The sequence below is a fragment of the Zingiber officinale genome, chromosome 5B (genome assembly GCF_018446385.1).
Source record: "Zingiber officinale cultivar Zhangliang chromosome 5B, Zo_v1.1, whole genome shotgun sequence".
Taxonomy (NCBI): domain Eukaryota; kingdom Viridiplantae; phylum Streptophyta; class Magnoliopsida; order Zingiberales; family Zingiberaceae; genus Zingiber; species Zingiber officinale.
In genome coordinates this window covers 36,845,873-36,917,961 of record NC_055995.1, presented here as the reverse complement: position 1 = coordinate 36,917,961, position 72,089 = coordinate 36,845,873, and the positions used below count along the sequence as shown (strand labels likewise).

At 39.4% G+C, this 72,089-nt stretch overlaps 1 protein-coding gene and 2 long non-coding RNA genes across 3 annotated transcripts; all 3 read right to left on the bottom strand.

Moving 5' to 3' along the window:
• Positions 1-5,338: 5,338 nt before the first annotated feature.
• On the bottom strand, positions 5,339-5,992 carry LOC121987352. Its single transcript, XR_006113519.1, has 3 exons — positions 5,962-5,992; positions 5,791-5,849; positions 5,339-5,376 (listed from the first exon to the last, which is right to left on the bottom strand). It is a non-coding gene; the product is annotated as an uncharacterized LOC121987352 (long non-coding RNA).
• A 37,686-nt stretch (positions 5,993-43,678) lies between these two features.
• On the bottom strand, positions 43,679-44,001 carry LOC121987351. Its single transcript, XR_006113518.1, has 2 exons — positions 43,866-44,001; positions 43,679-43,735 (listed from the first exon to the last, which is right to left on the bottom strand). It is a non-coding gene; the product is annotated as an uncharacterized LOC121987351 (long non-coding RNA).
• A 2,151-nt stretch (positions 44,002-46,152) lies between these two features.
• On the bottom strand, positions 46,153-53,863 carry LOC121986605 (serine racemase-like). The gene is made up of 5 exons (XM_042540563.1): positions 53,690-53,863; positions 47,202-47,442; positions 46,723-46,903; positions 46,542-46,628; positions 46,153-46,434 (listed from the first exon to the last, which is right to left on the bottom strand). Exons 1-5 carry the CDS (start codon positions 53,861-53,863, stop codon positions 46,185-46,187), a joined length of 933 nt encoding a protein of 310 aa, XP_042396497.1. The 3' UTR covers positions 46,153-46,184.
• Between the last annotated feature and the right edge of the window lie 18,226 nt (positions 53,864-72,089).

Here is a 72,089-nt window from a genome sequence, read left to right as displayed (position 1 = left end):
GTTCCTTGTGCCTCGGCTGTAGGAAGCCTTATGTATGCAATGCTGTGAACGAGACCTAATATCTGTTTTACCGTGGGCATGGTTAGCAGATATCAGAGTAACCCTGGACAAGGACATTGGACTGCGGTAAAGCATATATTAAAGTACCTGAGAAGGACTAGAGACTATATGCTAGTTTACCAGGCAAATGATTTTCTCCCTGTGGGTTACACTGATTCGGACTTCCAATCAGATAGGGACAACAGTAAGTCTACATCAAGCTATGTGTTTACTCTAGGAGGTGGAGCCATTGCATGGCGGAGTGTTAAGGAAAAATGTGTATCGGACTCAACCATGGAAGTTGAGTATGTGACAGCCTCTGAGGCAGCCAAAGAAGATGTATGGCTCAGGAATTTTCCAATGGACTTAGATATGATTCCTGGTTTGCCCAAAATCATCACAATTTATTGTGATAATAGTGGTGCAGTTGCAAACTCGAAGGAACCACAAGCCCATAAGGCAAGTAAACATATAGAGCGTAAGTACCACCTGATATGAGACATCGTCAAGCGAGGAGAAGTTGTCGTCGCCAAGATTGCATCAGCAGATAATCTGATCTGGCAGATCCTTTCACAAAGGCCCTTCCGGCGAAAGCTTTTGATCGGCATGTGGAGGGGATGGGAATCAGATGTATGGCAACAGATATGGCAGCTTAGTCTTTTAGTATAAGTGGGAGATTGTTAGAGTGTATACTAAAAGTCTAGCTTTTATAAACATTTATTTTTGAAATAAAAGAATCACATTGGTCAATATCTGCATTTATTTGTTAAATGTAATTGTTCAATTAATTTATATAGTAGATAACATGGAGTGTGGTGTCACACTCAGAAGATTATGTTGTCGATTCTCTAAAAATTATAAATAGTAGCTCACGACTAAGATGGAAAGGAACAAATTATCAGAATAGTCGTAGTGTAATTAAGTATTAGTTTATCTTGACTAATAAATTACACTGATACACTTTAAGTGTATTGAGTAGGATCATTTAGGTAAGTTCTTTTTGTACTGACTTAATAAAGAACTAGACCTTAGTTATTATGGAAGTGTGTGCTCTTAATCCTAATATAATAACAAGCACATATATTTAATATTTATTTCTTTAACTTATCAAAGGGTGAGGTTTAGCTCGATAAATCAATATGCCCGATAAGTTGAGAAATGATATTACTTATAGTATGTGTTGTTGATTATAGAAGGAATATGTGTCCTAGTTATCTAGGTTGAGAATGTCCCCAAGAGGAGCTCATAAGGATTGTCATGTTAAACCCTGCAGGTGGACTTAGTCCGACATGACAATGAAGTTGAGTGGTACAACTCTTGGAGCTAGATATTAATTAAGTGAGTTGTCAGTAACTTACTTAATTAGTGGACATTTGTTATCTTAAACATAGGGAGACTAACACACTCATAATAAGAAGGAACCCATAATGTAATTTGGGATTGGTGCGGTAGTACGATAATAACTCTCTAGTAGAATGAGTTATTATCGATGAACTTGAGTTGTGTGTTCGGGGCGAGCACGGGATACTCAAGCTCATCAGAAGGCCAAAACCAATTTCTCCTCTAGGTCCCTGTCGTAACCTTATTATAGCCTCAAGTCCATCCAAATGTAAGGCTCTTCTTGGTGTCCAAGAAGTGGGTCGGTCCAATGCTTGGTGACCAAGCAAGGGCCGACCACATCCTCTTTATAGGGGTCGGCCCTATTGCTTGGTGACCAAGCTTGTAGGGGTCGGCCAAGATTAATTCAAATAGGAGGGTTGTTTTGAATTTTTAAAATCTTCTCTTTGTAGAAAACTATAAGTTTTAAAAAAGAGATTTTAATTTTTAAAAAAACTTTCCTTATTTGAATTTGACCACATGTTTTAATAGAGAGTTTTAAAAGTTTTAAAACTTTCCTTTTATAACCATCCTCATGGTTTAAGAAAAAAAAAGGAAGATAAGTTTTAAAATTAAAATTTTCTATCATCATGTTGAAAAAGGAAATTTTATAACAGAAGTTTTAAATTTTAAAACATGGTTTTAATTTTTAGAACTTTCCTTTTTTTAACTCCTACTTTAGGAAAGAGAGCTTGTAAATTTTATAAGAAGATTTATTCTTGTAAAATTTTTAAAAAAATATTTCCTTATTCCTCTTGATGTGTTGGCCGGCCACCTTGCTTGGTGCCCAAGCAAGTGGCTGGCCATAATAAAATAAATAAAATCATCATAAAATTAAAATTGGTGATTGATTCAATCAAGAGGAAAGAAAAGGAAAAATAAAAAGGAAAAAGGAAAAACTCTTGGATGATTTTATTTTTTGTAAAAAGTTTTTCCTTATTTGCCTTGGGCAAGTAATATAAAAGAAGGGGTAAGGGGGCTTCATGAGATACAATTCTTATTCTCTTGCTTGGAGATCATCAAGTGGTCGGCCCTCCCTCTCTTCTCTCTTTTCCCTTTTGCTCTCTTCTCCTTGGTGGTGTTGGTGGCCGGATTTTAGAAGAAGAGGAGGAAGCTTTTGGGTGGTGTTCATCTTGGAGGATCGTCGCCCACACGACATCCAAGGCGAGGCGAGGAATACGGCAGAAGATCTCGAGGTCATTAGCTTACAAAAAGAAGGTATAACTAGTAGTTTTCTTCCTCATCATACTAGTTATTTTCTTTGTAAGAATTCTAAATACAAGAGACAATTAGATCTAGTTTTTTTTCGATTTTATTATTCGAGTTTGTGTTTTCTTCTTTTTCGAATTTGTGATTCGATTGTTCTTTTTGGTTAACCTAGAGTTATTTAAGGAAATTAAATATTAGCTTTCCTTAAAAGGCTTTGACTAGGCGGTGGTGGTTGCTCCCATATCCAAGAAGGCTATGTGCCTCGTCATGCAGTCCTGGAAGCCAATTTTGGAAATTAATATTTAATGGAATTAATAACATAGGTGGATTTGAATCAATAGTGTTAAGTTCCGCTTGCGATTCAAATCTAAACCATTAAGAACAGATAAGTTAAATTTGGAATCAATGATGTTAAGTTCCGTCTGTGATTCCTAATTTAACTTCTAAAGAACACAATAGGTTATTTAAGGAAAGGTTCGACACTTGTACAAAAAAATTTTGTACAGTGGAACTGGTACATTTTCCTAGGATTAACCAACAGTAAGGCTATACACCCCACTTTAGCCAGCCTACACGGAACTTACAGTTGCCTTTGGAAGGAAAAAATTACTAAAACTGAATTCTTATTCCATCTTCATGACATATAATTTGTCTAATATTTTAAAGAAAAGTTATTTATTTATGTGATCACCATATCTAGTGATCATATCTGAAGGTTGAGAATGTTAGTTAGAACCCTAGAGTCAATCATATGATGATTGTTGAATGGACACATTGTATCATATTCCTATGTATATAAAGGCATTTGTTTGGTTATTATACTTACTTGTATTGGTGCCAAATAACTAAGTATAGTAGCGTCCTTGAGTAGAAGGTTCTTATCTATATCAATCGATTGGTTGAATCGATAGTGAGATGATATAGAGAACGCTACTCTTAATCATTCCTAGTCAAGTATTAACATTCAGGGACAGTGTTAATACGACGAGACTAGCATGTAGGTCAACTCGATGACTTGATCTCACAAGTCATGGATATAGAGATATCAAGTTGACACATGGGTATGCATTGGAGAATGTATACTGAATGACCCACCATGAGAAAGTATCATGGATCGTTATATGAGTGTCATATACTTTCTCATGTGGCTATTAGTATGACTATTAGTCCTTGGATCTGAAGTCACCATGGTTCCCTACATAAAGAGTTACATACACTACAACAAAAACCCTCATAGACATCGGTTTTCCACCGGTGTCTATTACATTTTCGACCGATGTCTATGAAGGCGATGTAAAAGGTCTGCCATTTTAGACATCGGGTTAAAACCGGTGTAGTATCACTTAACAACACCAGTGTTCGAATCGATTATTAACCGGTGTAGTATCACTTAACGACACCGTTTCATCAACGATGTAAAACCGGTGTAATATTATATGTTAATAACTCCAGTTTTAGCAGCGGTGGAAAACCGATGTAATATCAATATTGTTTAACGACGCCGATTCGATTTTCGAAATAGTGAAAACCCGATATTATATAACATTTTAATAGTATAAAATTTAGTTAATATTATTATACATCGGTGTATCTAAACACACCAAGTAAATATCTATGTTACCAATACATAATATTATTCTTACAATATAAAAAGATAATAGATATTGTACACATCAAGTCCGTATCCACAAATTACACAAATATTCCTCTTACAACATCAAAAGATAATTAACTATGATGCCTAAATTGCATTGGCTGATGACAAATCACCGACAGGGGCTAAATCACCTTGAAAAATTATATCGAGCTTATAGTTGCAGGGAGCAGTGTTGCCATTTTCAGTCAACTTTTGTAAAATCTTCTACCATTATTGAATTTATGTTTGTAGCTAATGCCAAACGTATTTCATCAATTTCTATTGTAAGCAAGGCGTCGCATACAACCCGCCCAACTTGGAGAATTTTTGGGCAACCTGATAGGATGTAGCTGTAATGAGCAAAAAGATCAACAATGAAAGTTCAACTACAATAAATAGGGCACTTACCTGCAACTGGGCATCGAGGATGTGGTTTCTTTGTGCTTATGTAGTGGATTACTGGTTCCTTCTCATAAATATGCTTGCAGTCCATCCTGCTTGATGAAGAACAACAGATAGAAAGAACACGGTTTATGACTTTAATAATAATAATCACATACCTTTTGCTTGGGAAACAAAAAAAATATGTGAAACAGACTAGTCATAAGCTTCTTCATCACTTGATAAATAAATATACATTAAGCATTGTTCAAGGAACATGAACAATTGAATCAACAGAATCTGTTAAAAGGTTTTTTTGAGTTGTTAGAATGGAATATAAGTAGAAAGCTATGGAATGTTGTCTACGACATTAACATATCTCACATTGCATTCTACAAAGCACACAAATTCATAGTTCGCAACTAATCAAATAAGGACTCATGCCAAATTGAATATGGTTCAAGAAGGAACATGATTTCCAAGGAAACCAAGCTCTGCATTTTAAGAAAGAAGTTCACTTAAAATAGTTGTTTTTAGTTAACTTGTGAACTAAAAAAGTCTGATCATCATCTAATTCTTGTTAGCCATCTCTGCTCACTATTAAATATGGATCTGATAGAGAAATTCAAAAAATATGAACAATTGAATGTTTTCGCTTAATCAACATGAGAAGATGTAAATTACCTCTAGGATTGATGGTGCATATGGTGTTCTTTTCAAGACTTTTAGTCACTCTGCAAACATGTCAAGAGTTTGAAGATGGACAAGAAGATTAATTTACCATGAAACAAATAATATAAAGCCGAAATAAATAAATGCTTAGGACATATTTGAAGGAAAACATCAAATAGCAAAAGATGAGATTATACTATGTATAGCCAGCCGTGGTTATATTTCTTCAAATTTATTAACATATAAAGCAGTGGTATTCAAATTGTTCACACATGCTGTTAGTCTGCCAAGAACATCATCAAATTTTAGTAATTCTTTTGCAACTTTAACAGAAGCATCAATTGCTTTAGAACTCAGTTGTATTTTTCCTTCTCATGAATACATCAAGTAAATCAGTTGTGTTTTAGAACTGTGGGAAACAACACCCAAGGTGAGACATGTATAAGACTTCTGATAGGTAATCTATACAAATCTACCTCTCCATGGGTTTCAAATCTCCATTGTTGCAGTTGTCATACTTGAGGTAATCTATTCCCTGACCCCAAAGATATTATTTAGTGAAAATTACTTTTCCATTATGAAATATTATATATAAAAAAAAAAAGAAATATCAAGTCCAAGATACACATATTGCTAAAATAGCTTACCCATGCAGCAAAAGTTTCAACATTTTTCTTCTCATACCCCAATTAACCAGGCATCTCTGAGCTACACGTTTGGTATCTATAGAAACCACAAAGCTGAGTAAATGTGTTGGCTTTTTACAGAAACGAATAATACTCCATCATACTCACCCTGCATCTGAGTAAATTCCTAGCTTAAGCCCCTTGCTGTGCACATAATCTGCAAGAGCTTTGATTCCTGATGGAAATGTTCTTCCGTTGGCCACTAGGTATCCCTGAACACATTACAGAGTTACAATTCATGCTTATTGTGGTTTCTGTAGACAAAAACTAAAGAAAGACATCAGTATAATGAACTTGGGAGTCGCGGTCGTGCTCAGCCCAGCAATCATCTGCAAATCATCCGTGGATTAGAAATTACAAACAATCAAAAGGAAGTTAAACAACTGGTGAGAGACTAACCGATGTTGACGTATTGATATCCAAGCTTCGCGAGTCCAGTTGACACCATTGCATCGGTTGTTGCATAATTATAGAAAAGATTGAAGGAGAATAGAAAGTAGTAAATAAAGGGTCAGCATCCGTCCATCTACCTGTTTCTTTGATTAGTGTCTCATTGATTTGGTAAGAGAAGTGATTCCAACTATTCCAACTTAACAAGAAGAATGTATAGAGCAGTATGAATCCAGGCCGAAAGGCGAAAAATGAAACACTCCTCCATGATTAAGTTGTTTTTTTTGGCTTTTTGGTTAAAAATTGGGGAGGAAGACGAGAACTGAGAACATACCCCATGGGAGGAGTCGACCCATGCTGCTCCCATGCTGTAGGAAAGAAAAGCCATCATAACCGCAATCTCGAACAAGACACCAACTTCTAGACATAGACGAGCTTCCTTACGTACCAATTCCATGGGGGAAAGCGAGAAGGGGCTCTTTCCGTAGAAGACCCCGATGGACCAGGAGCCCTCGCTGTCCGGACGGCACCCGACGAGGGTCGGATCGAGGGTGCGTCGAGATGCAGAGATGACTAACCAGTAGAAGACGACGGCGACGAGCCCGAATGCGGTTATAGAGCCGAGGAGGAAGGCCACGGGGAAGGGGGATCGGCCGAGGAAGCTCCAGCCCTGCGTCAGCCCGATCCGCGACGACATGGAGCCCCAAAAGCCCCTAGAGCGCATCTCTAAAAGGAGGATGCGGAGGATTAGGGTTTTGCGAGGAGAAGCCCAAAAGAAAGCGCGCTAAGAAAGTCCGCCAGAATTTTGGTTCATAGACACCGGGTTTTAAAAACCACGGTTAAAATCAATGTCTATTAATGAAAAAAAGGCGCTCATAGACATCGGCTAAAAAAACCGATGTCTATGAGCGAAAATCTGCGCTCATAGAAATCGGTTTTTGGAAAAACCGGTGTAAAATACTCAAAGACATCGATTTTTGCTTAAAACCGTTGTTGTTCCACCGATGTCTATGAGGGTTTTTCTTGTAGTGATACTTTGGCTTCGTCAAACGTCACCCGTAACTCGGTGGACTATAAAGGCGATTACTGGGTATGTAACAAAGTATGCGGAGGGATGTGAGTGATGTAGATGAGATCTATCCCTCCTATATAATGGGAGTGACATCGTTATTCTTGATAGAGTGAGACCACTAAGTGAATGGCCATGCCCGAGTTAGTCAATATTAGATTTTGAGCTCATTTGATTAGAGTGAATCTACTTGAAGTTCAAGATTTAGATTGATTAGAGGATGACATCGTCTATGCCTCAAATTGATCAATCTAGATGTCAAGGATAGAAGGACACTTTTCATATATTGTGAAGAGTCACAATTAGTAGTCACAAGGTGATGTTGGATCTCAACATTCTTGTAACTTGGGTAGTAATGATGTGTTGCTAGATACCGCTCATTACTTATGCTTCTAAATGGGTTTAAGAGCATTGCCAATGTTACAAGAACCTTATATCACACACAAAGGGCAATTAGATGGAGATTAGGTTCATTTGATGAACCAAGAGGATTAGGTTCATGTGATGAACCAAATTGGATTAAGAGTAATCCAAATTAAACTAATTGAGTTGGACTCGATTTGATTTATGTGTTCAATGGATCTAATTTAGATTATGTTTCATTGAATCAATTTAATAAATGAATAGAGATTCATTATAGATTTGAATCAAATGGTTATATTTGATCAACCATGGGAGAGAAGTGGTCAAGTTTTACTTGACTTGAGAGGGAAGATGAAAGGTCAAGTTTGACTTGACTATTGCCTCCTCATTTGTGAGTTGGCATTAGGTGGGCCAATGATGATGTTCCACATCATCAAGGTTGGCTTATGTGTGTGCCACATCATGAGAGAGATCAAGAGTTGTGACTCTTGATATCCCATGGAGGTTTAAAACCTCTCCTTGAAGTGGCTGGCCACTTTACTCATTGTGAGAGTTTCATTTTGTTTTGTAACTCCATCTTCTTCCTCCTTGCTTTCTTCTTCTCTCCCTCTCCTCCACCTTGGCCGAAACCTCCTTGAGTGCTAGTACACTTAAGAGGTTTTTCTCCACCTAATCGTTCGTGTGGATACACATAGAGGGGTGTTCACTTGACACCCTTGAGATCCGGCGAACCTTGGACGAGCGGGATAAGCGAAGGGCTTCGCTACAAAGGTATATCTTTCTTCCATGTAGATCTAAGGTAGATCTAGGATTAGAGAAACTTGTACATGAAATTATGAAATTTTTATCTTCGCACAGATCCGGTGGCATGGGATTTCGGGGTTTCCGCAACGCAAAAGCGGTTTTTGCGGCTCGAAAATTCCAACAGTGGTATCAGAGACACGTGTGAAGCGTGTACGAGTTTCATTTTTGTTTTTATGAAAAACATTCATATCTGTAAGTTTCTGTATATTTACAATTTTTATAGATTTTATGGGTATTTTTCTCGTATAGGCAAAGCAACAAGTGTTTGGACACTTGTAGGCTTCGACTACCGAGAAAACTTTTCTGAAACGGCAAGGTTTCACCCAAATCATTTTGGGATAGCGGCTTAAGGCACTGTAAGATCGTCGTAGGACACTCGTGATATTCATTTCATGAGAAGGGGCGCTGCCCCTAACCCCGCAAGGGGTACTGTCCCGCGATCGCGCCCGAAAATCGCTAAACGGGACCGTCGGAAAATTTTGACTCATAAAATTGTAAAAATAGTAGTAAAAATTATAGAAATTTATGGAAAATACATAATTTAGTATTATGTATAATTTTGTGATGGTCATGGCCCAAACCCCCATTTAGATTGGAAAAATTGTGTTGTAATTCATAATATGGCCTACGTACCATTTTGTGTTTTTGTGCGTGTTGTATATGATCGCGACCTGTGCATCGTGCCTTTCTTTATTTTATATTCTTGTTGTAAATAGTTTAGACTCGAATGAAACTCGAGTTTCAAATTTGTAATGTACAAAAATTGAAGCGGTGGAAGGTCCACTCAAGGAGGAGTTACGAGGAGGGTGCAAGCAACACATGGCGGTCAAAGGGAGGAGCTTGGAGAAGCTGTTGACCCTAAGTTAACCGTCCAATCTTCTCATTGGCTTGAGAATATCATAGTAGGGCCATGACCTAACAAAATTTAATTAATTGCTTGTGTATGTATGTGATGCATGCTAGTGTAGAGTAATTAATTAGTGCTTTAACGATTAGATTAGATCTAAATCACGTATATGGTGCACCACGATTAGATTAGATCTAAATCGCGTATATGATACACATCAACGATTGGATTAGATCTTAATCGTGACAACTCAAAAATGCCTACCTTGCCGTGATACCCATCACTACCTCGATCACATGTTGTTGTCGAATCTGCCAAAGCAAAGCAACGCATATTATCTTGGTAGGGTGCGGAGGGACAATCTTGGTCCCGCCTACCAATGCATGGGTGAGTACAAACTCAATTAGATTGAGTAAAACTAGTTAAACTCAATTGGATCGGGTTTAACTATAGGCATTTTTCAATGGTTGGTAGATAGGTCAAAATCACATTTATATGAACTCTTGGGCGATTTAGCCAAAGCAAACTCAAGTTTTAATATACATGCAGATTTTGATCCTATAAACAAGAGTTGCATAGAGATGTAATTGGTAATTAGTTACCTACCAATCATACTAAGTCTTGGGCGATTCAGCCAAAGCTAACTCAATGCGTAGTATGATGTGGATCTTGACCCGCAAGAATTATAGCTAGTTCGTTAGACAAAAATTCTATAATTCAGTGGAAGCATCATTTAGTTAAAGGCCTAATTAAATGATTAGTGGAATATAATTATTTATTTTCTGCATTTTTTGTTGTAGATTGTCATGTCGTCAAACACGACCACCTTCTCTCTGTGTTCTGTCCTTGATAAGGACAAGCTCAATGGAGCTAACTTCCTGGACTGGTACAGGAACCTGAGAATTGTTCTCACACAGGAACGAAAACTATACGTCCTGGAGCAGCCCATTCCCGAGGCACCTCCTGCCACTGCCAAGCGAGCTGACCGTGATGCTTATTAGAAGCATCAAGATGACGCATTAGATGTGTCCTGTTGTTAGTTAGAGCCCTAAAGCCAATCATATGATGATTGTTGTATGAACTCATTGTATCATATTCTTATATATATAAAGGCATTTATTTTTTGTTATTATACTTACTTGTATTGGTGCCAAATAACTAAGTATAATAGTGTCCTTGAGTAGAAGGTTCTTATCTATATCAATCGATTGGTTGAATCGATAGTGAGATGGTATAGAGAACACTACTCTTAATCATTCCTAGTCAAGTATTAACATTCAGGGACAATGTTAATGCGACGAGACTAGCATGTAGGTCAACTCGATGACTTGATCTCACAAGTCATGGATATGGAGATATCAAGTTGACACATGGGTATGCATTGGAGAATGTATACTGAATGACCCACCATGAGAAAGTATCATGGATTGTTATATGAGTGTCATATACTTTCTCATGTGGCTATTAGTATGACTATTAGTCCTTGGACCTGAAGTCACCATGGTTCCCTATATAAGGAGTTACATACTTTGGCTTCGTCAAACGTCACCCGTAACTGGGTGGACTATAAAGGCAATTACTGGGTATGTAACAAATTATATAGAGGGATGTGAGAGATGTAGATGGGATCTATCCCTCCTATATGACGGGAGTGATATCTTGGTTCTTGATAGAGTGAGACCACTAAGTGCATGGCCATGCTCAAATGAGTCGATATGAGATATTGAGCGCATTTGATTAGAGTGAGTCCACTTGGAGTCCAAGACATAGATTGATTCGAGGATGACACGGTCTATGCCTCATTTGATCAATCTAGATATCATGGATAGAAGGGCATTGTCACATATTGTGAGAGTCAGAATTAGTAGTCACGAAGGTAATGTTGGATCTCAACATTCTTGCAACTTGGGTAGCAATGATGTATTGCTAGATGCCGCTCATTTCTTATGTTTCTAAAAAATATTTAGAAACATTGCCAACGTTGCAAGAACCTATTGGGTCACACACAAAGAACAAGTGAATGGAGATCAGGTTCATATGATGAACCAATTGGATTAGGTTCATGTGATGAATCAAAATTTAGATTAAGAGTAATCTAATTTAGGCTTTTTGAGTTAGACTCAATTAGGTTGGATTTAACTCACCAAGGAAGATGAGTGATCAAGTTTGACTTGACCATATGGAAGTGGAAATATCAAGTTTAACTTGATGCCACCTCATGAAGGATAACTTATCCTACATGGCATGGCTAGCCAACACATCCTTGCCAAATCATCAAGGGAGAGCAAGATTCCTAGTGTGGCCGGCCATATGAATGGAAGATTCATTGGCCGCCCAAATGAATGCATTAAGATTCATTAAATGCAATTAATTGCATTCCTAGTGTGGCTAGCCACATGAATGGAAGTTTCATTGGCCGCCCAAATGAATGCATTAAGATTCATTGAATGCAATTAATTGCATTCCTTGTGTGGCCGGCCATATGAATGGAAGATTCATAGTCATTGAATTAATTCATTCATTTTTGTATCATCTTACTTACTTCTTCCTTGCTCCTTCTCCTCTCTTTGCCGAGAGCTCCAAGCAAGACAAGAAAGTTAGTGAGTTTATCCAAGAAGAAAGGTAGAGTGATAGTCACATAGAAAAATAAGAGGAGCGTTTGAGATTATATCTTTCTCTTTTCTCCTACCTTTCTTCCAATCCCACTCGAGAGCCCTAGGGAGTGCTAGCACACTTGTGGTGCTCTCTTTTCCATCCTTGAGTGTTAGAGAACACTTCTTGTTCGTGTGGATACTACTAGAGGTGTGTACGCTTGAACACACTCGAGATCCGAAGGACCTTGGACGAGTGGGATTTGCGAAGGGCTTCGCTTCAAAGGTATAACACTCACCATGTAGATCTAAAGTAGATCGATCTAGATTAGGAAATAAGTACAAGAATTTTATTAATTTTTCACACGGATCCATGGCTAGCATTCGGGGTTTCCGCAACGCAAAAAGTGATTTTTACGGCTCGAATTGCTAACAGTGGTATTAGAGCCACGTGCGAACTTGTACTTGTTTCTATTTTTGTTTTATGAAAAAGTTTCATTTCTGTAAGTCTTTGTGATTTTACTAATTTTATGATTTTTATGAGTATTTTTCTCGTAGAAGCGAAGCACAAGTGTTTGGTCACTTGTAGGCTTCGACGACCGAGAAAAACCTTCCGAAACGGCAAGGTCTCGCCCAAAAAAATTTATTTTGTTAGGGACAGCGACTTAAGGTGCTGCAGGATTGCTTAGGAACACTCGCGATGGTTATATCGTGAGTAGGGGTGTTGCCCCTAACCCCGCAAGGGGCTTTGTTCCGCGATTGCGCCCGAAAATCGCTAATCGGAACCGCCGGGAAGTTGTAACTCGTAAAATAGATAAAATAGTAGTAAAATTACAGAAATTTATATAAAATACATAATTTAGAATTATGTATGATATTTTGATGATCATGGCCCAAAAGACCCAATACGATTGGTTAATAATGTGTTGTAATTCATAATATGGCCTGCGCGCCATCTTTGTGTTGTGCGTGTTGTATTTGTTACACGACCTGCGTGTCGTGCCCTCTCTTTTATATTCTGGTTGTAAAATAGTTTTAAACTAGAATGTAACTCGAGTTTCACATTTGTAATGTACAAAATTGAAGTCGTGGAAGGTCCACTCAAGGAGGAGTTACGAGGAGGCTAAAGTCACACATGGTGGTCAAAGAATGCGCTTGATGAAGCGGCTAACCCTAGGTTGACCATCCGATCTACTCATTGTTGAGAAGATCGTAGTAGGGCCATGATCTCATCATAATTTAATTAAATAATTTATATATATATATATATATCATTGCTCTTGTATGTGATGCAAGCTAATTTATTGAAATTAGTGCATTTATGTGTATTTGATACACATCCTCGATTAGATTAGATCATAATCGAATCAACTCGAAAAATGCCTACCATGCCGTAATACCCATCACTACCTCGATCACATGTTGTTGTTGAATCTGCCAAAGCAAAGCAACGCATATTATTTTGGTAGGGTGCGGAGGGACAATCTTGGTCCCGCCTATCAACGCATGGGTGACGACAAACTCAATTAGATTGAGTATAACTAGTTAAATCAGATTTAACTGTAGGCATTATCCAATAGTTGGAAGATAGGACAAAATCACATTTATATTAAATCTTGGGTGATTTAGCCAAAGCTAACTCAAGTTTTAATATACATGCGGATCTTGATCCTATAAACAAGAGTTGCATAGAGATGTAATTGGTAATTAGTTACCTACCGATCATACTAAGTCTTGGGTGATTTAGCCAAAGTTAACTCAATGCGTAGTATGATGTGGATCTTGTCCCACAAAAATTATAGCTAGTTGGTTAGAATCTAGTAAATGTGGTTTGACCACATCCCTGACTTGATTCTATAAAAGTTCTATAATTCAGTGGGAGCATCGTTTAATTAAAGGCCTAATTAAATGATAATTGGAATATGATATTTATTTTCTACATTTTTCTGTTGTAGATTTCCATGTCGTCAAACACGAACTCCTTCTCCCTGCGTTCTGTCCTCGATAAGGACAAGCTCAATGGAGCTAACTTCCTGGACTGGTACAGGAATCTGAGAATAGTTCTCATACAAGAACGAAAACTGTACGTCCTGGAGTAGCCTATTCCTGAGGCACCTCCTGCCACTGCCACGCAAGCTGACCGAGATGCTTACAAGAAGCATCAAGATGACACATTAGATGTGTCATGCCTTATGCTCGCAACTATGAACTCTGAGCTTCAAAAGAAACACGAGTTGATGACTGCTTATGATATGGTTGAACATCTTCGTCAACTATATCAAGGACAAGCAGGGTACTGGAAGGGGAATTGCAAAGGATACCTGGATGATCTTAAGAAGAAGATAAATAAGATTTCTACTTCAGGTATACATGTTATAGAAGTCAATCTCTCTATTTCTTCATCGTGGGTATTAGATACCGGATGTGCTTCTCACATTTGTACTAATGTACAGGCGTTGAGAAATAGCAGGGCATTGACGAATGGCAAGGTAGACCTACGAGTAGGCAATGGAGCACGGGTTGCTGCTGTTGCTGTAGGGACTTACTATCTATCTCTTCCCTCTGGGCTTGTACTAGAACTAGGTGATTGTTGTTATGTGGCTTCTCTTACTAAGAACATAATTTCAGTTTCTTGTTTGGACAAGAAAGTTTTTCATTTATAATAAAGAACAAATGTTGTTCAGTTTATTTAAATGATATGTTCTATTGTAGTGCACCTCTGAATAACGGACTCTATATTCTAGACTTAGAGAACCCCATCTATAACATAAATACCAAAAGGTTCAAATCAAATGAAATGAACCAAACCTATCTCTGGCACTGTCGCTTAGGTCATATAAATAACAAACGCTTATCCCAGTTCCATAAAGATGGTTTACTGGACTCATTTGATTTTGAATCATATGAGACATGCGAGTCATGCCTACTAGGCAAGATGACCAAGACTCCCTTTAGTGGACACAGCGAGAGAGCGACTGACTTGTTAGGACTCATACATAGTGATGTATGTGGCCCTTTCAATGTCACTGCCAGAGGTGGTTATAGGTACTTCATTACATTTACTGATGACCTCAGTAGATATGGTTATGTGTATCTGATAACACATAAATCAGAATCCTTTGAAAAGTTCAGGGAATTCAAGAATGAAGTACAAAACCAGCTTGGCAAGAGTATCAAGATACTTCGATCAGATCGAGGTGGTGAATACCTTAGCCATGAGTTTCGTGACTATCTAGCTGAGTGTGGGATTCTATCCCAACTCACTCCTCCTGGAACACCACAGTTGAATGGTGTATCCGAAAGGAGGAATCGTATCATATTAGATATGGTTCGATCTATGATGAGTCACACAAATCTTCCTATATCCTTTTGGGGATATGCTCTAGACACAGCAACCTTTACACTTAATCATGTTCCATCTAAAGCTGTGATAAAGACACCATATACGATATGGACTGGAAGAAAGCCTAAGATGTCTTTTATGAGGATTTGGGGTTGTGAGTCTTACGTTCAACGTCAAGTCTCGGACAAACTGGGACCCAAATCTGATAAGTGTTATTTTGTAGGATATCCCAAGGAAATGAAGGGATATTACTTCTATATTCCTAGTCAGCACAAAGTGTTTGTGACTAAGACTGGGGTTTTTCTAGAAAGATATTTTGTTTCTAGAAAAACTAGTGGGAGTACGTTCAATCTTGAAGAAGGTCAAGATATGGACCATAGCACTGAGGCCTTGATGGAAGTTGAACTGGAACCACAAAGAGTTGTGGATGATGAGATTGTTGCACAAGGAGTTGAGCAACAACCAGTTCAAGTAGACATACCTCTTCGCAGATCTGATAGTGTACGTCGTCAGCCTGAGAGATACTCATTTCTCTTGTCTGACCCTGATTATGCTATGATCATTGAGAATGAGCTTACCACCTATCAGGAAGCTGTAATGAGACCAGATTCTGAGAAATGGCTAGAGACCATTAGATCCAAGATGGAATCTATGTACACCAACCAAGTATGAACTTTGGTTGATCCACCTGAGGGTGTCAAACCCATAGGGTGTAAGTGGGTCTTTAAGAGAAAGACTAACATGGATGGACTTATCTATAAGGGTCGCTTGGTAGCTAAAGGTTTTAAGAAAATTCATGGTATTGACTATGATGAAACCTTTTCTCCAGTAGCAATGTTTAAGTCCATTCGGATCTTGCTTGCTATTGCAGCATACCACGATTAAGAGATCTAGCAGATGGATGTCAAAATCGTGTTTCTGAATGGAAACCTGCTCGAGGATGTGTACATGATACAACCTGAGGGTTTTGTAGATCCACAGCATACTGGCAGAGTTTGCAAGCTGCATAAGTCCATTTATGGACTAAAGCAAGCTTCTCGGAGCTGGAATCTTCGATTCGATGATGCGATCAAACAGTTTGGTTTCATCAAGAATGAAGATAAACCTTGTGTCTACAAGAAGGTTGTTGGGAGCACAGTTGTCTTCCTTGTATTGTATTTGGATGACATACTACTCATTGGGAACGACATCCCTTTGCTGTAGTCTGTAAAGACTTGGCTAGGGAATTATTTCTCAATGAAGGACTTAGGTGAATCAACCCATATTCTAGGCATACAGATCTATAGAGATAGATCTAATAGAGTTCTTGGCCTAAGTCAGAGTACATATATTGACAAGGTACTACTACGGTTTGCCATGCAGAACTCCAAGAAGGGATTTCTGCCGATGTCACATGGTGTGAGTCTTTCGAAGACTCAAAGTCCCTTTTCTAGAGAGGAGAGTGACCGCATGGATCAGATCTCTTATGCTTCAGCCATAGGATCTATCATGTACATCATGCTATGTACTCGTCCTAATGTCTCGTATGCTTTGAGCATGACGAACAGATACCAGTCAGATCCAGGTGAAAATCACTAGATAGCGGTCAAGAATATTCTTAAGTACTTGAGAAGGACTAAAGAATATTTCTTGATATATGGAGGCGATGATGAGCTAGCTGTAAAGGGTTACAGTGATGCTAGCTTCCAAACTGACCAAGATGATTATCGATCGCAGTCTGGGTTCGTGTTTTGCATAAATGGTGGTGTTGTGAGCTGGAAGAGTTCGAAGCATGACACAGTCGCTGATTCTACAACAGAGGCCGAGTATATTGCTGCATCAGAAGCAGCAAAAGAGGTAGTTTGGATCCGTAAGTTCATTACTGAGCTTGGGGTGGTTCCTAGCATAGCAGATCCTATTGAGCTCTATTGTGACAACAATGGAGCAATTGCGAAGGCTAAGGAACCTCGCTCACACCAGCGGACCAAACACATACTACGGCGCTTCCATCTCATTCGAGCGATCATCGATAGAGGAGATGTGAAGATTTACAGAGTACCCACAGAAGCAAACGCCGCAGATCCCTTAACCAAGGCTTTGGCACAGAGAAAGAATGATGATCACACTAGGTCATTGGGCCTTAGAGCCTACACTAATTGGTACTAGTGCTAGTGGGAGATTGTTAGTTAGAGCCCTAGAGTCAATCATATGATGATTGTTGTATGGACTCATTGTATCATATTCTTATGTATATAAAGACATTTGTTTTTGGTTATTATACTTACTTGTATTGGTGTCAAATAACTAAGTATAATAGCGTCCTTGAGTAGAAGGTTCTTATCTATATCAATCGATTGGTTGAATTGATAATGAGATGGTATAGAGAACACTACTCTTAATCATTCCTAGTCAAGTATTAACATTCAGGGACAATGTTAATGCGATGAGACTAGCATGTAGGTCAACTCGATGACTTGATCTCACAAGTCATGGATATGGAGATATCAAGTTGGCACAGGGTATGCATTGGAGAATGTATACTGAATGACCCGCCATAAGAAAGTATCATGGATCATTATATGAGTGTCATATAATTTCTCATGTGGCTATTAGTATGACTATTAGTACTTGGACCTGAAGTCACCATGGTTTCCTACATAAGGAGTTACATACTTTGGCTTCGTCAAACGTCACCCATAACTGGGTGGACTATAAAGGCGATTATTGGATATGTAACAAATTATACGGAGGGATGTGAGTGATGTAGATGGGATCTATCCCTCCTAATGACGGGAGTGATATCTTGGTTCTTGATAGAGTGAGACCACTAAGTCCATGGTCATACCCAAATGATTCGATATGAGATATTGAGTGCATTTGATTAGAGTGAGTCCACTTGGAGTTCAAGACATAGATTGACTCGAGGATGATATGGTTTATTCCTCATTTGATCAATCTAGATATCGTGGATAGAAGGACATTGTCACATATTGTGAGAGTCACAATTAGTAGTCACGAAGGTAATGTTGGATCTCAACATTCTTGCAACTTGGGTAGCAATGATGTATTGCTAGATGCCGCTCATTGCTTATGTTTCTAAATAAGATTTAGAAATATTGCCAATGTTGCAAGAAGCTATTGGGTCACACACAAAGAACAAGTGAATGGAGATCAGGTTCATATGATGAACCAATTAGATTAGGTTCATGTGATGAATCAAAAATTAGATTAAGAGTAATCTAATTTAGGCTTTTTGAGTTAGACTTAATTAGGTTGGATTTAACTCACCAAGGAAGATGAGTGATCAAGTTTGACTTGACCATATGGAAGTGAAAATATCAAGTTTAACTTGATGCCACCTCGTGAAGGATAACTTATCCTACATGGCATGGCTAGCCAACACATCCTTGCCAAATCATCAAGGGAGAGCAAGATTCCTAGTGTGGCCGGCCATATGAATGGAAGATTCATTGGCCGCCCAAATGAATGCATTAAGATTCATTGAATGCAATTAATTGCATTCCTAGTGTGGCTAGCTACATGAATGGAAGTTTCATTGGCCGCCCAAATGAATGCATTAAGATTCATTGAATGCAATTAATTGCATTCCTTGTGTGGTCGACCATATGAATGGAAGATTTATAGGAATTGAATTAATTCATTCATTTTTGTATCATCTTACTTCTTCCTTGCTCCTTCTCCTCTCTTTGCCGAGAGCTCCAAGCAAGACAAGAAAGTTAGTGAGTTTATCCAAGAAGAAAGGTAGAGTGATAGTCACATAGAAAAATAAGAGGAGCGTTTGAGATTATATCTTTCTCTTTTCTCCTACCTTTCTTCCAATCCCACCCAAGAGCCCTAGGGAGTTCTAGCACACTTGTGGTGCTCTCTTCTCCATCCTTGAGTGTTAGAGAACACTTCTTGTTCGTGTGGATACTACTAGAGGTGTGTACGCTTGAACACACTCGAGATCCGAAGGACCTTGGACGAGCGGGATTTGCGAAGGGCTTCGCTTCAAAGGTATAACACTCACCATGTAGATCTAAAGTAGATCGATCTAGAGTAGGAAATAAGTACAAGAATTTTATTAATTTTTCACACGGATCCGTGGCTAGCATTTGGGGTTTTCGCAACGCAAAAAACAGTTTTTACGGCTCGAATTGCTAACACCTTTCTCATGCTCGCGACCATGAACTCTGAGCTTCAGAAGCAACATGAGTTAATGGGTGCTTATGATATGGTTCAACATTTTCGTCAACTATTTCATGGACAAGGTAGGCACGAGAGATTCGAGATCTCTAAGGCACTATTTCAGTGCAAGATGCAAGACGGGACTCCCGTAGGTCCATATGTACTCAAGATGATTGGGTACATAGAAAACCTACAGGGGTTGGGATTCCCCCTTGCCAGAGAGCTACAGTCAATTCGTCATGAACTACAACATGAATGAAATTGACAAGCCACTGCCTGAGCTTCTGAGTATGTTGAGAACTGCTGAGATCAACCTTAAGAAGGTTAAGCCCAACTCCATTTTAATGGTGCAAAAGGGCAAAGGCAAGGGCAAGCTTAAAGGTAAGGGAAAGTCCCAAGCCAAGGGCAAAGGCAAGGCACTGAAACCCAAAGGAGGGGTTGCCAAGGATGCTACCTGCTTCCACTGCGGTCAGACCGGGCACTGGAAGAGGAACTACAAAGTCTACCTGGAAGATCTTATGAAGAAGAGAAGTGAGACTTCTTCTTCAGGTATATATGTTATAGAAGTTAATCTCTCTATTTCTTCATCATGGGTATTAGATACCGGATGTGCTTCTCACATTTGTACTAATGTGCAGGCATTGAGAAATAGCAGGGCATTGACGAAGGGCGAGGTGGATCTACGAGTAGGCAATGGAGCACGAGTTGTTGTTGTTGTTGTAGGGACTTACTATCTATCTCTGCCCTCTGGGCTTGTACTAGAACTAGATGAATGTTGTTATGTATCTGCTCTTACTATTGTAGTGCACCTCTGATGAACGGACTCTACATTCTAGACTTAGAGAACCCCATCTATAACATAAATACCAAAAGGTTCAAATCAAATGAAATGAACCAAACCTATCTCTGGCACTGTCGCTTAGGTCATATAAATGACAACGCTTATCCCAGCTCCATAAAGATAGTTTGCTGGACTCATTTGATTTTGAATTATATGAGACATGTGAGTCATGCCTACTGGGCAAGATGACCAAGACTCCCTTTAGTGGACACAGTGAAAGAGCGACTGACTTGTTAGGACTTATACATAGTGATGTATGTGGACCTTTCAATATCGCTGCTAGAGGTGGTTATAGGTACTTCATTACATTTACTGATGACTTCAGTAGATATGGTTATGTGTATTTGATGACACATAAGTCAGAATCCTTTGAAAAGTTCAAAGCATTCAAGAATGAAGTACAAACTCAGCTTGGCAAGAGTATTAAGATACTTCGATCAGATCGAGGTGGAGAATACCTTAGCCATGAGTTTCGTGACTATCTAGCTGAGTGTGAGATTCTATCCCAGCTCACTCCTCCTGGAACACCACAGTGGAATGGTGTATCTGAAAGGAGGAATCGTACCCTATTAAATATGGTACTATCTATGATGAGTCACACATATCTTCCTATCTCACTTTGGGGCTATGCTCTGGACACAACAGCCTTCGTACTCAACCGTGTTCCATCCAAGGCTGTGATAAAGACACCATATAGGATATGGACTGGGAGAGATGCCCTGGTGTCTTTTATGAGGATTTGGGGTTGTGAGGCTTACGTTCGACGTCAAGTCTCAGACAAACTAGGACCCAAATCCGATAAGTGCTATTTTATAGGATATCCCAAGGAAATGAAGGGATATTATTTCTATATTCCTAGTCAACACAAAGTAGTTGTGGCTAAGACTGGGATTTTTCTAGAAAGAGACTTGGTTTCTAGAAAAACTAGTGGGAGTACGTTCAATCTTGAAGAAGTTCAAGATATGGACCATAGCACTGAAGCCTTAATAGAAGTTAAACTGGAACCACAAAGTGTTGTGGATGATGAGGTTGTTCCACAAGGAGTTGAGGAACAACAACCAGTTCAAGTAGACATACCTCTTCGCAGGTCTGATAGGGTACGTCGTCAGCCTGAGAGATGCTCATTTCTCTTGTCTGAGCATGATGACGCTATGCTCGTTGAGAATGAGCCTACCTCTTATCAGGAAGCTGTGATGAAACCAGATTCTGAGAAATGGCTAGAGGCCATGAGATCCAAAATGGAATCCATGTACACCAACCAAGTATGGACTTTGGTTGATCCATCTGTAGGGGTAAAACCCATTGGGTATAAGTGGGTCTTTAAGAGAAAGACTAACATGGATGGACTTATCTATAAGGGTTGTCTGGTAGCTAAAGGTTTCAAGCAAATTCATGGTATTGACTATGATGATACCTTTTCTCCAATAGCGATGTTTAAGTCCATTCGGATCATGCTTGCTATTGCAGCATACCGTGATTATGAGATCTGGCAGATGGATGTCAAAACCGCGTTTCTGAATGGAAACCTGCTCAAGGATGTGTACATGACAAAACCTGAGGGCTTTGTAGATCCACAGCATACTGACAGAGTATGCAAGCTGCATAAGTCCATTTATGGAGTAAAGCAAGCTTCTCGGAGTTGGAATCTTCGATTTGATGATGCAATCAAATAGTTTGGTTTCATCAAGAATGAAGATCAACCTTGTGTCTATAAGAAGGTTGTAGGGAACACAGTTGTCTTCCTTGTATTGTATGTGGATGACATACTACTCATTACGAACGACATCCCTTTGCTGCAGTCTGTAAAGACTTGGCTAGGGAATTGTTTCTCAATGAAGGAGTTAGGTGAAGCAACTCGTATTCTAGGTATACAGATCTATAGAGATAGATCTAAGAGATTGCTTGGCCTAAGTCAGAATACATATATTGACAAGGTATTACTACGGTTTGCCATGCAGAACTCCAAGAAGGGATTTCTGTCGATGTCACATGGTGTGAGTCTTTCGAAGACTCAAAGTCCCTCTTCTAGAGAGGAGAGAGACCGCATGGATCAGATCCCTTATGCTTCAGCCATAGGATTTATCATGTACGCCATGCTATGTACTCATCCTGATGTCTCATATGCTTTGAGCATAACAAGCAGATACCAGTCAGATCAAGGTGAAAGTCACTGGATAGCGGTCAAGAATATTCTTAAGTACTTGAGAAGGACTAAAGAATATTTCTTGATATATGGAGGTGATGATGAGCTAGCAGTAAAGGGTTACAGTGATGCTAGCTTCCAAATTGACCAGGATGATTATTGATCTCAGTCTGGGTTCGTGTTTTGCATAAATGGTGGTGCTGTGAGCTGGAAGAGTTCAAAGCATGACACAGTCGCTAATTCTATAACAGAGGCCGAGTATATTGCTGCATCAGAAGCAGCAAAGGAGGCAGTTTGGATCCGCGAGTTCATTACTGAGCTTGGGGTGGTTCTAGCATAGCTGATCCGATAGAGCTCTATATTGACAACAATGGAGCAATTGCACGGGCTAAGGAACCTCACTCACACCAGCGGACCAAACACATACTACGACACTTCCATCTCATTCAAGAGATCATCGATAGAGGAGATGTGAAGATTTGTAGAGTACCCACAGAGGCTAACATCGTTGATCCCTTGACCAAGGCTTTGGCACATAGAAAGCATGATGGTCACACTTGTTAGGTTCGTCGGGCCGCGAAAACCGCTTTTTCGCGTCGCGGAAACCCCGAGTCACCCAAAGCCGTAGATCCGTGCAAAGATTCGCAAACAAAAACTTTTTGAAAAACCTTTTCTTGTACGAGTTTGTAAAAACCTTTAGATCTACACTAGATAAGGGTTATACCTTCGAAGCGTGCCTTTCGCTTATCCCGCTCGTCCAAGGTGTTGCCGGATCTCTAGACCGTCAAGCGCCGGTCCTCTAGAAGTATCCACACGGACACGTAGGTGGAGAAAACCTCACACAAAGGTGGGCTAGCACCTTGGTGAGATTCGGCCAAGCAAGGAAGAGAGGGAGAGGGAGAGCTTGAGAGGAAGAAGGAGGAAGATTCACCACACTTGAATGAAAATGAATGAAAATCAAATCTAATTCAAAAGTGGCCGGCCACTTCTCATCAAGAGTAACTCCCCATTAATTGCAATTAATGTGAAGTTAATAAGAAAATGGCTTTGTAACTTCCATGAGGTGGCATCCATGATGATGTGGAATATCATCATTGGTCCACCTAATGCCAACTCACCAATGAGGTGGCAAAAGGTCAAGTCAAAATTGACCTTTGGTCTTCCATCTCTAGTCAAGTCAAACTTGACCCAATCTCTACCATGGTTGATCTAATCCAACCATTTGATTCGAGCCAACTTAATATAATGAATCTAATTCATTAAATTAAATTGATTTAATAAGTCATAATCTAAATTAGACTCATTAAATACATGAATCAACTTGAGTCGAACTCAAGTTAGCCCAATTAGGATTACTCTTAATCCAATTTGATTCATCAAATGAATCTAATCCTCTTGGTTCATCATATGAACCTAATCTCCATCTAATTGTCCTAAGTGTGTGACCCTATAGGTTCTTGTAACGTTGGCAATGCCCTAAACCCATTTATGAGCATAAGTAATGAGCGGTATCTAGCAACACATCATTACTACCCAAGTTACAAGAATGTCGAGATCCGACATCACCTTGTGACTACCAATTGTGACTCCTCACAAAATAATGACAAGTGTCCTTCTATCCTAGACATCTAGATTGATCAATATGAGGCATAGACCGTGTCATCCTCTAATCAATCTAAATCTTGAACTCCAAGTAGACTCACTCGATCAAATGAGCTCAACATCTAATGTTGACTCATTTGGGCATGGCCATGCACTTAGTGGTCTCACTCTATCAAGAATACCGATGTCGCTCCCGTCATATGGGAGGGATAGATTCCATCTACATCACTCACATCCCTCCGCATAATTTGTTACATACCCAGTAATCGCCTTTATAGTCCACCCAGTTACGGGTGACGTTTGACGAAACTAAAGTACATAACTCCTTATGTAGGGATCCATGGTGACTTCAGGTCTAAGGACTAATAGTCATACTAATAGCCACATGAGAAAGTATATGACACTCATATAACGATCTATGATACTTTCTCATGGCGGGTCATTCAGTATACATTATCTAATGCATACCCATGTGTCAGCTTGATATCTCTATATCCATGACTTGTGAGATCAAGTCATCGAGCTGACCTACATGCTAGTCTTATTGTATTAACATTGTCCCTGAATGTTAATACTCGACTAGGAATGATTTAGAGTAGTGTTCCCTATATCATCTCACTATCGATTCAACTAATCGATTGATATAGGTATGAACCTTCTACTCAATGACGCTATTATACTTAGTCTATTTGGCACTAATATAAATAAGTATAATAACCAAACAAATGCCTTTATTAATATACAAGAATATGATATACATGAGTTCATACAATCATCAAATGATTGGCTCTAGGACTCTAACTAACAATCTCCCACTAGCACTAGTGTCAATCAGTATAGGCTCTAAGGCCTAAAGACCTAGTGTGACCATCATGCTTCCTCTGTGCCAAAGCCTTGGTCAAGGGATCTGCGATGTTAGCCTCTGTAGGTACTCTGCAAATCTTCACATCTCCTCTATCGATAATCTCTCGAATGAGATGGAATCGCCGTAGTATATGCTTGGTCCGCTGGTGTGAGCGAGGTTCCTTCGCCTGTGCTATAGCTCCATTGTTGTCACAATAGAGCTCAACTGGGTCAGCGATGCTAGGAACCACCCCAAGTTCAGTAATGAACTTGCGGATCCAAACTGCCTCCTTTGCTGCCTCTGATGCAGCAATATACTCGGCTTCTGTTGTAGAATCAGCTACTGTATCCTGCTTTGAACTCTTCCAGCTGACAGCACCACCATTAATGCAAAATACGAACCCTGACTGCGATCTATAGTCATCCTGGTCAGTTTCGAAGCTAGCATCACTGTAACCCTTTACAGTTAGCTCATCATTGCCTCCATATATCAAGAAATATTCTTTAGTCCTTCGTAAGTACTTAAGAATATTCTTGACCGCTATTCAGTGACTTTCACCTGGATGTTGTTGGTGCAACATTCCTCAGGTCAAGGTTGACCTGGTTGACCAAGCTTGAGTCTTGGTTTGGATTTCGATGTTTGACAATGCAAGGTTGATTGAAGAAGAGTCAAGTAGGTCAAGGATGACCGGATACTTGACTGGGAAGTCCTAACTGGGATGTTAGGCAGGAGGAAAATCCTGGTGAGTGAAGCCAGGTGAAAGACCTAGTGAGTGAAGCTAGGCAATTGGGAAGTCCTAGTGAGTGAAGCTAGGCAGGAGAAAAATCCTGGTGAGTGAAGCCAGGTGAAAGACCTAGTGAGTGAAGCTAGGAAATTGGGAAAGTCCTGGTGAGTGAAGCCAGGCAAGAGAAATCCAGATGGGTCAAGGTTGACCAGACATCTGGTGAGAGTCCAAGTAGGTCAAAGGGATTGACCGGATACTTGGCACGAGGAAGAAAAGTCCAAGTAGGTCTTAGGGAGTGACCGGATACTTGGCAAGAAGAGAAAAGTCCAAGTGGGTCAAAGGGATTGACCAGACACTTGGTGAGAGAGTCCTAGCTGGTCAAGGGTGACCGGATGCTAGGTCTTATGTACCAACAAGTCATGGTTGACTAGATGTTGGTTTAGGGGGCTTTGGGCTTGGTTTTGGGCAAAAACCAAGATCTGGATTGATCCGTGGATTGATCCAGCAGGTTTGGATTGATCCGTGGATTGATCCAGCAGGTTTGGATTGATCCGTGGATCGATCCAGCAGATCTGGATCGATCAGTGGATCGATCCGGTGAGTCCCCACGAACAGAACCCCTCTGGATCGATCGGTGGATCGATCCAGACGTCCCAATCGATCAGTGGATCGATTGGGACGCTGCTGCTTCGCGCGATAAGCGCTGGATCGATCCGTGGATCCACAGAGGCGCTCTGGATCGATCCGTGGATCGATCCAAAGCCTCCCCGATCGATTGGGAGCATTCTAATCGATCAGGATTTGACCGTTAGCGTCGATTTAAGCCGCAGGCGTTCATTTCCTTCGGGATAACTTCACCGATTCATTCCAGATTCATCACAGCTCTTCCCCAGCACTCTCTAAGCTCCTCACCGCCAGTTCTTGAAGGTTCTTGGAGGTTCATCCAAGTCAAGAGGCGAGTTGCAACGAGAAGAAGAAGAAGCTAGGGTTTTTACTGCATCTCTTGTAAGCTTTTGCTTATTCTTTACTACCCTTTCTTCTACTTGTATTGAGAGTCTTGTAGGGCTTCTCTGCCTTCGGTAGTTACCGAAAAGGAGTGTTTATTAGTGGAGGTGTGTGTGTGTGCGTGGATCCTTGGACTAGTCCCCTCTTGTGAGGTGGATACCAAGTAAAATCCTATTGTTAGCATTGTTGTAGTTTGTTTCTTTGTATTCCGCTGCGCATCACTTTGAAGAAACAAGCAACGAAGCACGACGAGCACACGCGAAGCTATTCACCCCCCCCCCCCTCTAGCTACTTTTCGGTCCTAACAAGTGGTATCAGAGCAAGGTTGCTCTTCACCGGAATCATCGCCGGAAGGGGCAAACAAAACAAGAAAAGCTAGAGGGTGAAGAAGTTGGAGCAAATTCTTCAAGTTCAAGACTTTATCAAGCTCAACTTCAAGATGCAATTCCAAGATGGACTTGGATTTGACACAAGGGTGGCTCCACCATACACTTCTACGAGTTTCGATTCTTGGAAATCAAGAATCGAAAATTTTCTTATGATGGAGATAGAGCAATGGTTTGCTCTAATGGAAGGCTTCAAGGCTCCAAGAAATTCAAAGGGTAAAGTTCTCAAGAGGAGCAAGTGAAGCCAAGAGCAAGTCCAAAGGTGCGAGGCCAATGACAAAGTGACCAAGCTCTTGGTCAATTTATTGCCAAGCACCATCCTTTGCAAAATTGGAGAATTTGAAGATGCAAAAGAGCTATGGAGCAAATTGGAAAAGGCTCATGAGATCCCCTCCACTGTACCTAACCAAGAAGAATCCAAAGAGGGTGACTCATTGGAGCAAGATCAAGAGGAGGACTCCGAAGTTGAGAGATGCTCAACTTCCGAAGAAGAGGAAATCCAAGAAGCTTCATTCTCAAGGGAGTGTAATCAAAAGAGCAAGGAAGGAGCATATTCCTTGTTTCATGTACAAGAGAATGAAGAAGAAGGTGAAGCCTCCACCTCTAGGATTGAGGGGGAGCAACTCTTGGTGACACCGGATCAAGAAGAAGGAGAATCCTCCACATCCGGGTCAAGAGAAGAAGAGGATGAAGAAGCTTCCACCTCCACAAGTCAAGATAAATCAATTGGAGGGAAATCGATTTCGGATCAAGAGGAAGCCTCTACATTCATATCAAATGGAGGAGCAAGTGTCACCCCTACACAAGAAGGTATAAATAGTTCAATTAATAATAAGAATCATATTATATGTTTTGAATGTAGGGAACATGGGCACTACAAAAACAAGTGCCCTAAATTGGCCAAGAAGAATGGTCAAGTGGCACCTAAGGGCAAGGAGAAGCCAAAGGAGACCATCCCCGGAACAAAGAAGAGCAAGGAGCACATTGTGTGCTTCTCTTGCAATCAAAAGGGGCATTACTGGAGTCAATGCCCTAAGGGGAAGAAGATGGTCAAGGCTCAAGGAGGAAGCTCAAGTCAAGGGGGAGCCTCTAAGGTAAAAAGGAATGTAACTTTTATTGAGCCTATCCCTTTACATTATGGTAAAAAGCATGCTAGTTCTAACTTATATCATTTTAATGCTATTTACCATAAGAATAGAGAGCATGGTAAAATTAAGGAAAATAATGTAGCTTACCATGCTAAAACTACCACACCTAGGATTAGGAAGGTAGATAAAAAACTAGGCAATCACACTAAGGACCTTAGCTACAAGCCTAGAAATAAAAATGCTCATAAATTTAATGGAAAATCAAAAACTAAGGACTTAGTGATAGAAAATCAAGTCTTGAGGTCAAGGCTTGATAAAATGGAAAAGACCCTAAAAAGGATGGAAAATATCCTAAAAGGGCAAAATGAGCATAGCCTAGGTCTAGGAGCACAAAGGTCATCTAATGGCCATAGGGGTTTGGGACACAAACCAAAGGCTAAGAAGGATGTAATCTCTTACCATAGGGTTCCATATAGTTATGGAACCAACCCTAGGTCTAGTGGTCAAGCCAAAAATACAAGGGAAGTTATCCCTAAGAGTATTTTTGCAACAAATGTGACTAAGACTTCTAAGAAGTCTAAGAAAGTCACAAAGAAGGTTACAAGGGAAGCAATATCTAGAGTTGACCTAGAAAAGGTGACCAAGACTTCTAAGAAACCAAACAAGGTCACTAGGAAGGTATTTAGGGAAGTTATCCCTAGTGAATACCTAGAGCATCCAAGGAGCACCAATAAATTTTGGGTTCCTAGGAGCATTTTCTCTATTCCATAGATGGGTTAGAGAGTGTCAACTCTGAGAAGAAGGGTAGTTAACCCAACTTTGAAGAAATTGACACTCAAGGAGCATTTTCAAGGTTTTTGTTAACCTTTGAAAATGAAATGGATTTATTGTTAATCTTGGAAAGAGTAAAATGTGCTATAAAGGAAGAAATTTGAGATGACTTTAAATGGCACAAGAAATCAAGTGTTAAGAAATACCAAATTGGGACTTTGGTATTGTCTTAGGAATTTAAGGCAGATCTAAGCCTTAATTTAAAGTGATTACTCTTATGGGAAAATGAAATATGCCAATATTTGATGAATGTTTTAAATTTTTAATTGGCATAATTAATTCAAGAAATTAAAGAAATGTCAAGTTGGGTTTTGGCATTTTCCTAAGGAAATTGGGCTATCTAGGGTTTATGCTTTAGGATTAGCTAAGGGTTAAGGATACTTAAATAGATAATCTAGGTATATTTTAATTATGCAAAATCTTGCCATGTTTGGTTGCCCATTATATGCCATGACATCATGTTTTATTTGTGCATTCATGACTTATTATGAAAAACTCAAAAATACCATGTCATGACATACATACATCATGTAGTTATAGGAAATTTTCTTCTGAAAATTATTTTTTTTTATGTATGCCATAACATTATCATGCATTATGTTATTTCCTTAAAATTAAGGACAAATGATAGTTATCATCAAGTGGCATACCAAATGACATCCTAGGTGGATGGTCAATATCCACAAGATGCCTAGATAAATATGCATGAACCCTAGGTTAGAGCAAAACCAAAATTAACATCTCACAAAGACCTATAAGATGACTTGTATGTGTTTTATGCACAATAGATACAAGTGAGATGTTAGGAAGACGAACAAAACTCAACATGCTGAGTTAGTGCATTTCCTTGAGTTTTAAGTTCATCAAAACACATAGTTATGTGTTTTCCCATCATTGAGAAAGCTAATGTACAAGTCATGTGCATTAAGCCCAAGGAACATGGTGGGATATTGGTTTTGAAAATGTTTTTAAAATGATTTTGGAAAACCTTGGTGAAGGCTATCTTTTGATAGTAATCACCATTGAATAGTTAGACACAAACTTGAAGAAAACACTAAAGTTTTTGCAAGTTCTCAAGTTTGTGTCAATCTTTGAAAAATATAATGTATTTTCATAGAAAACTATTTTTCCATGATAAATTATACCCTAAATAATGTCTACACAAATTTTTACGATTTTTGGAATTTTGTAGAATTTTCTAGGGGTTTCTGAAATTGGCTGAAATTGAATTTCAGCAATTTCAGGCCTCCAATCGATCAGTGGATCGATTGGAGTGCCTCAATCGATCAGCCGATCGATTGAGAAGGCATTTCTCGTGAGCAGAAGCTCGCTGGATCGATCAGCCGATCGATCCAAGAAGACTGAATCGATCAGTGGATCGATTCAGCAGGGTTCAATCGATTGGAATCCAACTCCAATCGATTGAAGATGCTGATTTTGGCTGGGAAAGCTTATTTTCAGCATTTTGAACCTATTTTAGTCTAGGTAACCATTCCAAACCCCTGAAAATACATTTGTATACATAAAAAGGGTGTTTTCGTGTAGAAAACAAGGATGGATTGGTTAAGGAAGGCTAAGTTGAAGTTTAGGTTGAGGTTTGTTTCAAATTTTGAATATTTGAACCTCAAAACTTCTAAAATTTGGTTTCCTAAAGTTTTAGGGATTCTAAGTCATTGTTGGTGCAATGACAGAAGTTACCACCATGTCTTTATGGGGAGGGACTCTTTAAAGACATGAAAATTATTTTTCATGAACCTTGGAAGGTGGTTAACCTTCCGTTAAGAACATGCTCAAGGTTGAGCGTTTGAACTTTAATGGGGAGTGGATATCCTCATTGTTCAAGTGGTTTCAAGTGGATAATGCTCAAGGATGGGCATTTGCCTACATTGGGGGAGAATGTAGGGTTAAGGTTAATGAAGGGTATGAGACCTTCATTATCGTGCTGATCACAACGAGTGAAGTTGTGAACGACGATGAGCAACTCTTCAGGGGGAGAGTTTTCAACAAGTGAATCTGTTGATGTGTGCCCAAAAATGGGGCATGGTTTGATGTGTGCCAATAGGGGGAGAATGAAAGGGAGTAAGTTAGGCTTTTATCACCTAGAGGGAGTTTGCCCTCTTAGGGGGAGAATGAAGGGCTTAACTTATGCATTCATTACCTAGTGGCATGAAGAAGGTTTAGGCTATGGGATTAGCCTAACTTATATGTGGTATTGTAAGTGATAGTGTTGGTATTATCAAATATCAAAAAGGGGGAGATTGTTGGTGCAACATTCCTCAGGTCAAGGTTGACCTGGTTGACCAAGCTTGAGTCTTGGTTTGGATTTCGATGTTTGACAATGCAAGGTTGATTGAAGAAGAGTCAAGTAGGTCAAGGATGATCGGATACTTGACTGGGAAGTCCTAACTGGGATGTTAGGCAGGAGGAAAATCCTGGTGAGTGAAGCCAGGTGAAAGACCTAGTGAGTGAAGCTAGGCAATTGGGAAGTCCTAGTGAGTGAAGCTAGGCAGGAGAAAAATCCTGGTGAGTGAAGCCAGGTGAAAGACCTAGTGAGTGAAGCTAGGCAATTGGGAAAGTCCTGGTGAGTGAAGCCAGGCAAGAGAAATCCAGATGGGTCAAGGTTGACCATACATCTGGTGAGAGTCCAAGTGGGTCAAAGGGATTGACCAGACACTTGGTGAGAGTCCAAGTAGGTCTTAGGGAGTGACCGGATACTTGGCAAGAAGAGAAAAGTCCAAGTGGGTCAAAGGGATTGACCAGACACTTGGTGAGAGAGTCCTAGCTGGTCAAGGGTGACCGGATGCTAGGTCTTATGTACCAACAAGTCATGGTTGACTAGATGTTGGTTTAGGGGGCTTTGGGCTTGGTTTTGGGCAAAAACCAAGATCTGGATTGATCAGCCGATTGATCCAGCAGGTTTGGATTGATCCGTGGATTGATCCAACAGGTTTGGATTGATCCGTGGATCGATCCAGCAGATCTGGATCGATCAGTGGATCGATCCGGTGAGTCCCCACGAACAGAACCCCTCTGGATCGATCGGTGGATCGATCCAGACGTCCCAATCGATCAGTGGATCGATTGGGACGCTGCTGCTTCGCGCGATAAGCGCTAGATCGATCCGTGGATCGATCCAGAAGTTTTTCCAGAGCACAGAGGCGCTCTGGATCGATCCGTGGATCGATCCAAAGCCTCCCCGATCGATTGGGAGCATTCCAATCGATCGGGATTTGACCGTTAGCGTCGATTTAAGCCGCAGGCGTTCATTTCCTTCGGGATAACTTCACCGATTCATTCCAGATTCATCACAGCTCTTCCCCAGCACTCTCTAAGCTCCTCACCGCCAGTTCTTGAAGGTTCTTGGAGGTTCATCCAAGTCAAGAGGCGAGTTGCAACGAGAAGAAGAAGAAGCTAGGGTTTTTACTGCATCTCTTGTAAGCTTTTGCTTATTCTTTACTACCCTTTCTTCTACTTGTATTGAGAGTCTTGTAGGGCTTCTCCGCCTTCGGTAGTTATCGAAAAGGAGTGTTTATTAGTGGAGGTGTGTGTGTGTGCGTGGATCCTTGGATTAGTCACCTCTTGTGAGGTGGATACCAAGTAAAATCCTATTGTTAGCATTGTTGTAGTTTGTTTCTTTGTATTCCGCTGCGCATCACTTTGAAGAAACAAGCAACGAAGCACGACGAGCACACGCGAAGCTATTCCCCCCCCCCCCCCCCTCTAGCTACTTTTCGGTCCTAACAGATCTGACTGGTATCTGCTCGTCATGCTCAAAGCATACGAGACATCAGGTCGAGTACACAGCATGGCGTACATGATCGATCCTATGGCTGAGGCATAAGGGATCTGATCCATGCGGTCTCTCTCCTCTCTAGAAGAGGGACCTTGAGTCTTCGAAAGACTCACGCCATGTGACATCGGCAGAAATCCCTTCTTGGAATTCTGCATGGCAAACCGAAGGAGTACCTTGTCAATGTATGTACTCTGACTTAGGCCAAGCAATCTCTTAGATCTATCTCTATAGATCTGTATCCCTAGAATGCGGGATGCCTCACCTAAGTCCTTCATTGAGAAGCAACTCCCTAGCCAGGTCTTGACAGACTGAAGCATAGGGATGTCCTTCCCAATGAGTAGTATGTCATCCACATACAATATGAGGAAAACAACTATGTCCCCTACAACCTTCTTGTAGACACAAGGCTCATCTTCGTTCTTGATGAAACCAAACTGTTTGATCGCATCATCGAATCGAAGATTCCAACTCCGAGAAGCTTGCTTTAGTCCATAAATGGACCTATGCAGCTTGCATACTCTACTAGTATGTTGTGGATCTACAAAACCCTCAGGTTGTGTCATGTACACATCCTCGAGTAGGTTTCCATTCAGAAACGCGGTTTTGACATCCATCTGCCATATCTCATAGTCATGGTAGGCTGCAATAGCAAGCATGATCCGAATGGACTTAAACATCGCTACTGGAGAAAAGGTTTCATCATAGTCAATACCATGAATCTACTTGAAACCTTTAGCTACCAAGCGACCCTTATAGATAGGTCCATCCATGTCAGTCTCTCTCTTAAAGACCCACTTGCACCCAATGGGTTTTACCCCTTCAGGTGGATCAACCAAAGTCCATACTTGGTTGGTGTACATGGATTCCATCTCGGATCTCATGGCTTCTAGCCATTTCTCGGAATCTGGTCTCATCACAACTTCTTGATAGGTGGTAGGCTCATCCTCTATGAGCACAATGTCATCATGGTCAGACAAGAGAAAAGAGTATCTCTCAGGCTGACGACGTACCCTATCAGACCTGCGAAGAGGTATGTCTACTTGAACTGGTTGTTGTTCCTCAACTCCTTGTGGAACATCATCCACAACACTTTGTGGTTCCAGTTCAATTTCCATCGAGGCATCAGTGCTATTGTTCGCATCTTGAACTTCTTCAAGATCGAACGTGCTCCCACTAGTCTTTCTAGAAACAAAGTCCCTTTCTAGAAAGACCCCAGTCTTTACCACAACTACCTTGTGCTGACTGGGAATGTAGAAGTAATATCCCTTAGTTTCCTTGGGATATCCGATGAAATAGCACTTGTCGGATTTGGGTCCTAATTTGTCTGAGACTTGACGTCGTACGTAAGCCTCACAACCCCAAATCCTCATGAAAGACACCTGGGCATCTCTCCCAGTCCATATCTTATATGGTGTCTTTATCACGGCCTTGGATGGAACTCGGTTGAGAATGAAAGCTATCGTGTCTAGAGCATATCCCCATAGATATGTCGGAAGATCTGTGTGACTCATCATAGATCGTACCATATCTAATAGAGTACGATTCCTCCTTTCGGATACACCATTCCACTGTGGTGTTCCAGGAGGAGTGAGTTGGGATAGAATCCCACACTCAGCTAGGTAGTCACGAAACTCATGGCTAAGGTATTCTCCACCTCGATCTGATCGAAGTATCTTAATACTCTTGCCAAGCTGGTTCTGTACTTCATTCTTGAATTCTTTGAACTTTTCAAAGGATTCAGACTTATGTGTCATCAAGTACACATAACCATATCTACTGAAGTCATCAGTAAATGTGATGAAGTATCTATAACCGCCTCTAGCAGCAACATTGAAAGGGCCACATACATCACTATGTATGAGTCCTAACAAATCAGTTGCTCTCTCACTATGCCCACTAAAGGGGGTCTTGGTCATCTTGCCTCGTAGGCATGACTCGCATATCTCATATGATTCTAAATCAAATGAGTCCAGCAAACCATCCTTATGGAGCTGGGATAAGCGCTTGTCATTTATATGACCTAAGCGACAGTGCCAGAGATAAGTTTGGTTCAGGTCATTTGACTTGAACTTCTTGGTATTTATGTTATAAATAGGGCTCTCAAGGTCTAGAATATAGAGTCCGTTTATTAGTGGTGCACTACAATAGAACATATCTTTTAAATAAACAGAACAACATTTGTCTTTTATTAAAAGTATCCTTTCTTGTCTAAACAAGAAACTGAAACTATGTTCTTAGTAAGAGCAGGCACATAACAACAATCATCAAGCCTAGAGGGCAGAGACAGATGATAAGTTCCTACAGCAACAGCAGCAACCCGTGCTCCATTGCCTACTCGTAGGTCCACCTCGCCCTTTGTCAATGCTCTGCTATTTCTCAGCGCCTGCACATCAGTACAAATGTGAGAAGCACATCCAGTATCTAATACCCATGATGAAGAAATAGATAGATTGACTTCTATAACATAGATACCTGAAGTGGAAGTCTCACTTCTCTTCTTTTTAAGATCTTCCAGGTACACTTTGTAGTTCCTCTTCCAGTGCCCGGTCTGACCGCAGTGGAAGCAGGTAGCATCCTTGGCGACCCCTCCTTTAGGCTTCAGTGCCTTGCCTTTGCCCTTGGTTTGGGACTTTCCCTTACCTTTGGGCTTGCCCTTGCCCTTGTGCTTCTGGACCATCAGAATGGGCTTAACCTTCTTAAGGTTAATCTCAGCAGTTCGTAACATACTAAGTAGCTCGGGAAGTGGCTTGTCAATCTCGTTCATGTTATAATTGAGAACGAATTGACTATAGCTATCCGGCAAGGACTGCAAGATCAAGTCAGTGGCCAGCTCTTGGCCAAGTGGGAACCCCAGTCTTTGTAGATTCTCTATGTACCCAATCATCTTGAGTACATAAGGACCTACGGGAGCCCCGTCTGACATCTTGCACTGAAACAGTGCCTTAGAGATCTCAAATCTCTCATGCCTCGCTTGTCCCTGATATAGTTGGCGAAGATGCTCAACCATAACATAAGCGCCCATCAACTCGTGTTGCTTCTGAAGCTCAGAGTTCATGGTAGCGAGCATTAGACAGGACACATCTAATGCGTCATCTTCATGCTTCTTGTAAGCATCTTTGTCTGCTCGCGGGGCATTGGCAGGAGGAGCCTCCGGAATGGGCTGCTCCAGAACGTACAGTTTACGTTCCTGGGTGAGAACTATTCTCAAATTCCTGTACCAGTCTAGGAAATTTGCTCCGTTGAGTTTGTCCTTCTCAAGAACAGATCGCAGGGAGAAGGAATTCGTGTTTAACGTCATGGTTATCTACAACAGAAAATTTGCAGAAATAAATATCATATTCTTTTAAAATCATTTAATTAGGCCTTTAATTAAAAGATGCTCCCACTGAATACTATAATTCATGTGGGACAAGATCCACATCATACTAACCCTTGAGTTAGCTTTGGCTAATACGTCCAAGGCTTAGTATGATCGGTAGGTAACGATTACCAATTACATCTCTATGCAACTCTTGTTTATAGAATCAATATCCGTATTTATATTAAAACTCGAGTTAGCTTTGGCTAATACGCCCGAGAGTTAATATAGATGTGATTTTGACCTATCTTTTCCAACCGTTGGAATAATGCCTATAGTTGACTCGATCCAACTGAGTAACTATGAATACTCAATCTAATTGAGTTTGTATTCACCCATGCGTTGATAGGCAGGACCAAGGTTGTCCCTCCGTACCCTACCAAGATAATATGTATTGCTCTGCTTTGGCAGATTCAACAATACATGTGATCGAGGTAGTGATAGGTATCACGGCACGGTTAGGCATTTAGAGTTGGTTCGATCTAGATCTAATCTAATTGAGAAGGATGCATCTTGTGCACGACTTAGATCTAATCTAATCGCAAGGGTGCATCATGTGCACGACTTAGATCTAATCTAATCGTTAAGGCACTAATAAATTAATTTATTGTTAAATATGCATCACATACACAAGCAATTATTTAATCTATTTGTGATTTAGTCATGGCCCTACTACGATCTTCTCAAGCCAATGAGCAGATCGATTGGTCAACCTAGGGTCAACAGCTTCTTCAAGCTCCTCCCTTTGACCACCTTGTGTTGCTCGTGCCCGCCTCGAAACTCCGTCTCGTGTGGACCCTCCACCGCTCTAATTTGTACATTACAATTTGAAACTCAAGTTACATTGAGTCTAAATCTAATTTACAACAAGAAAATAAGAGAAGGCATGACGCGCAGGTCGCGAATATAATACAACACTCGCAAACACATAACGGCACGCAGGCCGTATTATGAATTACAATACAACCAATCATATTGGGCTTTGGGCCATGACTATCACAAATTAATATATAATTCAAAATTATATATTTTTTCATAATTTTCTATAATTTTAAAATAATTTTTACAATTTTTATGAATAAAATTTCCCGGCGGTTTCGGGCGCAATCGCGGAACGGATTCCCTTGCGGGGCCCAGGGGCAGTGCCCCTACCCGCGATCTAACCATCGCGAGGGTTCCATTGCGATCCAACAGCGCCTAAACCCGCTGTCCCAAAAAGATTTGGGTCGAGACATTACCGTTTCGGAAAAATCTTCCCGGCGGGTTCGTTTTTAGCGATTTCGGGTGCAATCGCGAAGCAAATTCCCTTGCGGGGTTAGGGGCTATGCCCCTACCCACGATCTAACCATCGTGAGTTGCTCCTTTGCGATCTAATGACACCTGACCCCGCTGTCCCAAATGGATTTGGGGCAAAACGAAGCCGTTTAAAAGAAAACTTTTCGGTAGCCGAAGCCTACAAGCGCCGAGACACTTGTGCTTCGCTTCTACGGAAAAATTACTCATAAAAACTCTAAAAACTCAATTTTTACAGAAAATTACAGAAGGTTTATTTTTCATAAAAATACAAATGAACTCGTACAAGTCTTTGCACGTGGCTCTGATACCACTGTTAGGTTCGTCGGGCCACGAAAACTGCTTTTCCGCGTCGCGGAAACCCCGAGTCACCCAAAGCCGTAGATCCGTGCAAAGATTTGCAAACAAAAACTTTTCGAAAAACTTTTTCTTGTACGAGTTTGTAAAAACCTTTAGATCTACACTAGATAAGGGTTATACATTCGAAGCGTGCCTTTCGCTTATCCCGCTCGTCCAAGGTGTTGCCGGATCTCTAGACCGTCAAGCGCCGGTCCTCTAGAAGTATCCACACGGACACGTAGGTGGAGAAAACCTCACACAAAGGTGTGCTAGCACCTTGGTGAGATTCGGCCAAGCAAGGAAGAGAGGGAGAGGGAGAGCTTGAGAGGAAGAAGGAGGAAGATTCACCACACTTGAATGAAAATGAATGAAAATCAAATCTAATTCAAAAGTGGCCGGCCACTTCTCATCAAGAGTAACTCCCCATTAATTGCAATTAATGTGAAGTTAATAAGAAAATGACTTTGTAACTTCCATGAGGTGGCATTCATGATGATGTGGAATATCATCATTGGTCCACCTAATGCCAACTCACCAATGAGGTGGCAAAAGGTCAAGTCAAAATTGACCTTTGGTCTTCCATCTCTAGTCAAGTCAAACTTGACTCAATCTCTACCATGGTTAATCTAATCCAACCATTTGATTCGAGCCAACTTAATATAATGAATCTAATTCATTAAATTAAATTGATTTAATAAGTCATAATCTAAATTAGACTCATTAAATACATGAATCAACTTGAGTCGAACTCAAGTTAGCCCAATTAGGATTACTCTTAATCCAATTTGATTCATCAAATGAATCTAATCCTCTTGGTTCATCATATGAACCTAATCTCCATCTAATTGTCCTAAGTGTGTGACCCTATAGGTTCTTGTAATGTTGGCAATGCCCTAAACCCATTTAGGAGCATAAGTAATGAGCGGTATCTAGCAACACATCATTACTACCCAAGTTACAAGAATGTCGAGATCCGACATCACCTTGTGACTACCAATTGTGACTCCTCACAAAATAATGACAAGTGTCCTTCTATCCTAGACATCTAGATTGATTAATATGAGGCATAGACCGTGTTATCCTCTAATCAATCTAAATCTTGAACTCCAAGTAGACTCACTCGATCAAATGAGCTCAACATCTAATGTTGACTCATTTGGGCATGGCCATGCACTTAGTGTTCTCACTCTATCAAGAATAGCGATGTCGCTCCCGTCATATGGGAGGGATAGATCCCATCTACATCACTCACATCCCTCTGCATAATTCGTTACATACCCAGTAATCGCCTTTATAATCCACCCAGTTACGGGTGACGTTTGACGAAACTAAAGTACATAACTCCTTATGTAGGGATCCATGGTGACTTCAGGTCTAAGGACTAATAGTCATACTAATAGCCACATGAGAAAGTATATGACACTCATATAACGATCCATGATACTTTCTCATGGCGGGTCATTCAGTATACATTATCTAATGCATACCCATGTGTCAGCTTGATATCTCTATATCCATGACTTGTGAGATCAAGTCATCGAGCTGACCTACATGCTAGTCTTATTGTATTAACATTGTTCCTGAATGCTAATACTCAACTAGGAATGATTTAAAGTAGTGTTCCCTATATCATCTCACTATCGATTCAACTAATCGATTGATATAGGTATGAACCTTCTACTCAAGGACGCTATTATACTTAGTCTATTTGGCACTAATATAAATAAGTATAATAACCAAACAAATGCCTTTATTAATATACAAGAATATGATATACATGAGTCCATACAATCATCAAATGATTGGCTCTAGGGCTCTAACTAACAACACTAGGTCATTGGGCCTTAGAGCCTACACTGATTGGCACTAGTGCTAGTGGGAGATTGTCAGTTAGAGCCCTAGAGCCAATCATATGATGATTGTTGTATGAACTCATTGTATCATATTCCTATGTATATAAAGACATTTGTTTGGTTATTATACTTACTTGTATTGGTGCCAAATAACTAAGTATAGTTGCGTCCTTGAGTAGAAGGTTCTTATCTATATCAATCGATTGGTTGAATCGATAGTGAGATGATATAGAGAACACTACTCTTAATCATTCCTAGTCAAGTATTAACATTCAGGGATAGTATTAATGCGATGAGACTAGCATGTAGGTCAACTCGATGACTTGATCTCACAAGTCATGGATATAGAGATATCAAATTGACACATGGGTATACATTGGAGAATGTATACTAAATGACCCACCATGAGAAAGTATCATGGATCTTTATATGAGTGGCATATACTTTCTCATGTGGCTATTAGTATGACTATTAGTCCTTGGACCTGAAGTCACCATGGTTCCCTACATAAGGAGTTGCATACTTTGGCTTCGTCAAACGTCAACCGTAACTGGGTGGACTATAAAGGCGATTACTGGGTATATAACAAATTATGCGGAGGGATGTGAGTGATGTAGATGGGATCTATCCCTCCTATATAACGGGAGTGACATCGTTTTTCTTGATAGAGTGAGACTACTAAGTGCATGGTCATGCCCGAGTGAGTCAATATTAGATATTGAGCTCATTTGATTAGAGTGAGTCTACTTGGAGTTCAAGATTTAGATTGATCAGAGGATGACACCGTCTTTGCCTCAAATTGATCAATCTAGATGTCAAGGATAGAAGGACAATTGTCATATATTGTGAAGAGTCACAATTAGTAGTCACAAGGTGATGTTGGATCTCAACATTCTTGTAACTTGGGTAGTAATGATGTGTTGCTAGATACCGCTCATTACTTATGCTTTTAAATGGGTTTAGGAGCATTGCCAACGTTACAAGAACCTATAGGGTCACACACAAAGGGCAATTAGATGGAGATTAGGTTCATTTGATGAACCAAGAGGATTAGGTTCATGTAATGAACCAAATTGGATTAAGAGTAATCCAAATTAAACTAATTGAGTTGGACTCGATTTGATTTATGTGTTCAATGAATCTAATTTAGATTATGTTTCATTGAATCAATTTAATCAATGAATAGATATTCATTATATTAAATTTATTTGAATCAAATGGTTAGATTTGATCAACCATGGAAGAGAAGTAGTCAAGTTTTACTTGACTTGAGAGGGAAGATGAAAGGTCAAGTTTGACTTGACCATTGCCACCTCATTTGTGAGTTGGCATTAGGTGGGCCAATGATGATGTTCCACATCATCAAGGTTGGCTTATGTGTGTGCGACATCATGAGGGAGATCAAGAGTTGTGACTCTTGATATCCCATGGAGGTTTAAAATCTCTCCTTGAAGTGGCTGGCCACTTTACTCATTGTGAGAGTTTCATTTTGTTTTGTAACTCCATCTTCTTCCTCCTTGCTTTCTTCTTCTGTCCCTCTCCTCCACCTTGGCCGAAACCTCCTTGAGTGCTAGCACACTTAAGAGGTTTTTCTCCACCTAATTGTTCGTGTGGATACACATAGAGGGGTGTTCACTTGACACCCTTGAGATCCGGCGAACCTTGGACGAGCGTGATAAGCGAAGGGCTTCGCTACAAAGGTATATCTTTCTTCCATGTAAATCTAAGGTAGATCTAGGATTAGAGAAACTTGTACACGAAATTATGAAATTTTTATCTTCGCACGGATCCGGTGGCATGAGATTTCGGGGTTTCCGCAACGTAAAATCGGTTTTTGCGGCTCGAAAATCCCAACAGAGAAGATGGCACGCTGGCTCAGATAGATGGTTTATTGATAAATAGTTGATTCCTCGATCTGGGATGAAGCTCCTCAACGATCTTGCGCACAATCAACTGATTCAACGAAGCGTTAGTGACCAAAGACCAAGGAAGGGGCCCTTGGCAAGGCCCTCCGATGCTCAACTCAGTACAGTTTCCTTGCAAGTGGAAGAAGAAGAATAGTAGTGGATGCGCGAATAAAGGTTTCAAATGCAAAAATTGCGTACTTTGCCAACAGAGAGAATCTCCCTTTTTATACCACATCCCATGATCTCCATGACCATGAGGTGGCTTCATGCATCGGAGTTTTTAGGTAGTTACTGTAGTATGTTTGAGAGCATGAAATAGAAACGAAATAAATTATAATCACTCACAGTGATCTCCCGAAGAAATCGCAGAAGAAGACGCCGATCGACGAAGACGTTGCCGCTGTCGGAAGCACAAACACAGGTAACCGGAAAATCCTTCAGGATTCATGAGCCAAATCCCAGATGTTCAACTTTGCTTCTCTGATCACCACCAGAGTTTCTACTCCCTTTCTCTCATGGCTTGGACACACCTTTTATAAGAAGGTTAAGGAAGACGAACACTACAACAAAATCGCACATAGACATCGGTTTTCCACCGGTGTCTATTTGATTTTCGACCGATGTCTATGAAGCCGATGTTAAAAGTCTGTCATTTTAGACATCGGGTTAAAACCGGTGTAGTATCACTTAACGACACCGGTCTTCGAATCGGTTATTAACCGGTGTAGTATCACTTAACGACACTGTTTCATCAACGGTGTAAAATCGATGTAATATTGTATGTTAATAACACTAGTTTTGGCAGCGGTAAATGACCGATGTAATATTACTTTATAACACCGGTTTTACATCGGTGGAAAACCGATGTAATATGTATATTTTTTAACAGCACAGATTTGATTTTAAAACCGACAATAACAAAAAAAATACACAAATATTCACAAATTGTACAAATATTCTTCATTCAATAATATCCATAAAATACACAAATATTCACAAATTATATAAATAATCTTCTTACAACAATATCCATAAAATACCCAAACATTCTTTTTACATCAAAAGCTAGCTAATAGATATCAAAATCAAAGTATAACATTCTGTTAACACATCAAGGTACAACTGTCTCAAATGTAATCTAGCATGCATTCAGCCCACTCGAACCGCACTTCATCAATTTCAACTCTGGAGTACTTGAGATTTGTAAACTGTAAAACACATAAATAATATATTAGTAAATCAAGATCAAAAATCATAGTTGAAAAAGTAGTAAGAGCACCAGGTAACAAGATGACTAATTTGAATGCTTAAAAAGAGACCTATTCATCATTTATCTCAACCACATCAATGCTTACTTCAATGCTTGCAATAAGGATCTTCAGTGATTCACAAGGTATCAGAAAGTTGAATTTGCAGTTACAAATGAAGTAAAAGAATCATATTCAGCTGTCAAAAGATAACTAGGTCCATGCTCTTAGAGAGAACCATACAAAACAAAATGAAAGGTTTTGAACATAAAAAAAAAAAAATGTTATTCATGCCAAGACTGAGATCACTCATCTATCTATCATTTCAACCTAATAAATTAGTTACTTTGGTTTTACAAAGTCTCCCAATTGTGTAGGAAGATCACAGAAGAATATTCCTGATAAAAGTTAACTTTCTTTAGTAGAAACAACCAATAGCGCTATAACAAATCCAGGAACAGCAACCAACCATTAGTCACTAATATATGAAGAGATTGCAAATGGAAGTGAACTTAAAGAAACAAAAAGAGCAAATAAAAATCAACTAGACAGCAATGGATCCAACATAAAAAATTATGCAAAAACTAATAAATAATAATAAGGGTTACAAATCACTCCTACACAATCAGCACTACACTTGCTTCCAACTAAGAGAGCCCATAATTAAACAATCAAAAGTGTACCAATAATTCTCCTTTCTGATAAATAGCTGTAATAATAAATCAAAAGCATAGCATGTTGTGCTCATATAGCTAACAATAAAAGTGAAACAAAAAAATATAGCTCTTGGGAATTAACTGACACGTATGGTAAACATGACCACCAAATCAAAGATGAAGTGTGAAAAATACCTTTGGTTTCTCTTCCTCCTTTGGTTTCAGTAGCTCTTCCTTTGAAATAGCTTTCCCTGCAGAAAATAATTCAGTCACTCAGCAGTCAGAAACATGCGAATATAAAACTACAAAACCGGTAGAATCTGGGCTTCCAAATGTACATGAAAAAATTTCAAATTCAATGTTGTGTCAGAGAACTCAAACCTTTTGCATCACGATATACTGGTTCTGCACTTTTACCACTCAAACTAGGATCCAAGGATGCAAATCTGGGACAAAAAAACAAAGAATAGTGAACATATATATACCAGTCGTGAAGGCATACTCAGCCGATGTCTTATCCGTTTCCCAGTCCTTCCATCTGTGTATCTACCCAAGAGAAGATTATCAATGCAAAGTGGATACTGCAACAGCTAAACTAAATCATCCTCAGGCAATGCTATGGAATTATTCAGAATGATACATAATGTAATCCACTACTCTGTCACTGCAGATTCACCTTTGCTCTTCCAAGGACCATTATAAGAGCACTATTTACCATATGAAACTCAGCCAAAAAGAAGATCAGAATGTGCAACTAGTGCAAGCCTGTGGCAGTAATCAGTTGCTCCTTTTCCTACAAGTGATCGCAACTGAACATTTTAGTGAAAGCTTCTTAGATTTTGTTTACAATAGATTATTTTCAACCAAACAATCAGAGAATTAGAAGTTGTTGTGCACTACTCACTGGGGGGCATTCAACCACTGAATCACCAGCAGCTAAAATCCTGCGCTTCAGGTGTGACTCCGTCAGCACCAGCGCAAGCAGCCGCCTTTTATTTCTGCCAGTTGACTCTGCATCAGGGCGACATGGCAGCATAGAATCTGCAACTGCCTTTGGCACGCAGATTTTCGCGATCTGGTCCTGACTAAATGTCAACAGCAAGGAGATGAAGCCGAGAATCATCAACTCTGTGAAAACCACAATGGATCACAGAGTTACAGTAATTCATCTATTCCGGATACCATGCACATCGAAAGAGTGCTCCAATTTAGGTATGAACTTTCTGGTTTTACCGGCTTTCACCTTCTCAAGAACTTCAAAAAGAGTTCTCTTTTGCCTCTTGATAAACCACTGACAACGAAGTCAAAGCAGATGTAACTGTCAGTCATATGAGAAAATGATGCTAATGCAGGACAAGATGGAGTAGCATAATTCCTTTGAAATGAAAAAGATAAGCCATTCAAGGATCTGAAGTATGAAATTATCAAGACAATTTCTCACTTGCAGCCCCAGACATTCCAGAAACTGAAAAATGATTAATCTTTAAGATATAAACTGAGAATTTATAAAACCATGCTTCCTCGTGAAACATGACTGATAACTCGTAAAGAAACCGCTTTCGCTTCATTTAATTTCTTGATGTTACTGATAACTCCCAAAGAAAATCTAAAAGGTCCTGAACTATGGAATTTGTGAATTTTCAGGCCAGTTGCAATAGCGTCAACTAATTTACGAAAACAATTTTTTGAAATTTTGTTTAAACAGACAACATCTAGCAAGGCCAAGACAAAAGAAAAGGTAAATATCACGCATTACTAGTACTAACCTCATTGTCAAAATAACAGATCTTAGCTACCAGTGAAATTCCTGATTATGTTTTTCCTGTGTATAGAAATACACATGATAAAAGTGTTAACTTCGAACACAATTTAGCAGCAAAAAACTGAATATTTACAGATAGCACAAGCTTAAATTCTAAACCATTTGTTCAGGAATGCATATAGGGAGGTACAAATACAATGATGATTTCATCAGGGGAAAAAAATTGAAGCACACTTCTCCAAAAAGAAATGGCAATACAATATATAGATAGCAGACAATAAATAATCAAACAAAGTTCACAAACTTCTAGAGGTAAATTGGAACATACTAGTAACACAGAAATGAAGCATATTATAATTCAATTATAATCAATTTAAATATGTTTGATGGTGTTAGTCAATAGTTCCCCCGAATTATTTGATCTAGGACAACACCAACTTGTGCCACTATGGTAAATGCCAACATCCTCCGCATCTACACATCTGACGGGAGTAGAATGGAAGGGGCTCCCAAAATCTGAGCATTCACTAGCTTTAACTCAGAGCAAACAATATGAAGGCACATAATAGTGAAGACCTTGTCAGAACTATTCTAAATGACCTTGACAATTGAAGTGATTTATAAAATACTACAGTCAACTCAAAAATCTAAAGTCAACCAATGTGAGTAACTATCCCAATGTCTTATCTTAATTGGAAGAGATCGCCGATTACATCATGAACCACAAACCAAACTCAAACTATTGCAGCACGCAAAGCGTAGTTCTTTCCTTTCAATTTCTTCATAGTAATAGTAATGGACACAACGGGGCTTGAAATATCAGTAATAGGAGACATTAAGGAGGTAGTCAAAGAGTTTGACTTTTTACCATGTACAAAGTACAAAATACAATGTACAAAATGTGACACCAAAGTTACAATGGAGATTAGATCAAGTGGTCAATGACAAATACAAAACCTGATGGTGAATCTATTGTTGAAAGGATGAACCAAAATTGCACCAGTATCTTGCTGAACTTTCTCAGTAATACTCTCTCTTGATTGGATCGTTGATTCACTCCAGAAGATTTGACCACCATACCGCCTGACATTCTCAACCTTGCATTTTGGAGCATTTTTCGGTATGACAACATATGCTGGGATTCCACGGAGCTTTGCAGCCAAAGCCACTGCTGCAGCATGGTTACCACTGCAATAAAAAACTATATTACCGACCTAAGAAAAAACAAGAATAACAAAAAACAAAGGCATACTAAAAATAAATCACATTATTGTTTGAAATTATATGGAGATAACCTGCTGTGTGTCAAAACGCCTTTGGCAGCTTGATCATCAGAAAGGGAGAATATAGCATTTGAAGCTCCCCTAATCTTAAAGGCTCCTCTGAAATAAAATTGATAAAGTTGCTAACTACTAAATATTCTGATTCTTCATAAATTGTTCGAGATAATTGCCTTATTCAAGATAGGATCTCTACCCTTTTTGAAAGCATTCACACTTGAAATACAACCATTTGGAAGCTATAGAATCTAAAGACTTCGAGGTAAGCACTGGAGTTTCATGAATATATGGAGCAATACGGACTCTCGCCTCCCTTATGGAAGCAATATCAGCAGCATAGTTATCGTTTTTCACTTGTTTCCCATTGTCCATTAGACCTATCCACAGCAACAAATGCTTCAGTATGTTTTGCACGTATCTATATAGTTAATGGTAAAAATTGCACTTTTTCCAACTATACCGATGAATTTAAACAAGTGGTGAGAAATCCTAATCCACACACAAAAAAACTAGTCAACGATGACAGAAATCTATCATAGAAAAGCATGTAACCAAAAAAAAAATCTCATTCAGGCATTTCCACAAGTAACCTGCCTACCAAATTGATCCGGAGCTGATATAACGAAAACCGAGAGACGAAATGGAGAACATAGAAAAGAGAGAGGAGCAGTCGACCTCTAAGAGATAAACAGCGATCGTGGTTCTCCGGCGTGAAGTCCAGCGTCGGAGGAGGTTTCGCGGCGAGGAAGGTGCGGTGGCTCGCGGCGAGGAAGGTGGCTGGTCGCGAAGAGGAGCTCGCTCGTGGAGAGGGCGGTGGCTCGCGGAGAGGAAGGTGGCTAGGGCTCGCGGAGAGGAGCTCGCTCGCGAGCGGTGCTTTTTTTGATGCGACGCGGCTTTTTTTTTCTTCTTCCGCGGACTAGACCAACAAAAAAAACAAGCGAGACTGCGAGCAACGTGGCCGAGGTTTCACAACGCGGACGGAGAAGCAAGGGCATCGATCTAGGAAGGAGAAGAGGCAGATGAGGTTGAGAGAGATGGTCGGAGGTTTAGGTTTAGGTTTAGACGAGAGAGATGGTCGCGTGAGGAAGGGGCGCGATATAGATTTAGGTTTGGAGGGAGCAAATTTTGGCTGTGGGAATATTAAAATATTTTATTTTGGTTCATTAACACCGGATTTTAAAACCGCAGTTAAAATCGGTGTCTATTAACGAAAAAAAAGGCGCTCATAGACATCGCCTAAAAAACTGATGTCTATGAGCTAAAATCTGCGCTCATAGACACCGGTTTTTGAAAAAACCGGTGTAAAATACTCAAAGACATCGGTTTTTGCTTAAAACCGTTGTTGTTCCACTGATGTCTATGAGGGTTTTTGTTGTAGTGGAAGGGGAAAAGACGCCCCTTCGTCTCCTTGACGTTATGCAGCAAAGAGGGAGATAAAGGGGAAACGACGCCCCTTTATTTCCTCAACATCTAACATCTCCAGCTCGTCCAAGTCAATCCATATGGTCACATAAACCATGTCAGTCACATAGACTTCAAGGTGATCAAGTCACGAAGACGGGAGCAAAAATTAGTCACAAAGACCATATAAGAACATCCATTCCATACATTAGGGAAAATGGTTCATGCCACAGTAAGCACAGTGAGCATTCAATTGCTAAGAAGATTGGCACACCTTACTTAGCTGTTCCATTGAACGAATCAGAGATATAAATGACTTGCCTTTACCCCAGATTAAATTATTTACATCAATACAAACATCTCTAATCCCTCATATTGACTATATGTCAAGAGCATGTTCAACATCTCCAATCAAACAAATTATTCACAATTATATTTTATGTACTAAACTAAAAATATAACTGGTACCAGTGAATAAATGTCACAGATGTAAATCAATCTTAATCTTCCTTTTTAGCTAGAATCTATTCATTCTAATCAGTCGCTTTCCTAGTTATGCTCCATAGACTGAATCATCCATGGCCAATAGGAAACATGCTAAAGTAACAGACACTGATCAGAACTTCAAGTAGACAGCTAAATAGTCACTTAGGGTAAGATTGAGATTAACTTATAATCTCAAGGGTCTCACATAGTAGAGAAGCAAGGATCCATTCTCCTACTACCCTTCTTGTCGCCATAGCACATGTGGTATGAATCACATGCTACGATGTTATTCTCTTTACTAAAAAGAGTGCATGTTTTTCCCAAAGTTTAACATCGTACAGATTTCGATCTAGACATGCCTAATGTCCAATTCTGAATTCAACATATGAATTCTAATCTAGCTTTAAGCAGATTCAGTAAATGGTGGGTGCATTTACTCCGATCATTACATAAATGATCTCATCTTGACACAATTATCAAGGCAACCTTAACTTACGAGTATGTCTCTATTCATAGCTACATAAGCTATCCCATAAGCAATGGTTTTACCTCTATTCATACTTAACAAATAGAGATGATTGTCCATGTGAGTGGACCAATCTCAATCTTCCAACATGCTTATCGAGACTTTTATTCGAATATAACAAAGACATCTACACTGAATAGATCATGACATTTTTCATTTATCAATATGTCTTTACAATAAGTTATATTCTTCGAAGTCCCAACGACTTCACATGTCCATAAAATGACTCTTTAGTCAATGGCGTAGTAAAATGATCAGTAAGCATATTTCGTGTAGGGATGTACTCAAGAATTATCTTTTTCTTATCAACAATATCTCTTACAAAATTATACTTAATTTCTATATGCTTATTTTTGCTGTAATATTTGGGATCCTTGGAAAAAGTTATTGCAGTTTGACTGCCACAGTACACTGTAACAGGACTTTCACTATCCTCAGCAATCTTCAGATGCTTCAGGAACCTTCTTAGCGAGACAGCCTCTTGCACAGCCGCTGCACAAGCCACATACTCATCTTCCATTGTTGACAAGGCTACACAAGTCTTCTTCTTGCTGTTCCATGAGATGGCGCCACCATTCGACAAGAAAACATAGCCAGATGTGGATTTTCTGTCATCAAGGTCCCCTGCCCAATCTGCATCTGTGTAGCCACTTAGGCTCATTTCTAATACTTAGAAACAGAGGTAATAATCCGTTGTTCTTTTGAGATATCTGAATACCCTCTTCACCACTTTCCAGTGTCTCGATCCTGGGTTTGACTAGAAATGGCTAACTAAGCCAACAACATAGCTTATATCAGGACGAGTATACAACATAGTGTACATCAAACTACCAATAGCACTGGCATATGGTTTTTTCTTCATTTCAGCTATTTCCTCAGGAGTCTTGGGATATATACTTGTGCTCAAGACAGTACCTCTCGCTATAGGTGTCTGTTCAATGTTGCAATCTGACATATTGAAGTGTTATAGCATCTTAGTGATATAAGATTCTTGAGATAAACCCAAAAGCCTTTTTGATCGGTCTCTAACGATCTTCACTCCTAAGATGTACTCTGCTTCTCCCATATCTATTATGTCAAATTATAATGAAAGCCAACTTTTGACTTCTATCACATACTTTATGTCACTTCCAGCTATTAGCATATCATCAACATATAATGATAAAATGACAAACTTTCCTTTTTTCCTTTCTTAGGTAAACACAATGATCCTCATTGATCATTTTGAAACCATAAGACAAAATGACTTCATTAAATCTTATGTTCTATTGTCTTGACACTTGCTTTAGCCCATATATAGACTTCCTAAGTCTACATACTCTTTTCTCTTGGCCTTCAGTAACATAACCTTCTGGTTGTACCATATAGATTTCTTCATCAAGATTACCATTAAGGAAACTGTTTTTACATCTATCTGATGTAATTTCATGTCATATTGTGCTAATATAGCTAGGATGACACGTATTGACACAAACTTCACAACTGGGAAGAATGTCTCTTCAAAGTCAATACCCTCCATTTGGGTATATCCTTTTACAACTAATCGAGCTTTGTATCAATTAATCGATCCATCTGCTTTCCTCTTTACTTTGAGAATCCACTTATTCCCAATAGCCCTTCGGCCCGGAGGAAGATCGACTAAATTATAAACTTGATTCTTTCTCGTTGACTCCATTTCCTCATCCATTGTAATTTTCCATTTTTCTCTTACTGAGCTTCCTCAACTGTTCGAGGTTCATCATCATCAACTGGGAGAATCATCAATGCCTCATTCTCAATATCAAACATTCTCCGAGAAATAATCTGACGACTACTTCTTCGAAGGTTAGACTATTGAGAAACTAACTCATTCAGTGGTAAATTACTCCCACTAGGTTGACTAGACTCAGGCATCTCCTGATTTATTGATAAAGGAACATTATCCTCCTCCTCTATCTCATATAGAGGAATTGTCTTATCAACTTCACCTCGTATTGGGAACTCAATTCCAAGAAAAGTAGCATCTCTTGACTCTATTTCAGAGATGGTTCCATCTTGTCGCTCACCAATAAAAACATAACCCCTAGAAGTCTCAAAATACCTTATAAAGATACACTTCTTACCTCTGGGTGCTAATTTTCCATGTTCGTGAGTCTTATCATGAACATTGGTAGCTAACCCCCAAGGTCTCAGATTACTTAAATCCGACTTTCTGCCTATCCAACGTTCATGTGGGGTAGATGGAACTGACTTTGAAGGTACTTTGTTAAGTATATAGGTCGTAACTAATAATGCATCTCCCCAATAGGAGATTGGCAAATTAGTCTGCGCCATCATAGATCTAACCATTTCAAGAAGAGTCATATTTCTTCTTTCAGTAACCCCATTTTGCTGTGGAGTTCCAGGGATAGTTAGTTGTCTAATAATCCCTTTCTCATTACATATTATCATGAACTGATCAGACAAATATTCACCTCTATGGTCAGTGCGCAAGGTTTTAACCTTACGTTCTAAATGATTCTCAACTTCGTTCAAGTAACGAATAAAGCAATCTAATGCTTCAGATTTGTGAGAATCCAAATACACATGACCAAAACGTGTGAAGTCATCAATAAATGTAATGAAATAAGAACTCTCATTTCTAGTCTTCATATTCATTGGACCACAAATATCTGAATGAATTAATTGCAATGGTGACTCAACCCTAATAGCCTTACCAAATGATTTTCTAGTCGTCTTTCCAGCAAGACAATGCTCACATATAAACAAGTTAATCTTAGCATGAGTGCCCAAAAGGCCCTCCTTAGCTAATCTATTCATTCGTTCTTGTCCTATATGTCCTAGCCTAGCATGCCAAATTTCATCATTAACATCAGCATTGCTAGTAAGAGCAATGTTTGAAAAACTACCATCATTATTATTTGCTTCTACATCAAGAATCATAAAACCATTTGTTACATAACCATACCCAATTAACACAGAGTTAATTCGAAGTTCTACACAACGGCTATAAAAATTTACATCATAACCTAAATCAAGAAGACAAATGACGGAAACCAGATTCCGTCGAATCTCAGGAGCATACAGAACATCATGTAGAAACAAGGTATGCCCACCACATAGGTTGAGCTTGCAAGTGTCAATTCCTTTGACTTCAATTCTTGCATTGTTTCCTACATATATCCATTTGTTGCCAGTTGGTACTTGACGGTACTCCACATATGTAGCTCTATCACGTGCTACGTGGTTCGTTGCTCCTGAATCTATAATCCACAAAGGATATGAATCAGCTAACAACACTATACTTGCAACATATTGCTGGTGGAAAGAAGATAAAAATGGATCTACCTTTTTAGGCTCAGTACAATCCCGAGCAAAATGAGCCTTCTTGCCACAATTGAAGCAAGTCAACTTGCTCATAGGTCTTTGTCCATATCTCTTTCCTTTCTTCATGATTTGGTTTTTAACAGTAACAGCACTAGCCTCCTTTCTTTTTCGCTTTCCTTTCTTAAATCATCTTTTCTTATTCTTAGAACCAGAACCTTCAACTACAAAAGATTGACCATAAATCCTTGCGGATTCAATCCTCTCCGCCTCAAGTTCAACATGGTGTGAGACATCGGTGAAAGTCTTGATACTCTCACTGTGGGTTAGATTATGTTTCATTGTTTCCCAAGAATTAGGAAGGGAACGGATGATTGCTTAAACCTATTGTTCATCGATCAACGCATGACCAGCAGTCTTAAGCTCTCGAATCATGTTACCCATCTCCCTGAGATGTTGGGCCATGGTAACATTCAAGCGTTTTTTATAGCTATCAAACTTAATTGTTAGCTGATGGAGCTTACTGAGAGTAACTCTACTATACTTTTCTCTAAGGGCTACCCAGACAGCATGAGCCGATGGTAATAGCTCATACTCAAATATCAGGTCATCCACCATTAAACTAATCGATATTCCCTTAGCAATGGAGTCCTTCCTTTTCCATGCCTTATAGGCATCAGGGTCACATCTGTGTTGTGCTGTTGAACCATCAGCTGGTTCTTCCATGATTTGATTTACAGCCTCTAAAACTTCTTGTTCTTCAAGAACGTATTGTATCTTGATGTGTTAGATTTTGTAGTTATCCCCATATAATTTCTCACCCTTATTGAGTTCAGCTATGATGTTTTTAGTTGCCATGATCTACATAAATAAACACATTATTTATTATTTCAGTGTAATTCATATATGTCCAATTATTTATTGACTCAGTGTAAATTAAAGTTAGTTTACAAAATCAAGTGATAACATTGTTTCCACTCATCATTTGTATGTTCTAATCTAATCAACATTGATCAATCATATTACACACATCCCATCTAATGAATGAATCATTATTAAAATGAATTAATCATTTTTCATATGAACTAATCATATGGATATATGAACTAATCATATTCACATGAATTAATCATGAGCAAATTAGTTAACATATAACATAACTGTTTATTTATCATAACTCTATTCGTGCATAATGACAGAAATTATTACATGACTCAAACACTAAATGAGTTAACACTGTTCGTACATAACGACAGTAAACATAACACTAATAAACTAGATAGGTCAACACTACTCCCACTAGGATAAATGCTAGAGCAGTGGGCAATTGTATCCCGTTTATCTCAAACTCTATGATGGGTGGATCAGCCTCAGATGTATCCATCAGATCTATTTCTAGATCTTCTACACACTCTTGAGGATCCTCCTCTGATTCTTCGGGATCCACCTCTAGATGCTCCTCGGGATCCATCTCCGGATCCTCCTCGAGATCCATCTCTGGATCCCCCTCAAAATCTTCAAGATCCATTTCTGGATCCTCTTCAAGTTCTTCGAGGTTCATTTTTGGATCATCTTCAGATTCTGCAGGATTTTGATCCTCCTCTAAATCTTCAGAATCCATTTCTGGATCCTCCTCAGATTCTTTGAGGTCCATATCTTCGGGATCTGGATTCTCTCCAGATTCTTCAGGACCCTATATTAATTGAAATAACTGGCTGCACATCTCTGAATATGAGATGTGTCCATCAGAATCATCCCAAAGTTGGAATGCTATCTGCCTTAGATGTTCCGATAATGAATAAACCAGAGACCATCTTCTTTCTTTTTCTTAAACTGGATACCATTCTTGCTCAAGATTCCAGAACAACCAATCAAGCCGACCAATAAGCATACCAACTCCGTGATCCAGGTCATATTCCAGCTTCTTGATCTCCTCCCATAGCTCATGTTGTCGTTCATAGCAACCAGTCATCATGTATATCATTCTTTGTATCTGGAATTGAAAATCATGATGTCAGTATAAAATTGACAGACCAATAATAAAAACCGATCATATTCAATTCCCACATATAGAACAAAATATATAGAATACACAAGCAATTAAGAAAAATAAATTTCCTTATTTTGGGGAGTCTCATGTGACTGACATATTAGATTAGTCGATCAGGAATCTGGATCTTAAGCTTAGTCTATCATCCTCATTAGAACTAATCTAATTACACAGGGATTTCTTACCTATGTTTTGTTATTGTTTAAGCTCATTTGAGTCAATCTCAGACTTATTGATCAAACTTATGTCCATTTGATTCACCCAATTGCCCATTGGATTAAGTCTGACCCATTAGAACAAATCTAATCATTTTTATCAAATCTGACACAACAGAACTAATCTGGTCATATTTAATCAGCCCAACTTCTGTAATTAAGATCACCCTAATTAATTTAATAATAAACTGAACTGGTTAAACCAACAAATAATTTGAACCAGATCTAGGTACCATTGAATCAAACTGGTCTGCTTAAATCAACTAATAATTTAAACCAGACCTGGGTTTGATTGGACAAGTTGCTATGGTTCAATTTTCAGTTAATTGAACCATAAATTAATTAATATTTATTTATTTATTAATAATACATTTCTATATGCATTTAATTAATTAATAAATATATTTAATTAAAATATAAACATACACTATTTATACACGTGAAGAAAAAAATATGCATGCACTATTTTCTACATATTTTTCCTTTTTTTTCTTTTCACTGTGCTTTGTAGCACTGTTCACCTTTTTTTTTCTCTTCAATCGATTCATGAATCGATTGAAGAACTGTGCGCGATTTTGAATTGATTGAAATAAAATTTCAATCGATTCAATTCAATTGAATCGATTAATTAATCGATTCAATTGAATTAATTTGACGGATGAACAGTGCTCACTGTTCATCTTCTTCGCGACAGAAAAAAAATACGAGCTTCTCTCACGCCAATTTTCACCAGTACTAAAACATGGTCGCCGACACTCCTCTGCTGTGACTCTATGCTGCCGAGGACTACGCGATTCCGGGTAGATCCCAGAAATCGCAACTTGGCGATTTCTCCATGAGCGATTGCGATTTCTTAGCCACAGGGATTTACATGCTTTCAAAACTCGCTCTGATACCATTGTAGTATGTTTGAGAGCATGAAACAGAAACGAAATAAATTATAATCACTCACAGTGATCTCCCGAAGAAATCGCAGAAGAAGACGTCAGTCGACTAAGACGCTGCCGCTGTCGGAAGCATAATCACGTGTAACCGAAATGTCCTTCGGAATTCACGAGCCAAATCCCAGATGTTCTGCTTTGCTTCTCTGATCACCACCAGAGTTTCTACTCCCTTTCTCTCATGGCTTGGATGCACCTTTTATAAGAAGGTTAAGGAAGACAAAGGGGAAAAGATGCCCCTTCGTCTCCTTGACGTTATGTAGCAAGGAGGGAGATGAAGGGGAAATAGCGCCCCTTCATTTCCTCAACGTCTAATAGTTACTCGAAGAGCTTCTGAGGAATCTTTTTTGTACCCACAGATGTACCTCTTTTATCATTTATAACTTAAACATTTTCTAAAGTCGTTGGAGGGAGATGTCATTATAGATGAATCATCAATGGGAAACCAGATAGACTCTGGAAGAATTTTCAAAGGAATATTCCCCGACAATTATGTCAGACTGTTAAAATGTTATCGGTTGTTTGTCTACTAGATATATCTCGGTCGATCCGCAAGGTCGGTCGTATTGCTTGTCATTGCATTCTGTCATAGTATCTCAATCGGTCCATAAGGTTGACCCTATTGCTTGTCATTGTATCAATCTGCCCTGTCATATGTTAAATACTACATGGATCTATTCTAATATAATGCCTACAGTGTGCCAAAGCTTCATTTAAGAAGTCACATGGTAGATTATGTATGTTAGAGCTTTATTTTAAAGACAAGATGGTGTTAAGTAACTAAAACTTGGTCAACATGTACTTGACTGAGCAGATATATAGAGTTTCCTAAGGATAAGTATTTTTAAGCCCGCTCAGTCTTTACCCGGTCGAGCATACATGGCAAGTCTTGTGTTTGATTGGCTCTCGTCCGACCAATCTTATACTAAGAGCTTTATAAGGCCAAGTATCTTTAAGCCCACCTGATCCTTACCCGATCGAGCATACATAGAGAATCTTGTGTTTGATCGACCATAGTCCGGTCGATCTTATACTAAGAGCTTTATAAGGAAAGTATCTTTAAGCCCGCCCGGTCCTTACCCAACCGGGCGTACACTGAGAGTCTTGTGTTCGATCGGCCCTCGTCTGGTCGATCTTATACTAAGAGTTTTATAAGGGCAAGTGTCTTTAAGCCCGCCTGGTCTTTACTCAGTCGGGTGTGTACAGATAGCCTTGTGCTCGATCGGCCTTCATCCGACCGGTCTTATACTAAGACGTTTATAAGGCCAAGTGTCTTTAAACTCACCCGGTCCTTACTCGGTCGGGCGTATACAGATAGTCTTATGTTCGATCGACCTTCATTTGGTCGATCTTATATTTTTGTGAGGTTAACTATTGCTAAGCCTGGCTGACTCTTTGCCTGACCTGGCTTTCCTTGAACCCGACCGACCATTAACTGACCGAACACACTACCTTTTTATTTTTAAAGTAAAATCCTAAAATCCTTATATTTAACCAAGTTCACATTCGGTTGTCCTTATTCGGATGTTCTGCCACACGGGCAAGATCTGAGAACTCTGAGGTTAAATGATCAACAGAACCAGGTATAGAATGCTCATCCATTTTTTACTTTAACTGACACATCATCTTGACTTTGACTACTACATCATCTTCTGGATCCGCTTGTTATGACCTGTATCATTAGCCTCCCCTTCAAGTCTAGTCGAAGGAGACGTAGTTGACTGACTGGACTCGAGTTTTAGTCTCGCTCGTTCTCCTTCTATACTTAGTGATTTTCAAGGATTATGTTTTTTATCATGCTTCTAGCCATTTAATGATCTTTTCAAAAAATGATCCACTTACTACTAGAACTAGCATCGAGGACACGCAAAAAAGTATTTTTGAATACAAAATATGTCAATTGTCACGTTCCTCATAAATGTCCATTTATGGATGAATGCCACGTGGCCCCGATACTCATTCTTTGTGACGTTTGCTGACGTCTATTGCTTCATATAACAGAATGTCACATTTGACTTCACAAATCAACGATCATCTTTATGCGAGTCATTTTAATCTAATGGTGGCAACTAAATTCCTCCTTATAAGACCCTAGACCTTATGCATTCTTCGCACTTTATCTTTCACCTTCTTCAATCTCTCCTTCTGACAATCTTTTCTCCCCTCGACTTTCTTCTACTCTTAACCTTACGCCTAGTAAGTCACTGATGCCTGCTTTTCATTCTACCATGGCTCAGGAATCTTTTGTTCCCTGGTATACTCTTACCTCTTCAAAGTTCGATGCCTCTAATAGGGTGTATCTCTATTCTAGATATGAAATTCCTCACAATTATCGCATTCATCTTCCTTCCTCGGGCGAGTGTCCTTATCTTCCTCCTGATAATCATATGACTTTCTTCTCCGATTAGTTAGTAGCTTGTTTACGTTTTCCCATTCACCTATTTTTATTAGAAGTAAGTCAGTATTTCAGCATCCCACTACTATTGGAGCAATCCCAATGGTCCGTGTGATCATGTGTTTTGGTGTTTGGGCAAAAGATTTAAGTTTGGTTTACCCTTATTATTTGATATGTATATGTGAGTGTGCAGGTTTGCAGGATACGCATATAACTCATCTTGATGGCTTCGGGTCCGGTAAAAGATGGAGCATCCGAGGGACTGTGAACAAGGCAGCAAGGACAAGGGCCAAGGGAAGCAACTTCGAGGCATACGCGAAGGATGTCATTGGGGACGAGTCGTAGGCTTGGATGCATTCGAGGGACGAGAGCCAAAGGAAGAAGGCTTGAAGGCAAAAGGTTAAAGCTGCAAAGAAGGGTCAAGTGAATCATGAGGGTACAAGTGCATGAGAGATTATACTCAGGGTAAAATCCTAGGTTTAGGGATTTACTGTAGCAGTTACTGTAACAGCACCGTAGCAATTATTGTAGCAGTTACTGTAGTAGTCGACCGGTGTTTTCATCAGTCGACTAGGAGCAAATAGAATGCTTCTGTTTGACGGTTAGTGTGGAGCAATCGACTAATGAAAGTATCATTCGACTGGTATCGAGCCATTGGATTGTAATGGTCGAATCTCCATAGAGGACAGTAGACTGGTAAGTGGGGTTTTCTAACCCGTGGCCTATATAACCAAAGCTTGAGAGCTTGTTATAGTTGATGAAATAGAGGTGGTTACCCCATATTAGTAGTCTACCAATTCTCTAGCTTCTCAAGAGTCCTTGGTGGGAGTTGTGGTTAGGTTTCTCCACCCACAAGGAGCTACGTGAGCTAGGCGGAGGTCTTCTGGGAAGTAATCCACTAATGGATAGGGATCGTCCACCTTACGGACAGCCGTGGAGTAGGAGCCTTATCTCCGAACCACATAAATCGGCGTGTATTAGTTTACTTGCTTTGCTTTCTTAGTCTTAGTCTTTAGCTTTCGTATTTGTATTTGTATTGTTTATATTTCACTGTGCTAACAAATATATAGGAAGCGAGTATTTGGGGGAGCCGTCTATCCAACCCCCCTTCTAGCCGGCCACCGATCTCCTACAACTACAACAATTTACGTCGAATGCATTTTGTTATAGGTGTGGGATGTTCATGTTGTTCCACCTGTTCAGAATTCCTCCTACTCCTCGTAATCTTTATCTGTTTTCCTATCCTAAAAAATTAGAATTTGGGGGTTTCCTATTTCAGTCCTAACCAAAAGCAGTCTTCTTTGAGAACATGTCATCTTTAAATAAGAATTGGAAATCTCATGTCTTCTTCATAAAAATACCTGATTCTATTACTTAACCTACTACTTGACAATCTTCTTTTTCCCCTCTTCTCGATCCTACAAAATTGAAAAAGGATCCTGTCTTTACTACTTATCTCTCCAAACTGAGCCATGGATGTTTTAGAATTCATAAATGGTTACAAGAGAGCTTCTTATATCTTTTTGATTTAAGCCTCATTCAAATGTGACTGTCATATCCCTTTGATAAGCTTTGTTAACTTTGATGCTTACACTATCTCTAACTAAGGTATCTTTTGTTTTATGCAGTAGATTCTATTCTATTATCCTTGATCGATGCAGCAATCGATCTAAAAAAGGCTGAGCTATATGGCAAGGAAAAGGAATTATTGGTCGAGTGGGGTTTGCCAATACCCCCTCCTTCTAAGGAGGCCTCTAAAGCTTGTGGGGTTGGGACAAGCACAACTTAAGTATCTGGGGAGTTACCTTTGAAACCTTCTCTGACCTCTATAAGCTCTTCTCTAGATAAGGCAGCTTCTCCCAAGAGACAACGCAAGAAGCACAAATTAACGCTCGTACCTTCTCACAAAAGGCAAATAATATCCCTCTTGGCGGATCCTACTCAAGAGGAAATACAAGAACCATCTCCTGAGCCAACCTTATCCACTCTTTATCCTTCTCTCTCAACTCCCGTTCCCATGCAAACTCAAGAACACATTTTCCTACCGAACTACTCTTCAGATCCCCTTCTCTCTATATCTCCTATCCCAAGGGTTACCTTGGTTCACCCAGAATGTTCCCCACAACCATCAATTCTCTTTTCTTTACCTTACACAAGCTTCAATTTATTTCACGTCTATCCTTCCTTCTACTCTACCAATATTATTAAGAAGTCGTTTAATCGACGCTTGGAAAAAGGCTAAGACTCAACTCAGTGAACTCACGCCCACAAAATTAGCGGGCGAATTTTCTTATGAGCAAATTAAGGTATTATAGATTGATCAACTATTCTTAACCTATTTCGAATGCTCCTAATTGTATTTATCTTTTAGCGTTGGGTTATTTACACGGGCGTTGCCCAGCACCTACATGACTTGGCCAAAGAAAATGAGTTACTAAAATAACAAACCTCTGCAGTAATTTTTACACAAAGTTTTGAGCGAATAAAAGAACTATCTGCTCAACTCAAGAGTTAGCTGAAGCTGAGCATGAGAAAGCGACTCAATGGAAGACCTCCTCAGAAACTCTCAAGGCTCAACTTCAATCGGAAGCAAACTTCCAAGAAGAAATAAGAATGAAACTGGATGAGCAGATGACTGAGAATAAGTAATTATGCGCTCAAATGTCTGAATTAAAGTCTACTCACACAACCGAGCTAGCTGTCAAGAAAGCTAAGTTACTGACCCAAAAGACTAAGCAAGATTCCTTACTCGCTAATCTACTGACCTCTCAAATGGAAGCAACAACTGCCCGGGCAACGTTGACAACTTATCGGACAGGAGAGGATGAGTGTTCTGAAGCGAGGAAGACTACCCTTTTCAACACCCATGAGTTCAATGCGCACATTGATGATTCCCTTTCTATGGCTCTTTTTCTCGGAGACGAAGGAGCAATGATGCAGTTAAAAAAGGGTGGATATCTAATCGCCAATCCTCCAGCCAACTTCCTGAATCACAAGAAGATACTACATGCTGCCTCTTCCGACTTACTTGCTCGCTTTTCATAATCTGCCTTACTTTTTTACATTCAAGTTGATTGTTAACACTACTAGGCTTTTATATCCTATTCAAGTATTTGATTAAACTCATCGACCATATTTTTTTTTTTGTTGTTACTATGTATTTATTTATTTTTACAAAATTTCACTGTGCAACCCCCATCGCCCGCTTGGGCAACAACTCAGGCGAGCTAAGATTATGCCTTTCTAGATTGCTCGCTCAGGCAAAAACTTAGGCGCGATGAGACAATGTCTTTTCGGATTGCTCACTCGGGCAAAATGAATTATCACTTGTGTCATACATCTGGCTCAGGATATCCCTCCCTACGATCGACTAAACTTGAGATTCGTTTAAACTCACACTCATTCAATCGTACACCTTAAAAAAGGACTAGCTATAATGCTCATTATTTACTCAAGTAAATGGATCTGGGATTGATCGAAATCAAGCACATTCACTATAACTTAGCATGTTCACCTAGTATTTCCCGAACGAGTTTTCAAAACTCGTTTATGTTAGTTAGAGCCCTAGAGCCAATCATTTGATGATTGTATGGACTCATTGTATCATATTCTTGTATATTAATAAAGGCATTTGTTTGGTTATTATACTTACTTGTATTGGTGCCAAATAAACTAAGTATAATAATGTCCTTGAGTAGATGGTTCTCACCTATATCAATCGGTTAGTTGAACCGATAGTGAGATGATATAGGGAACACTACTCTAAATCATTCCTAGTCGAGTATTAACGTTCAGGGACAATGTTAATGCAAAAAGACTAGCATGTAGATCAACTCGATGACTTGATCTCACAAGTCATGGATATGGAGATATCAAGTTGACACATGGGTATGCATTGGAGAATGTATACTGAATGACCCGCCATGAGAAAGTATCATGGATCGTTATATGAGTGTCATATACTTTCTCATGTGGCTATTAGTATGACTATTAGTCCTTAGACCTGAAGTCACCATGGATCCCTACATAAGGAGTTATGTACTTTGGTTTCGTCAAACGTCACCCGTAACTGGGTGGACTATAAAGGCGATTACTGGGTATGTAACGAATTATGCAAAGGGATGTGAGTGATGTAGATGGGATCTATCCCTCCTATATGACGGGAGTGACATCGATATTCTTGATAGAGTAAGACCACGAAGTGTATGGACATACCCAAATGAGTCAATATGAGATATTGAGCTCATTTGATTGAGTGAGTCTACTTGGAGTTCAAGATTTAGATTGGTCAGAAGATGACACGGTCTATGCCTCACATTGATCAATCTAGATGTCTAGGATAGAAGGACACTTGTCATATATTGCGAGGAGTCACAATTAATAGTCACAAGGTGATGTTGGATCTCAACATTTCTTGTAACTTGGGTAGCAATGATGTATTGCTAGATGCCGCTCATTGCTTATGTTTCTAAAGGAGTTTAGAAACATTGCCAACGTTACAAGAACCTATTGGGTCACACACAAAGAACAAGTGGATGGAGATTAGGTTCATAGGATGAACCAATTGGATTAGGTTCATATGATGAACCAATTGGATTCGGATTGATTTAAATTAGACTTATTGAGTTAGACTCAATTAGATTCAATTGTTGAATGAGTCTAATTTAAATTTGATTCATTGAGTCAATTTATATTAATGAATTGAGATTCATTAAATTGAAATTGACTTGAATCAAAAGTTGGATTTAACTCAACAAGGAAGAAATTGGTCAATTTTGACTTGACCAAATGGAAGTTGAAACATCAAGTTTGACTTGATGCATTGCCACATCATGTAGGTTGACTCATCCTACATGGCATGACACATCCTTGCCACATCATCACCACCTCATAATGGTGTGCCACCTCATGGAGGTTACACACTCAAACCACTTAATGTGGCCGGCCACATTAAATGAAGGGGTTACATTGTGTGGCCGGCCACACAAATGTGAGGAGGGGTTTTGATTTTGTGGTAATAATGTGTGCATTCATTCCATCTTCTTCCTTGGTCTTTTCCTCTTTGTTTTGCTGCTATTGCCGTGAGCTTCCAAGGGAGGAGAAGGTGGTTGAGTGAATTCCAAGAGCAAAGGAAGAGTGAAGGTCACAAAGGAGGGATACTACATCTTGAGTGTATGACATTCCTTTTTGCATCCTTTTTCTTCCTCTCCAATCTCATTCGAGAGCTCTAGAAAGTGCTAGCACACTTGGGGCTCTTTTCTCCATCCTTTGAGTGTGAGAGACACTCCTTGTTCATGTGGATATCATTAGAGGAGTGTTGACGTTGACACTCTCGAGATCCGGTGTACCGTTGGACGAGCGGGATTTGCGAGGGCACGCTTCAAAGGTAAAAGCTCTCAACACATAGATCTAGGAGTAGATCTAAAGTTTTGAAACTCGTACTTGTATTTCATTCGGTTTTTCCTTGCACGGATCTACGGCTTTGGGTGATTCGGGGTTTCCGCGACGCGAAAAGCGGTTTTCGCGGCCCGAAAAACCCAACAGTTTAAGCTTAAAACTAGTAAATATTAGTTATACTCTCACCTTGAGGAATTACACAGAACATCATGTTTACTTCGGTAACTTGCCTCGATAAAAACACTATCGCTTCAAATTAAGAGTCCATCAAATCAGTTACTACATATGACTTTTTATTGGTGACACATTTGGATGCATCACCATAGGTGTACGACTTTTTATTTACCCACTGCTTTATCGATGACTTACGACTAATCTCACCTTTTTTACTATTATAATCTAACGGTCTTATTTAGAAAATCTTTTCAAAGAATCCTTATAAACATTCTATGAGAAAACCCTAAGTCTTTTCATCTTCATTTTCATCATTTCTTCTCTTACTTTCTGCTCCCTTCTTGTTGTTGATTCTATCAATCTTTCCCTTTTTCAATAATGGCGGAGAGTGATGAGTGGTATGCGCAATGCTCTTCCAGTTTCACCCTCAACGATGCCTAATACCTCAATCTCAACTATGGTATCCCTTCCTATATGGTCATCCCCACTCCAAAAGACCATCCTCACCATCCTCCGCCAAAGAGCATCACCATCTTGAGAGAACAAGTTCTATCAAGCTTTTGTCTTCCCTTGTATCCCTTTTTTATTGGTGTTAGCTGATATTTCAACATTCTATTACACCAACTTATTCCCCAATCCCTCAACATCTTAAGTGGTACGGTCATTGTATTTCAACTACTGAACGCCCCCTTATCTCCTCGTCTATTCCACTATTATTTTTGCCCTCACCAAGTGACAAAGGGTCTATTTAAGTTCCAAGCTCGTGCTAAAGCAATCCTTTTTAACTAAATTCTAGCCTAGGGTGAATGGAGAGATAAATATTTCTTCATATGTCTCTCGCCTTCTCCATCTTACTCTAGGTAACATTTCTACAGATCCAATTCTACGTGAAGCCCTAGAAAAGTTAAAATATGCAAAGTTCAACTTGCCCGCCTTAACCATAGAAGGTTTATTATTTGTTTTTAGGCTCACTCCGATCAACTTAGAACTAAGTGACACCTTTGGTGAGCAAAACTCTTTATCTCTAGTGGCAATTCTTCTACCATTTGTTATAGAAACTTCTAACATTCACTTATCTTTGTAGTAGAGATTATTTTTCTAGCTTTCCTATATATTAACACTCGGTTAACCAGAGCGGTCTTGAACAAGTTAGGAGAAGATTGACTAAATTAAAGGAGTATCAATTTGATCAAACTTCTGCGTCCATTGGTCTACTCCTTCCAGCTGAGTTGACCCGAGAGCCATCTTTCCACTCCTCAAAATCGGATATGCCATTGGTTGTTGATAATGAGCATTTTTATTGGTTATTTTGACTCTTAGACTTAGCATTTTTACCTTCTCACATGCTTAATATTGTGTTTATGTTATGTTTTGTGAGTAGGATTTATTTTGGACTTAAATGTAAATTTCCTATAAATTATGGAATTTAATTGCATATTTTTAATGTGGTTTTGTAGAAAATCAAAAGAGTCATGGATTAAGGTCAAGTCATACCGAATTTGACTTGATTTAGATGTCAAATGGGCTAGATCAAGCAGAATCAGTGTGGATCGGTGATCAAGATCCAGTGAGATCCTGCCCCTTCAGTGAGATCAAGTGATCCAGCCCTTCATCCTGATTGAAAGTGATCTGGACCGTTCATAGAGATCAAGGCATCAAGGGTTCATCCAAGAAGTGGAGCTTCAATTTAAACCCAATCCAAGAGCCCACTCTTCAAGCCCAATTTCAAAAACCCAATTTTCCTTCTCTTATTGGATCCGGATCTGGATCTCACTCAAACCTTTCAACCCAAAATCCAAGACCCGAAACCCGTTAAGAACCCTCTTCTTCTCCTCACGCGAACAGTTTTGAGGGGGGGGTGATCTTCTTCCTCGCAACAGGGCTAGGGCACGAACAGATCCGCCTCTCCTTTCTTCCTCTTCTCTCTGGTCGGCGACCCTGTTTCTTCCCTAACCTTTACTGTCGTCGGCTGGCCATCCACAGCCCACTACTTCTCCTTCTCATATTCCAATCGGCGATGGCAGAAGCACACTCAGTAGAGCCGGTAGCAAGCTTCGGCATCAACCATCTTCACCTCGCCGGAGAGGGTTTCTCCGGCAAGACATCTATCGGCGCACCATTCACTTCTTCCTACTAGGGTTCAGGCGGTAGAGGCAGAGGAGTGGCAATGGTTCTTCCATTTCACAGTATCTTCATCTCCGGGCAACTTCTAGTGAGGGGGTTCTTCGTTGGAAGATTCGCATCATCGTGTCGAAGCAAGCAGCGCTCGGCAGTAGGCTACTGTCCACCGGCTTTGGGGGTTTCGGAGTCGGGTCTTCATGTGACGACGAAGGATAGTCGTTGTTAATTTGGAGGTTGACGTGTGAATTATGGATGGATTAGTTTAGTTTAATTCTGTTAATTTTGTCAATTTACTTGTGTTGATGCTTTTGATTGAATGCTTGTATCAAACTTGATTCCCCATGTTTAAATTGCACATATTATACTTAATTAGCTTAACGCATACAAAGTGTTTGATGAATTGCTTCAACCAATAGTTAGGTTTATTGTGATGCATTTTAGTTTGGTTAATTTTTGCTTTGTCTTGTTCTTTTAATTTCTTTAAGTTCCAGCTTTGATTGAATGCAATTAGGTTAGGCTAAATTGATTTCTTTAATGCTTTAGGGTTCGTTAAATGTTTTTCTTTACTTTACTTCATGTTGCCATTTATTTTCTGCAATTGTATTTAGGTTAGACTTAGTTTTGTTACTTGCATTGTCTTTCATTTACTAGATTAGGTTTTATTTAATGCTTTGTCATTTAAGTCCTTAGTTTAATTGTGTTGATAGTTAATTCATAGTGTAGTGTGACAATACATTGTGGATTAATTATTCGCACTTAGTTAGATTTCATTCCAGCATTAGATTAGTTTCCTACTTGTTGTGCTTTTCATTTGTTAGATTTAGAATCAAAATCCAAAACCCCCAATTCCATATTAAAAATCCCAAAAATAGAAATAACATACAATCCTAGATTACCATCCTATCGTTATATTCGTTGGTGAACGACCCGAGTCATTTCTTTGCTACATTAGCGTACGAGGGGTTTGGTACTTCATTATTTGATGCCCAATTCATGATAAAATTGGGTGATAATCAGTTGTCCATTGCAAAAGGCCCCAAGAGGAGGCTTCAGACGTAGAGTTATCTAAACAGCACTTCTCCCTACAATCTCTCCTCGCTCTGGTCGAGATTTCTTTTGCCTGAGGTAAAGAACTCGGGTCTCAAAAACAAAATAGTTCTCATTTTTCAGTTGCTATGATGAGACCAGGCCTTCTCATACCTATATCTTATGTGATTCCCCCAGTTATCTGACCCACCGACACAACATCAAATCGTATAACTACTTCACCAACTTCATTACAAGCCTTAACCATTCCTTTAACTTATCCTCGCGCGAGATGAACCCCTTGTACGAGATCCACCGGTTGGGTGTCTAAAAGATTAATATCCGAGCAAAGTCTTGAGCTAGCTGGGCAAACATCAACATCTTTACCCACTCAACCAACTCTTGTTCCCTCATAATCGCTCAAGTTTTCCCTTGCTCTTCCTCCAAGGTCTACAACTTCAACTAGTTCTCCATGTCTCTTCAAGCAATCCCATGGGTTACCATCCCAACAAGGACTGAATCCTACCTCTCTTTTACCTTATGAGATATTTAAGTTGAAGGGTCCCTTGGCTGAGTCCTGGCTGTAAACACAAAGACAAATGCAAAGGAATACCATTTTCGAGTGTGCTGATGAACACAACCACAACTCTACTATAGTAAATCCTTGATTAAATTTTCTTAGCTTATTGTTGCGAAATATAATTTTATTGTTATTTCATCCAGTTCTATGCCTCAAGTTTACACTTGGGCAAATAGGCTATGGACTTGGAGAGGGCGAACAAAGTTTTAAAAGATCAGGTGGAAAAGCTACAGGTCGCTCCTACTATTCCTAATAATGAAACAATCCAATTATAGGGAAAAATAGAGGCACGGGTAGAGTTTATCATTGGCATGGAGAAAACTTTACAAGATTATCACCAATTACTACAGTCTCAAGAGACGGACAAGAATAATTTAGAGCTCTAGTTATAGAGCAATGAGTCCAAGCTCCAAGTGGAAAAATCAATGAAAGAGAAAACCCTTTCAGATCTAAATCACAAGACTACTTTGTTTGAAAAGCTGAAAATTAAACATGCATCTTGCTCTCCTGAGCTGATTCAAGAGTTATCTAGTAAGAATTTTATGTTGCCATAGCAATAGACAGAATTAGAGGCACAAGAAGCTCAGATAGAATCCTTACAAGCCTAGTTAGACGTTGTATAGTCTAAAGCGAATACCGCTCGGGCTGAATTATCTATGTACAAAGCTAGGGAGGATGAAGGCATAGACACATGTAGGAAAGCTTATTTAGACTCCCTTAACTTTAAAATAAAATTAGCTAAGAGATTTTTTTTGGGACACTCGACCATATCGTGGGGGGAGTGATCCGACAACTACAAGAGAGTGGTCATTTATCCTCAAAACCCTCTCATCAATCTATAAACCAACATCAACTTCTCAGAGAGCTCTCAAGAGATCTCTTGAGCAAGTTCGATTGAATATGGGGTCATGTAACTATTAAATACTAGGCTGTGTATGAGATATTATTGAATACTAAGATATGTATGAAAGCTGTGTATGAAAATCATCATTAAATACTAAACTAGGCATGAAATATTATTGGGTATCCTTATTCTCCTTGTGTATCATCAGAACCACCAATGTTGCTGATAAGATTATATCTCGTGTGTGTTCCTTGTGCAGTATATGTTAATCCATATAAAATGTTGAGTGCGACTATAACACCGAGTAAGATAACTTAACTGTAGGGTATCGGTGGGCGGCTAGAAGGGGGGATGGATAGCTAGGCCACCCCCAATTTCAATCACTTCTCTACAAGACGTTAGTGCGCAAGCGAAATATACTAAAACAATGAAAACAAACAAGAAGGAACACAAACGCTAACATAAATCCTTTACGTGGCTCGGAGATTGCTTGCTCCTACTCCACGGAGTGTCCTTGAGGTGGATGAACCCTTGATCCTTCTGTAGATCAGTCCCCTGCAATCTCTGGCTAGATCTTACTCATTCTCGGTGGAGTACAACATCTCACAAAGCTCTCTTCCTCTTACAAGATGGAACTTAGGTTTGGAGAGGAAGAGTGGACTTGAAAGCTTTGGGCAAAGACTTAGGAGTTATTCAACAAGCATGAGTAACCTCATTTATGCCCCAAAACTTCCTATAAATAAGAGGAGAGAGTTGATTAATAAATCAACTCATCTCGGCACCAGTCGACTGACACTTCCATCAGTCGACTGGTGCTACCGTTGGAGGTATCCAACGACTACTTCGCAATGCCAACAGTTTGTCAATGGCTACTTACCAATCGACGGATAAAAGTACCAGTCGACTGATCACTGTTGGCTGAGCCAACAGAATACTTCTGTTTGCTCCCAGTCGACTGCATAGTCAACTTGATCAGTCGATTGCAACTTCCTGCAGTCGACTGGTCCCGGTTACATACTCACACTCATCCTCTCCAGAGTCACCCTTGAAGCCCTCTTTCTCGGTCTTCGTCCCTCAGATGCACTCGAGCCTGTGGCTCCTCTCCATGTCATCCTTCACGTTGCCTTGAAGTCCTCTTCCTTTGGCTTCACTCTGTTGCTCCTCGTCCGCGGTCCCTCAGATACACCATCCTTCACCGATCTCATGGACCCGAGTCATAGGATAAGCTTTCCAAGCTTAGCCGCACTAAGTTTTTTATGTGTGTTTCACCAAGTCCTGCATGACTCAACCACATGTCAAAATAATATGAAAGCCTAACTTAAACTCTTTGACACACACATCAAAATCATGATCGTACCGATCAAACTTAGGTCGATTACACTAACAATCTCCCCCTTTTTTATGTGTGGCAATATGATTAAGTTAGACACAAATAATAACTTTGAAAATTACATGCAATATGTAAACATGAAGCATAAATCCCAAGCTCCCCCTTAACATATGCTCTGAACCTTAATTTTCAAGTTTTACACACAATTAGGTTTCACTTAAACCTTCTCATTTCTCCCCCTTTGACACCATCAAAAATTGCACCAAACAAGTACATATAATAAGGTATCAATGTGGACTTAAAAATACCCAACACCAGCTTCTGAAAGTGCTCGAAAATAGCTACCATTCGACTGCCATCTATTGCAGTCGACCGGCACATTGCCAATCCGAATTCTAGCCTTCTGAAGCCAACCTCAGAAATACATAGAAAATTTTAAAAATCATGAAATTTTGAACACATATTTCTTATAATGTTATTTAACAAGGAAAAATATGTTTCCATGAAAATCCATCATATTTTTGAAGTTTTAATAAAAACTCAAACACCTTGAAAATCATTCAAGTTTGTATCAATTTGAAAACTTGTTTTGAATTCATAAGTTTCAAAATAACTATACCACAATAATAAACATAGAATTATTTTCAAAACATTTAAAATGTTCAACTATGATCTATGAGCAAGATGTCCATTAATTAAACATTTGCTTTCCCTGTAGTTGGCCTATGATCATTAAAAAAATGATATATTTCAAACTCATCAAAATGTCATAAGTATAAATGAATTATTTGTATCATCCTATCATCTCACATCTATGTTTTTTTAAATTAATGCAAGTCATTGTGAGATATAGGTAACATTTACTTAGCCCTCTTTATCATGAATTTCTATCAAGGCTAAGTGCTCCCCCTCAAGGTCTCAAGTCAACCATTTTTCAAAGATTTGAATTATGATTTCTATGGTTGACTAACCCAAAATCCTCTAACCTTTGAGGATTGATTTTGGTACCCAATAGAGGTTCTTCTTAATTGGATTTACCAAATACTCCTTAGAGATCCATTTCCTATCTATGATCTTTGTCTTGAGTTGCCCCCTATCAATTAGACAATGATAGACTTTTTCATTGTTGGATTCCTTATATCCTAAACTCTTTTTGTTGAAACTTTCCCTTTGGCTCCCAATTATCATGTTTAGGGTTTTGGATCCAATTTCAAATTTTCTAAGGGTATTGGTAAGATATTCTACCTTTTCCCTTAAAGCCTTATTTTCTTCTAATAAATATGAATCATTTGAATTTATAGAAGAAGCATGCATATCATTGTCCTTAGAACACATAGATTCTAATTTTTTTTCAAGGCAAACAATATCATTTTTCAAGGACTTATTTTTCCTTTTTGCCTTGAACAAATTCTCATTTGTACTTTTAATAATCTTAATTAAAACATGATGAGGAAGATTATATATCTCACTTACCGAGATGTACGAATCCGATGTTTGACCTCCCCCTTCACTTGAGCTTCCTTCTTCATCTTCACTTGAGCTCTTTCCCTCTTCATTTTTGGGAGGTGGAGGGTACATCATCAATTCTTATTAGAGAAAAATGGGGCACATAGTGCTCCTCTTTTTCCGATGACGATGGATCATCCCATGTTGCTTTTAGGTTTTTGACCTTCTTCCCATTTTCTTTTGACTTCCTCTTCGCTTCCTTCTTCCTTTCTTCTTTCTTCTTCAAGAGAGGGCATTCATCCCTCATGTGCCCTTCTCCTTAGCAATTGTAGCAAATGACTCCCCTTGTTCTACTTTTGCTTCTTGAGCTTTTCCTAGCATAAGATTTGTTAGTTGAAAATTTTTTAAATGCCCTTGTCATTTTCCTTACCATATACGCCTCTTGATCATTATCCATTGAGTCACTTGATTCTTCGGAGTCGGAGGATGGTAGAGATGAAGACTTCTTCTTCTTACCCTTTCCCTTGTTTGCCGCAAGGGCTACTCCTCTTGATTTATGAGCTTCTCCATCTAACCCTTCAACTCCAGTCTCGTGAAGCTCCATGGTTGAGAAGAACTCCTCTAGAGTGCACTTCTCTAGATCCTTTGAGATGTAGAACGAGTCTATTATTGACATCCAATTTGTGGTACTTGGGAAGGCATTTAGGGCTTTCATCATCATGCCTCGATTTGAAAGTGATTCACCTACACTTGTTAGTCCATTAATAATTTTCTTAATTCTAGAATGTAAAATTGATATCTTTTCTCCTTTCTCAAGTTTAATGTTGTTGAGTTGAGATCGGAGAAGGTCTCTTTTTGTCAATTTTGCTTCCGATGTCCCTTTATGAAGCTCCACTAGCTTTTCTCACAAGTCTTTGGCGCTTGAATAGTTTCCAATCCTTGTTACTTCTTGTTGGGGAAGAACACTTAGAAGATGATGAGTTCGACTATATAGAGTTTAAAGTCGCAGTTCGACTATCGACTGTGCAGAGTTTAAAGTCGAGTTCAATTGTATAAAGTTTAAAGTTGCAGTTCAACTGTCAACTGTGTAGAGTTTAAAGTCGAGTTTGATTGTATAGAGTTTAAAGTCGTAGTTTGACTGTATAGAGTTTAAAGTCGCAGTTCGACTGTCCACTGTATAGAGTTTAAAGTCGAGTTCGACTAAGATGAATCCACCTACACTTTTTATTGAATGTATAAAAGTTGAACAAAGTACAAGAGTAAGTTACAAGCGTACTTGTTAAGCTCCATAAGGTTCTAGATAATTAGCTCTCCATGGTCTATTCAAT

Bases quoted from the DNA above. Each gene is read 5' to 3' on its own strand.
- LOC121986605 (XM_042540563.1), bottom strand. From the start codon at position 53,863: ATGGATTCTGAAGATTTAGAGGAGGATCAAAATCCTGCAGAATCTGAA. The intron at 46,904-47,201 runs GTCGACTGCTCC...TGCTGTGGATAG, and splicing joins TCGCTGTTTATCTCTTAGAG to GTCTAATGGACAATGGGAAA. The intron at 46,435-46,541 runs GTTATCTCCATA...TTTTTATTGCAG, and splicing joins GGCGTTTTGACACACAGCAG to TGGTAACCATGCTGCAGCAG.